The 72089-nt window shown below is 41.0% G+C and overlaps 1 protein-coding gene across 1 annotated transcript; it reads right to left on the minus strand.

Moving 5' to 3' along the window:
• Positions 1 to 261: 261 nt before the first annotated feature.
• LOC310642907 (uncharacterized protein) lies at positions 262 to 10663 on the minus strand. Its single transcript, XM_083366875.1, has 7 exons — positions 10552 to 10663; positions 7794 to 7881; positions 7650 to 7700; positions 6277 to 6405; positions 4713 to 4757; positions 3194 to 3415; positions 262 to 1250 (listed from the first exon to the last, which is right to left on the minus strand). Exons 2-7 carry the CDS (start codon positions 7845 to 7847, stop codon positions 840 to 842), a joined length of 912 nt encoding a protein of 303 aa, XP_083223001.1. The 5' UTR covers positions 7848 to 7881; positions 10552 to 10663; the 3' UTR covers positions 262 to 839.
• Between the last annotated feature and the right edge of the window lie 61426 nt (positions 10664 to 72089).

A 72089-nucleotide genomic window follows, 5' to 3' on the forward strand; every position in this document is an offset into this window, starting at 1 on the left:
CGACCTTTCCAGCTAGCTGGCCACGTGATTCACTTCATGTAAGAGCTGCGGTGATTTGCTTAACCATAGCAAAAAGTGTCATAAAATTGCACGTGACTCAGTTAAGCCTTGCTTAGGAACAGAAATTCTGGTCCTAATTGTGTTTGTAAGTCAAGGACTACCTACCTGTATTGTCCTGATCAATTGAAAAGCACTCACTTCAGCCACTAGAGGTCGCACATACAACCAACCCAAGAGTCTATCAAGACAACTACAGAAACATATAGTTTTGTCACTTTATTTAACTCACAACTGTCAACAAAATATACACTGCAATATTAAACATTTCAGAAGTACAGCATTGTAAGATACACAAAAATCAGTGGGAATGTAAAACTAGATTTTCCCAAGCATTTCTCTCTCTCCTTCAGAGCAAGCTACCGTGAGACAGAGCAGGACTTACGCACCAAGAAGGGCTTAATATTCTCTAATCAACCTGACTACTATTATCGTTCGTTTAACACTAATATCCTAAGCATGTTTATTTGGAGCAAATTCTGCTGAAGATCTATCAGATTGGCTCCCAAATAAGCATGAAGAGGATCAGGCAGCATATTTACATTCGCTGCTAGTTATCATCGCTACGGCTTGAAATCCGAATTACGTCTATATAATTGGGAACAAACATTCAAGTCAAAGTTGCGTTGCCCTTCTCACTCTTTATTTCTTTTCTTTTTGCAACTCAGCAAAACTAAAACACTGGTGATGGAGTTGGGCTTTGGTCTTAGTTGGGCCCATACATGCAAAAAGTCTGGAGAGCTCTCTCAGGTAATAAGTATTGGCCTATCTTGCTCTACCCTTTAGAGGATGACCTCATTGTCCTCAACACTATCGTGGTGTTCAACACTGTGGTGATCTTCAACGCTCTGGTGATTCTCGGCGCTTTCCAAAGTTTGGTTGCTGACGTCATCAGGATCACTGTCTAACTGTTGGAGTTCCTCGCTGTGATCTTTTTTCTGCTCTCCGCTTTCAGTGCTTTCTAGGGAAAGGGCTACTTTGCTCTGGTCATGGCTGTCCTCTACGCTCTCAGTTTTCTCTGGGCTGTGGTCCTCTAGACTTGTGTCACGAGATGCACTGTGGACTTCATTGCTGTCCCTCAGGTTACTTTTGTCATCTCCCTCATGGCTTTCCAGAGAACGTGCCTTAGCATATTCATGGCTCTCATCATCTGGGGTGCTGTCCACTTCATCTGAAACATCTTGAGAATCAAACTGAAAAAGTCCACAAGAGAAACAATCAAAGGCTACTCCACTTTCGGGAGAAATTTTATTATTTTATTTTATTTATTTTAATTCCATTTATATCCCCCCATTTTCCGAAGGACTCAGGGCGTCTTACAAACTTAGCAGTAGCCTTCATTCTATGTATATGCCTGTTTATTAGGGCTTTCACACACACACCCAAGCGGCATTATTACAAAGTCAGCTTAATTGCCCCCAACAATCTGGGTCCTCATTTTACCTACCTCGGAAGGATGGAAGGCTGAGTCAACCTTGAGCCTGGTGGGACGCGAACCTGCACTAATTGCAGGCAGCTGGTGTTACTTAAGGAGGCATTAGCCCACTGCTCCACCAATACCTTCAGTGCTGCCATACAAGATTAACAACGCTTTTCCTTTCTTTGTGGAATGTTACACAGGGCTGGGGGGAATGGTATTTTCAGAATCTCTTAACAGAATTATTAGTTCAGTAGCAGTTATTAGTTATTTGTATACAACCTTTATTATTTTTAGAAATAACTCAGAGTGGCAAATATATCCCCACAACAACAATTGTGTGAGGTGGGATGGGCTGAGAAAGAGTGACTTTCATGCCTAAGGATCTGGCTTTCATGCCTCATGTTTCCAGTTTTCCAGCCTGGTGCCCTAACCTCTAGCCAAAATGGCTCTGGGACCCCACTTCTTCCACAAAGAATATCACAGTGCATTACAAATAAAGCGCAAAATAGATTATAAAGTACAAAGAAGACTTAAATAATATACTGCCTCAGGTATATACAGTAGTAATTTCAACAACCTGTATTATTTTTATATTTGTTGTTTGTTATTTTTATTTGTTGTTTTATTTATTTATTTTTTGTGATAATGCTTCTGTGTTTTTCATGTGTTCAAAATAAGCTTTCTTAATATGGGAAGTGATTAATAAATCGGTTACTCATGTCCTTTTACACCAACGATAATTCTCATGTTTTTCTAAAAGAATTATATTGATGTAAAACATAAAATAGCATAATATTTTCCACACACCTTTTTATGGCTACAACAAAGTCAGAAAACTTAATGCAAATGTTATTTTTTTAAAAAATCTAAGTGTCTGAAATGTAGATGTTTAAAAATGAAAGTGAAGTATGTTTATGTCAACTAGTTGTTAAAACAAGGGAGCTCTTGTGTTTTTTGTCTCTCCCACCCCAAGCTTTGCAATTTTTACTTTGTGGGACTTCTATAGCATGAGTGCAGCAGGTTTTTCTAAGCCAACGAATTTGCTCAAAAGATGCTTCCTCCTGCTCGTTCTTATACTTATTACAGGTGATGTCTTTACATTACAGGAGTCTTCAAACTTGGCCCTTTTATGACTTGTGGACTTCAACTCCCAGAATTCCTCAGCCAGCATGCCTGGCTGAGGATTTCTGGGAGTTGAAGTCCACAAGTCATAAAAGGGCCAAGTTTGAAGACCCCTGCTTTACAGCAACCACAAACAGTGTTGTCCAAGTATGTAACATTTGAATATCCAACTATCAAACACTGCTGTTGACAAGTGGTGTTTTAATGGTGGCCTTGCCAATCACCACAGGAGGAGGAGGAGGAGGAGGAGGAGGAGGAGGAGTTGGCTGAAATGTTAAAGTGAAGCAACAACCTCAGACATTATTTTACATAACTACCCAGAGCTACTAAACATTGGCAGTTGCAGACCAAAATCCTCCAGGCAAAAATATTGTGTGTGTGAATTGCAACTTAAAAGATGGACTGTGTGATTCCACATAGATTATCTTGTTCCTTGAAATCAAACATTTAAATCACTGGATTTAAAGTGGATGATGATAATAACCACATGCAGCTAAAGGTGCTTCTCGTAGGAGCTGCTTTTGGGCCATCCCAAGTTCTCCCCCCACTTATGTGAGTACAACAATAAAAAGAAAGCAATCAATTGGCATTTACCTGTCCAGACCTCCCCAAACTCATCTGGTCATCTTCTGCCCTGAATCCATAAGGTGCGACGTCTCCTCTCTTTGTGACGGAATCAGGAGCCTCGGTGGGAGAGTCAGTGAAGGTTTCATGAGACTCATCTGATTCATCTGAATCTGGATGATCGTCGTCTTTGGAAACATCACTATGGTTATCATCGTCTTCATTACTTTTGCTGGAAGATGCCAAAAGGGTCTGCAAGAAAACCAATGCAGCTTGGTTATACCCCATGCACAAGGACATACTTTGTTTTAGGTTTGGACATATCTTGTGAAGATACTACACAAACTCAAGAAATTGAAACTGGACAGAAGCTAGTTTTCAGTGCCAAACATCTGGATGAGAACCCTGGAAACAAGATAATACCCCAGACAAAATGCAGAAGTCTTTTGTTCACTACTGGGCAGCAACAAGAATCTGAGGACTATACTCTCAAGGCTTAAGTTTTAGATAAATGAAATAATATGAAGGCTAGGAGCATGGTGGCTCATGTGATTAGGACGCTGGGCTGATAAGTAGTAAGCCCACGTTCGAGACCCGAGTACTGCTATGGGATGGGGTGAGTTCCCATCCTTCGCTCCAGCTCCTGCCTCCAACTTGGTGTCCCCTAGGCAACAGTGATGTCATCAGCTAATCTTTTCAACCTGGAAGCATCCTTGGTGCTTCCGACAGAAGTGTGGTGCAAACTGCGGGCTTTCTAAAGGATCTCTATTTGGATTACTTAGAAACATCCAGAAGCATTAACTAGTATAAAATTCAACATGTAGGATTCTAGTCAGTATGCAAAATCATCCCAAGGGATGTTTGGCTTGGGAGGGTAATTCATAGCTCTTTTAAGATATCACCAAATCCTTTAAGCATGCAAATTCATGCACAGGCACTTCAAGAAGGCATACTGAACTTTCAGGGAGATGGACCAGGCACAGTCCTCGGAATGGTTTTGTACAGCCCTAACACAAATCCTGTGACACCACACTGAAATAACTGCCTTGGTTACCAGTTGTTTTTTTGGATTGTGCATTGGTTTTGGTTTCAAAATTCAAACTTGTAATAGCTTAGGATATACATAAGAATCTGACTCACTATGGATCTGTTTGCCTGTTATTAAGATCTGCGAATGACACTCATCTTAAAGACATTGCTGCTCAGTTGTGCACTCAGGTGTTACTTTTTACAATGCCAATGAAATCTATGGATCTTCCTTTTTCTGCACAATTATCAAAGGTGAATGAGTTTTGTCTCCTTTTTCACTGGATCCAAAGGTGGCCACAGTTGTAGTCAAGTTGGTTGTCTCAATAGGGTGATCAAAGCTTGGTCTGGTTTGGTGTTTTTTTTTTGTTGTTGTTGCATATAAAGACTAGTTTTGACTGTTTTGATCAAACCCTGCAGACACCACCAATGGGGGATCAGCGACTACTGGGGAGAGTGGCTGATGCGAAATACGCTTGCACTCATTATCTTCTGTGGGTGGGACATGTTGAGTGAAACTGACCTGTTGCTCAGTGATCTCATCACGATCTTCCAGAGACTGAGAGTTCTGTAAATGAAATAAAAGGGCTATGAAAACTAGCAGTGGATTTGGAACAGATAACATAAAAGGCAATCTGCCCAAGTTAAAATTATAGAATTCATTGCAATGGGTGGTCGTTGACTTACAACAATTCATTTGGTAACCGTTCGAAGTTACAACAGCACTGAAAAGGGTGACTTATGACCATTTTTCACACTTACGTCTGTTGAAGCATCTCCATGGTCAGGTGATCAAAATTCAGACCCTTGGCAACTGACTCATATTTTATGACAGTTGCAGTGCCCTCTGGTCATGTGATCACTTTTTGCCACCTTCTGACAGTCAAAGTCAATGGGGAAGCCAGATCCACTTAATAACCATGTTACTAACTTAACAGTGCAGTGATTCACTTAACAACTCTGGCAAGAATGATTGTAAAATGGGACAAAACATACTTAACATACTTAGCAGCAGAAATTTTGGGCTCAACTGTGGTTATAGGTCAAGGACTATCTGTCTTCATAGCTGGAGAAAAGATCAGTTCATGAATGGTGGATATATTAACAACCATTAATCATAATTAATGATTAGCCTTAGTAGCAATTAACATTGATGAACATTGATTACTGGGGAGAAACAGAGAAGGAAGGGTATTCTCTTAAAGCTCAGCTGGTAAGCCTCCCAGAAGCAGTTGGTTTATTACCGATGGAGATGCTGAATCAGTTGGATCCAGCTGAGGCTTTCCAGAGTTTCTTTTTTATTCAAGGAATAATGGGAACTAGGGCCTGGATTGAATTGAAAGGAAATAGGGCTGGTGGGAGGAGAATGATGGATAGGGAAACTAGTTAAATAGAATAATGGGTAAAATTCCTTGCACTAAATCTAACGCTGCCATCTCATTGGGCCTAGTTTGGCCATGACTAGGCCCAACTGACAGCTAATTTGTGTCCCATTTTCGCTTGCTCCTCTCACCCCAACAGTTCTTTGTACTATGTTGCTTTTCGGGGGAGGGGGCTCTTCTCACTCTAGAGCAGGGGTGTCAAACTCAGTTTCATTGAGGGCCGCATCAGCATTGTGGTTGCCCTCAGGGGGCCGGATGGGTGTGGCCTGGGTGGGCGTGGCCTACCGGGTGGGCGTGGCTAGAGTGCGTATGGCCTACTGGGTGGGCGTGGCCAGCTCTACATCGTTCGCATCAAGGGTGCCTATGGGGGCCTGGGCAGGAGTGGGACAGATCTGAGGGTCTCTGGCAGGAGGAGGGTCTCTGGGCCAGGGCCAAGGCAGTGGGGGCCGTTCCCTCACTGTTTCCAGGATGGCTTCGCGGGCCACATGAAACCACTTCGCGGGCCGGATCTGGCCCCCGGGCCTGGTGTTTGACATGTCTGCTCTAGAGCTTTCCAAGCGTATTGGACTTGCAGCTGCATGATCCCCAGATAGCACCATCTCAAACCATGCCGTCTAGGTTTATACACTTGAAGTCAGGCACATCTAGAAGCTGCCAGGTTGAGGAGAGCTCCCAACCATTCATTAAAGGAGGTGAGATGCATACCAATTGAGAAGATGCATGTTCTGGTGACTCTTGACTGTGTTCATGGCTGTTTCCGTGCTCTTGACTGTGTTCGTGGCTGTGTGAATTGTGATGGTGGTGGTGTGCGTGTGCTTCGTTTTCTCTGGAGTCCTACAACAATACAAAAACATTAGAATTTAGCATGCAACATTTCAGTGCCTGGTCACCACCAAAGGCGAGGACCCTACAACAGAGAGGAAATAGTTAGGAGCATCTAACTGCCATGCTATCTAACTTCATTCTCATTCTCATACTTTTGTGACAAAAGTAAAGAATAATTAGAAAAGATATCTGAAAACAACGCAGAAAGTTCCTGTTAGCAAGTGAAATGAATCTTAATACTATTTTGTGATAAATTCACAAAATTCAGGTAGTGTATGCTGTAGCTTTTTTTTACATTTTGGAAAGATATAAAAAGGACAGCCATAGTAACCAAGAAATAGACACCTTGAAGTTTGGGGAGAGGATTATAGGGTGGTAAAAAGGGAGGGTTTTTTTTAAGTTGGGGAGAAGTATGGCCCAAATAAATGCATTTAATAAAAGGATTACAGTCCTTTTAGCAGTAGGACCTTTTTTTAAAAAAATGAAAAGGTATTGTCAGTTGTTTCACTCAATGAAATTGATGCCTGGTGGATTAGAACTGAAAAGATGCTGTGTGTTTACACACAGATGTAAATAGGAAATAATTGAGGATGCTGTATTTTTTTTCTATATGCATTTAGGCTTAATTCTAGGAAGTAGAAAATGTGAAGAAGGAAATACTACATGACAGTAAAATATTAAGATTTGAAGCAAGACAATGGTCCAGTTCTTGATTGCTTTCTCCCTGAGATGAGAAGCTTTTTATTGTTATAATTTACTAAGTATACCTTAAAAAGGTAAAGGTAAAGTTTCCCCCGCACATGCGTGCTAGTCGTTTCTGACTCTAGGGGCCGGTGCTCATCTTCGTTTCAAAGCCGAAGAGCCAGTGCTTGTCCGAGGACATCTCCGTAGTCATGTGGCCGGCATGACTAGACGCCAAAGGCGCACGGAACGCTGTTACCTTCCCACTGTAGTGGTCCCTATTTTTCTACTTGCATTTTTACGTGCTTTCGAACTGCTAGGTTGGCAGAAACTGGGATGAGTAACAGGCGCTCACTCTGTTACGCGGCACTTGGGATTCGACCCGCCAAACTGCCGACCTGATCGACAAGCTCGACGTCCTAACCCACTGAGCCACCGCGTTCCTTAAATATACCTTACAAACCCCATTTTTTTAAAAAGATAGGAAACAGAAAATCAGGATCCACTTGAACTGAATGGGGTTCAGTAAACAATAATAAAAGCAAGTCTGCACATGTACAATACACACTTACATGTTTTCTTTCTGCACTCCTAGAATCGTCAGGATGTCTCGATTTGCTGATCTTTAAGAAGAAGGGAAAAAATAGATAGCATTGATTCCTTTTTGCTACACTAAGGAATTCTTGATTGATTTGTTCAATGCATGGGGTACTTACTGGTAAGGCAAAGGCAACGGTGAAAAGACACACAATAAGCACAGCAATTTTCATGATGACCGATCCTTTCAATCACTTGCTAAGATTCCTGTTCCAAAACAACAACAACAATAACAGTTCATTGGCCCTGTGTTTTAAAAACAGTCTACATATATGTAAACAGTACCTCCAGACTCTCATGATGGATTGATCACTAATGAACTGCACAGTCTACAACAGAGGCCCCCAACCTTTTGGGCACCAGGGACCGGTTCCATGGAGAAAGGTTTTTCCACGGACCAGAGAGTGTGTGGTTTTGTGTGCTGCCTGCATCCCACGGATGGGGCTTTGCTTGTCTGTGCAGATTGGTTGCTGGCATGCTGTGGCCCTGTACCGGTCCACGGACCAGGGGTTGTGTACCCCTGGTCTCCAATGTCGATAAACCTTTTCTAGATGGTAACTTCTTAACAACATAAAAAGTAATTGTCCATCTAAAAAGTGGACTGTTGCTGCCTTCCAGTTCTCTATATATTTATCACCTCACCTGAGATTTAAAGAAACACAAATAAAAAGGATGAAAACAGAGATGAAAGGCTTTCCTTATTCCATCATATTATATAGGCCTATGAAACTTTGCGACCTGGTTTATAAAACCCACCAAGCCATAAGGTGGTGTGTTTGCTTTTCATTTAACATGAAGTGGGAACCTGCTCAGTATGCCACAACATTGTGTGCAAAGTAGGCCACTGCAGCTGGTTCAACCAGCCATGGTTTGAAACATTCTAGCAAAGTATATATTATATTTGAATGCAGATTAGTTTGATGAAAATGCATGCATTTCTATAACATTGCATACATGCAATGACACAGGGGTTTTTTGCTTAATGTTATTGCTTTAGAACACAAAAAAGATAAGGGAAAAAATAGAAAATGCCAGCAAATATAGTAATACAGTACATATAGAAAAAAAACTCAGTTTCTAAACATAATATTAAATCTTGGCCACTCAGAATAATCTTGGCTAATCTTTTCATTAAATTGCTAAATAGTATGTTCATGAGCAGACAGGCCAACACATCTCTGCTTATGAGCACACTAATATCATAGGACTAAATAATTTTCTTATTTGCAGCATAAACATTCTCTGAAATATCCAATAGCTGTGAAAGAAATATTTTTTGATTTAATAATCTAATCTTAAAATTGTAAGAAACACAAATATTTTTAAAGATGCTTAGGTATTTATTTGTTAATGTGGGATATGGCAACCCCTTACTTATTGCTAATAATATTCAGTTTAACAATTCTATTATCTGCTCATAAAAAGAGAACAATTTGAAAAAGGAGGAAAAGTGAGAGCATATTATTATAAAATAATTCAAAGGCAGATATTTCAAAACTTAATGGAAATTCTGGGAAAGAAGGTTACAACAAATTGGTATTTCTTTGGTTTCTGGTTGCATGACATATGTAGATGGATAGAAATTTAATTCAAGCATACATGTAATGCTGAGCAGCAATACCATCTAATTGATTGGGTCATTTCTTCTAAAGCATTTTGAAAATCCAACCTAACATTTCCAAACTGGATAGGATTACACTGCTGCCTGTAACACTTTGGAAAAAGCTGATGAATCAGGACTCAAGGGATATATGAGAAATTGATGAATCATGATGGAAGACTGTATTAGGAGCCAGGCTGATGGGGGAGCTGGCATCCTTCCTTATGCATTGCCCTTCCTCTTACAAGGTTAATGAGCACTTGTGCTAAAAGCAAAAGTCAATGTGAAAACACTGCACCAAATTACATCTGAGTAATACTCCTAAAGATCCAATTTAGCAGTATTGGAGGATAGAGAGCCGATAATTTTCTGGAGATTAAATGCAACAATTTTAGCCAGAACTACTTTGCTAAATAAATAGATGCTGTATAAGAAATGGGGGCTGGCAAGAATTTGAACCCTATTTGGATGGAGCTGTGAGGGTTTAACTTACAATCCGGGTCCACCAGTGCTCTGATATCGGGATATTTCAGATAACCAAATATTCTTGCACATAAACACTACAAGATTTCTCCAGATCACTACATTATATTAATGTGATGGCTATTTTTGCTTTTAACAGCAGAGCAAGAAGCAAGTATGAGGCTGCAGGAGATTTCTCTGCAAGAAGCTACTGTTTAAGGACCCCTGGTAAATACAGCAGTTGATAATCCTAGTTACCCAAAACATGGTAAATTTATGCCTTATCTTTCTCTTCCAACTTACTTTAACGCCTTCCCATGTTACTTCTACAACAGTCTTGTGAGGTAGATGAAGTGAGACACCCAGAGAATGAGCATTTGGACTCTGCCATCATCCCAACCCTGGTGCAATCTGGTCTAGTCATAACCTACCCTCCTCTGCAATTTAGCACTGACACAGAGATAGCAGAATGCAGATCATAAGCCACTTTGAGCCAAAAGTATGCAGCAATTTGATCCCCTCCCCACCTCACAGGGATAATTCTAAGAAAGAGCCATTGTTTCCTCCCTCCCCCCCCCCAATGGCAATTTCCATTTGGCAGCACTTGCTCTTACAAACCACATCATCCCCGTATCTTTAAATCTGCTCCCAGAAGCCATGCAAGCCACCCTGTTGTTGGAACTGAATCTTATTTCGGGCAAAATGACCCCCCTCTCAAGTGGAAGCAGTCCCTAGCATACTGCTATGGCGCTTTTCCCTTAATAAATTATGGCACAGCTCGAAAGTAACAGGTAAGAAAGAAAGGCAATAGGTACCTGGTGTGATGCTTTAGATCCTCAGGGCAGCAGTCTGCAGCTATGTGGTGAAGCTCAGAGCAATTCTTGAGTCACTTCAGCTAGTTCCACTCATTCACTCTTCCTCCTTCTCTTCTGTTTTCCATCTGCAGACCTCTGAATTTAAACTGTAGACCAGATCCCAGCCGACCAATCTGCGCCAGGCGGAAAGGATGAGGTCATGGGTTTCCTGGTCTCAGTCCTCCCACCATTCTGCTACATTTCCTTTCAGGGGGGGTTTTGTGGCTTTCCGAGCAAACACGGAGCTGTCCCAGAGTTAAAACATTACTTATGTAAAGTCTGATTAACTGGTGTTTTAGATCAACTCTCTGCACTCACTCTGGAGGGAGAGGATTTTAATAAGCAGGGAAGCTATTAGCATTTATGGGGAGAACTACATTAAATTGCATCATCTTCTTTTTTTATATAAAGGTATAGGCAGCTTCTGGTAGGAATGGTGGAATATAAATAACCCCTTGCAAAGTATAAATCTTGGGGCACTTACGTCTTAGAAACTTTATGTTTTGACATTTGGATGAAGAGAAAACATCCTTTTTTTTACATAATCTCTTTTTCTAGTAGCAATGTTTGCAATGTAGTCTGGCATCTTAAATATTATTCACAAGTCCATCTGAACCCAAGTCAGAAGCCCACAACTCCTCTCATTCACCCTGGGTGAGTTTGCACATTATACTAAGCCATAAATCATTTGAAGCTCTTTCCCCCCCAAAATGCCGGATTGAAAGGCTAACTAGCTTTTTTTCCCAGATAGAAGTAGCCTTAAGTTTTCTTTTTCCTCATCATTAATAATGTTTTGAGATATTTTTTCTCTTTCCAAAAGATCTTTCTTACAATCAGCCTACATTCTGTATGTATGTTATCTAGAGGAAATTGATTGGCCCTACAAAGCTGTACTTGAAAACATCTGGATAGAATGTTTTGTCTCTGATAGACTGTTCATACAACATCTTTAACTTTATTGAATTAACCCATTTTCTAAGTTTGCCCAATACATTAAACCAGGGATCGGCAACCTCGGCTCTTTTATGACTCGTGGACTTCAACTCCCAGAATTCCTGAGCCAGCTCTGCTGGCTCAGGAATTCTGGGAGTTGAAGTCCACGAGTCATAAAAGAGCCGAGGTTGCCGACCCCTGCATTAAACCATAAATTAACTGAAAATACTGCACTCATTAAACTCATGAAAGACATACAAAACAAAGTTAATATAGATAGTCCTTGCCTTAGGACCACAACATTTCTGTGGCTGTGAGACACTTGTTAAGAGAATTTTGTCCCATTTTATGACCTTTCTTGCCACACTTGTTAAGTGAATCACTGCTATTAAGTTAGTAACACAATTGCTAAGTGAATCTGACTTCTCCATTGACTTTGCTTGTCAGAAGGTTGCAAAAGGTGATCACATGACCCTGGGACTGTCATAAATATGAGTCAGTTGCCAAGCACCTGAATTTTGATCATGTGACCATGGGGATGCTGCAATGGTCATAAGTGTGAAAAATGGTCATAAGTCACATTTAAGTCCAGGACTACCTGTATTGATCAAGCTACACATCCAAAGTGCCTAAGCAGATTACGTTTATTGTGCGTGCACTGTTTCAGTGTGGTATAATAATTATAGTCATGAGTATCTGAGAAAGAATAATGACATGAATATGTGTCCATGGGGAAAGGAGGTAAGTGACAAATATGCATTATGACATCATAATGCAAACACTATGACTTTTATACTCAAAGAAAGAACATATTTGTATGGTTGTACGCTCCCCAGAGTTACCCTGGGGTAAGATGGGTGGCCAATGAATTTTATAAATAAATAAATATACTGGCACATCACCATTAATTTTTTGTTATTGTGGCTAGTAGTGGAACCCGTTATAGTGGGATTTCAGAGGTTATTGTGCAAATTACATACATGCACAGTGATATGATATTCTGATGTCATCATGGTTTGTATTGGATGTCTATGATTACAATTTTGGAATAGAATTGGAGAGAGCCCTGGGTTTAAGTCCACACAGTTATATAGATCACAATTTCCCAGCCTGACTTTCCTTGTAGGATTCTCAGGAGAATAAATGGCAAGCTGGAGAGTAACCCACGTGGAAGGAAAATGGAATGTGAATGTAACGAAATAAGCAACATCTTCTGATCAAAGTGAGCAGCAGTTCTCCTGAAGATCATCTGCAAACTGCAGAGATCTTTGATGAATGAGCTTTTTGGGAATGTGAGTGTGTTGGGATGTGCTTATGTTTGTATGTGCAGGTAGTCCTCAATAACAGTTCATTTAATGACTATTCGAAGTTACAACAGAACTGAAAAAAGTGACTAATGAATAATTTTTCACACTGAACGACAGTGGTCGCATCCCCATGGTCCTGTGAACAAAATTCAGATACTTGGCAACCAATTCATATTTATGATGGTTGCAGTGTCCCGGGGTCATGTGACCACCTCTTGTGACCCCTCTGGCAAGCAAAGTCAGTGGGGAAGCCAGATTCACTTAACAACCAAGTTACTAACTTAAGAACTGCAGTGATTCACTTAACAATTGTGGCAAGAAAGGTTGTAAAATGGGACAAAATTCACTTAACAACTGTCTTGCTTAGTAACAGAAATGTTGGGCTCAGTTATGGTTGCAAGTCAAGGACTGCCTGTATGTAGTATCACATGTGCAAAGTACTAGAAGTCATGGCATCATGTGGGTATCTGATATATTTTTTTCCAAAAAAAAAGTTCATATTTTACGATCGATACTATGAAATTTTCCACGTTAGTTTTCTGGATGCTACAGTCCTAGTCTATTAGTCTGACACAGACTATCTGTACCTTTCTTATCAGAGCAAGAGGAGGTGAAGGACAATGACAAAGCTTTTTAAGCAGTTTCACTCAATTACAAAATGTTTTTTTCCTGGAAGACTTTCCTAGGAACAATATCACTGTCATTTAGGCTCCGGGAGAAAATCTTTTTGTATGCCCAAGCATTTTAAGCAGCTTTGCTGTTAATCTGTGCCCTTTGTATGTCATTCTCTTGGTTCTGTTGTACCCTTACTACATTTCAGAATTGTCCCTGATGTTATTGATCTTTCATTCTTCTTCAAAAGTCTTCATCAATGAAACAAGCAAAGGCATGGCAAGAATTGCAAGTGTTTTCTCTCCCCCTTGACCCAACCGGAACTGTTGCCCAAGAGAAAAATGTTCTGCCCCATTAAGTTAATGATCAGAGCACTTTCTGGATGAGAATAGATGCAGGCTTGGATTAACTGCAGGGAAACTAATGACCGAAACGAAGGTGGAAATTCTTGGAGGGGAAAACCCATTTTGAAGCAAGATCGCCCCAAAGGCTAATTGCATTCTTCTGACATGAGAGGGAGAAAATCCTGTAAGAACCTCTCCCCTTGCTCGGTAAGGCAAAATAAATAATAATAAATGAAATGGTCATTTGTTGGATGTGATCTATCAGACCAGCTGTCTGGGACTGTTATCCCATGAAGTCTGATGGAAAGCTTGTCTTTGGAACACTTGTGGAAGACACAGCCTGAAGATCCACTCCCTTTCCTTGAGGTTATGGTTCACCTCTCTTGGTGAATTGAGATGGAGACCTTTGTGTGTGTGTGTGTGTGTGTGTGTGTGTGTGTGAAGTTCTGTCATTGGAACGTTGTGTGCAGAAATGGTATTGCCTCAGAAAGACTTTTTCATTTTTCAGTAGACCGTAAAGTATGGTCTGCTTCTATGATCTTGTCAGCTTTACACCTCATTTCTAACAGAACTCTATTGTGGCTGTCCTAAGGTTTTGATTTATTTAATGTATTTTATTCATTCTTTCAGAATAAAAATCTTCCCACAGCAGCGTGCACAACAGAATAATTTTTAAAAATCAATAGAAGTGGCTTACAGTACAAAATACTGGACAATAACACTTAAGGGTGAAACTTAAAAGGAGTAATGTAAAGTGAATCAACAAAAATGGTCATGGATGATTTTGATGATCAGGACAAGTATCTAAGGACCAGTTCAAATTAATTGATGAAGCCTCCCCTAAGACTAACTTCCAAATTGTAATGTTTTCAAGCTACTTTAAGAGCAAAAGTACTGGGCAAGATATAATGTACACAAACAAGCACACAAATGTTTGACATTTTTATGGGTTCAGCTAGTGTAGGAGTGTCCAACCTTGGCAACTTTATGACTTCTGGATCAGCTCCTAGAAATCCCCAGCCTGTCCTGGGAGTTGAAGTCAACAAGTCTTGTTGCCAAGGTTAGACACTCCTGATCTAGTGGGATATGGTAGTATTGTAATTGTTCTAAAGAAAGTGAGGTTGAAATCTATGTCAGTTATGAAAACTCAGAGGAAACTTTGGGCTAGGGTCATACCTCCCATTTGGATTGTTGTTATGGGAGTAATTGGAGGATGAGCAGATATATATGCTGACTTGTCTTCCTGCATGAAAACCAGACTAGAAACCTAAGTAATAATGAAGGAGGGACTCAAATGCATGCATCTTTGTGAAACAGGCATATATGGAGGGGTACTAGAATAGTGCTTGACAGTCTAACCTTGATAAGCTACCCTCACCCATCTACCACATGAAATAGTATGGCAGGTCCAATTTGTATCCATCATGGTAAGATCACACACACTCCTTTCAGTACCAAAAATCTCTTTCAGACCATGAAAATCTTTTGCAATATTTTTCATATCAAATCTCAGGGGGGAAATGGTTGAGCCCAAAAGAGTTAAAGCCTCATATGTGGGACAGCCATTAATCAAGCAATAAGTAATTTCCACTTAAACTTTGAAAGAGCTCAGCCTTTCCACATGAGCAATTTCTTGACTGTAATTATAATTGTACTTCGTAGCTGCAGAACAACTCACAAGCCACCAGAGGGCTCTTTGAGACATTCCTGTGGACCATACCATCTTTTCAATGACAGGATACTTGTGAGCAGAAAAAGAAATTGATTGGTAGAGAAAAATCAATTAGAGAGTCTGTGTTTGTAGTCTGGGTTATGACAACTAATATCTTTTAAACGGGTGGAAAAGATATCAGTGCATTATCATTGGAAAGCAATGAAAACAAAGTCAACCCAAAATTAAAATCTGGGTTAAAAAGTTTTGTTTTTAAAGTTTTTATTGAATTTTATTAGGTTAGGGAGGGGATATAACTAGGGTAGGGATCAGGGTTTGGGATAGGGTTAGGATCGGGATTGGGGTGGGAACAGGGTTGGGAACAACATTAGGGTTGCCCCCCAATAACATTTTCAAGCTTTAGCAAGCAGACTATTGTTCAGGTACATATGTTCAGTTAACGCAAATTAATCTAACAGTAAATAGCTGTAATATATTTGCTAAAGTCACTCATGTGCTCGTGACCTCTCGGTTAGACTACTGCAGCGCTCTCTATATGGGGCTGCCCTTGAGGACCACTCGGAGGCTCTAACTGGTGCAGAATGCAGCCACGAGAGTCGTGTTGGGGGGTCTCCCGATACTTCCATGTTACACCTCTGCTCCGTGAGCTGCATTGGCTTCCAGTTGCCTTCCGGGTGAGATTCAAGGTGCTAGTAATGACCTTTAAAGCCCTACGTGGCATGGGTCCGGAGTACCTTAGGGAGCACCTGCGGCCGGCATCAACTTCCCTCCGCCCAGTGCGCTCCCACAGAGAGGGCCTCCTCAGGGTACCACTGGTCAGAGAGTGCCGACCCCCAGGGGGAGGGCGTTCTCTGTGGGTGCGCCTGATCTATGGAACCGTTTACCGGTTGAGCTCTGGATGGCTCCTGACCTTCGCTCCTTCCGACGTGATCTAAAGACCTATTTGTTTGAACAAGCCGGCCTGGTCTAATGGGTTTGGGTTTTATCACTGTTTTTATGTAATTTATTTGTTGCATTGGGCATTGGTTTAATCTCTTCTTAATTTTTGTATTTCTGTATTTTAGTATTTATTGCCCTGTTCACCACCCTGAGTCCTTTGGGAGAAGGGCGGCATACAACTAAAATAAAATAAAATAAATAAATAAATAAATAAATAAACAAATGATAATCATGAACAATATCAGTTAGTCAATGTATATCATTCTCCTTACTAATATAGATTCAAAATCACATATATTCATTTCTCGCTAGTTCGTTTTCCCAACTATTGGTAAAATTTATCCCATGTTTTAAAATAAATTGAATCCTCTTTCTCTTTAATCTCTAAAGTTAATCTGTCCAGTTCAGTTGGCATCCACCATGTCTATACAGTAGCTGTGGTTACAACTTTCCAAAACAAGACAGGCTCAGAAATAAAAAGGTTACATTAAAAAACAAAAAACAAAAAAACAGGAAAATAAAAACCCACCAAGATTATTACTATGAATTTATTTTGATGGCAGGGAAGCAGAATTTAACATAAATGGCTCATGTCATAGACCATCTGATAAAATCCAGAAAGAAATTCTGTTCAGTTGAATTACATGCTTTTATTTCAATCAGGAGGAATAAAATGGGCTATTGTCAGTTGAAAATAGGGAATGCAATCACTTCAGGCTACTAAAATTTATCTGCAGATATTATTCTGTGTATAACAGATGAGGATCTGAAAAAAATCAGTGCTATTCAAGTGTAGCTAAGGTAAAGGTTCCCCCACACATGCGTGCTAGTCGTTTCTGACTCTAGGGGCCGGTGCTCATCTCCGTTTCAAAGCCGAAGACCCAGCGCTTGTCCGAGGACGTCTCCGTGGTCATGTGGCCGGCATGACTAGACGCCAAAGGTGCACAGAACGCTGTTACCTTCCCACCGTAGTGGTTCCTATTTTTCTACTTGCATTTTTACATGCTTTCAAACTGCTAGGTTGGCAGAAGCTGGGACGAGTAACAGGCGCTCACTCTGTTACGCGGCACTTGGGATTCGACCAGCCAAACTGCTGACCTTCTGATCGACAAGCTCAGTGTCCTAACCCAATGAGCCACCGCGTCCCTTTCAAGTGTAGCTATCAGGCTACAAAACCAAGAAAGACGTGTGATGATTCTTCCAAGCTGAATTCTTTATTGACCTGTACCTATAGACAGAATCTTGCCAAACTGAAGCAGTCTACTATCTGCATCTATCATATTCTCTGAGGACTATTAGGGAGGGCCTATCTTTGCCCTCTTTCTCTCACACAAAATATCTGAACTGAACTACCTCTGATTCCTCTGGAATGTACTGCGTCCTTTCTGGGAATCCAGCCTATTGCGTTTCATCACAGTAACCAATCAGATGGCGTATGGATTTCTTGGTCTACAACCCTCTATCAATCCAACAATCAAGTCAAATGGAAAGAGTTTGTGGATGTTGGGGTTCAAATAATTTGAGAGAACCTCGTTTTTTCCCCACCTATGTCAGCATTTTCATATACTGCAAGCATTTTAAAATAGCAATAGTCTTGTTCATGAAATTAGATCTATCACATCCATATTTTTCCTCAGAACTCTTAGTTTTTCACCTTGACTGATTTCATAATGGAACTTTTGAGTCAAAGCTTTTTCCAGGTATGTTGAAAATAATTAGCATCACTACTATATTATTGTATCATCATGGAAGTGGTTTCTGAGCATAGCTGTGTGCTGGATGACATCCTCCCAAATTTGTTTGTGCACTACAGTATAACATAATTTTTATGGAAGATAGTTGGGTGATGAAATTCATTCTGGAGTACAGTTGAATTAGCTACCGAGCAAATGGTTTCCTGGAATATCAATATCACAAATGGACTACTTTCCGGGAAGAGAAAAATTTATAAAATATCCGGATAATTGAACACACAAAATGGGACAGGTTTCTAAGGAAAATCCATATGGGAAAAGATATGTTAATATCACAAGGCCACATTGTGTATAAATGACAGCTTCTGATCATATATTAATAGAAGAGCATTATTTATCTCTCTCAAGTACGATACTTGAAATGTACCACATAGAATATCAAGAATGAACTAACACGCACAATTCTTTTGTTTTCAGTGTTCCAAGTTAAAATAATCTGTTTGTACTATTTGTATAGTATCATGCCTAGGGATTGTAGAAACTTTAGTTTCACATTTTCCCCCCCACTCTTTTTTTTCTAGGGGAGAACAACAAATCAATGAGCGGGGTGTGTGGTTACTGTGATGGGCAGAAAATTGGGAAAAACAAAAACAAAAAAAATATGGAAGGACATCCGGTGTCCTGAACAAGAGATATTACGTGCTGTGAAGTTGTGTCATGGGGTCCACTTGTACTGAAAGCTTAACAGTCTGCTTTGACATATTGTGTCTGCGATATTTTTACCATCATCTTCTGAGGAGCAGACGAGTTATAGACAGACAAGTTATGAAAGCAGATCCTTAGGACTGCAAACATAGTTTACAAGTTGTTAACTACAAAGATAATGGTTTCAGTTACCGACATCCTGGCATATAATTTGATGTTATAGGAAGATTATTGGCTAAGCACATGGATATGTGTTTGGCAGAAGCAAAGCAGAAGCAAATTGTGGATGGCTGCTTATGTGGACAAGGAGATTACGTTGTAGAGTATATATTACAGAGAGGAAGGGAAAGCTTTCAATTCTGAACCAGGCCACAAAAAGAGGTCAGAAATGCCACTTAAGGAAAATAGTGAAAACGTCTCTCTGTCTCTCATAACTTTTATTTTTCTTGCAGCATACATTAACTCAGGCCAACTCATCACAATAACTTCACCCAATGCTTTTTGGGTTCCAGAAATTAAAGTTCCCAATGCATTTGGAAGCTGCCCAGTTGAGAAACGCTTCTCTAAAGGAATAAACTACATTTGAGTACTTGATGTAAGTAAAGCTGAAATGGTCAGGAAATTCAAGATTCAGTTTTTATCGGGTCAGCTGCATTCTAACCAGACATGTCAAACACAAGGCCCGGGGGCTGGATCCGGCCCACGAAGTGGTTTCATGTGGCCCGCAAAGCCATCCTGGAAACAGTGAGGGAACGGCCCCCACTGCCTTGGCCCTGGCCCAGAGACCCTCCTTCTGCCAGAGACCCCCAGATCTGTCCCACTCCTGCCCAGGCCCCGATAGGCACCCTTGATGCGAACGATGTAGAGCTGGCCACGCCCACCCAGTAGGCCATACGCACTCTAGCCACGCCCACCCAGTAGGCCACATCCACCCAGGCCATACCCACCCGGCCCCCTGAGGGCAACCGCAATGCTGATGTGGCCCTCAATGAAATTGAGTTTTACACCCCTGAAGTAAGCAAACCTTTACTGGTGCCTTTTATGGATAAAGCATATTCAGGACAGTAGTTACAAAAACAGTATTGCTGCTCTTTAGGCACATGACAAATATTGTAATATAATATGAGCTGGCCTAATTATTATGCTCGTTATAACAGAAGCATAACCATATCCACAGGTTCCGGAGGAACCCATGTGCTTTTGGCAACCCATAACACTACAATTCCCAATTCTGCTTGCTGTTCTCTTTATCCAATATTTTCTGTTTTAATTTTCTAATGTTAATCTGCTCAGGCCCAAAATACTATGCCTTTTTCCCCTGTGCATTTGATAGAGGAACTGCCTCTGATCAGTTGCACAGATTGGTTTAAAACCCTTGGACAGTTCCTTTCAATCTAATCAGTAGAGCTATTCCAATACAGGTAGTCCTCAACTTACAACAGTTTGTTTAGTGACCTTTCAAAGTTACAACAGCACTGAAATGATGGCTGCAATGTCCTGGGGTCATGTGATCGGTTTTTGCGACCTTCTGACAAGCAAAGTCAATGGGGAGGCCAGATTCACTTAACAACTGTGTTATTAATGTAACAACTGTAGTGATTTACTTAACAACCGTGGCAAGAAAAGTCGTAAAATGGGACAAAACTCACTTAACAAATGTCTCACTTAGTAACATAAATTTTGGGTTCAATTGTGGCTGTAAGTCAAGGATGACCTATATTGATTCCTTTATCCTATTGGCTACCTTATGATAATTGTTTTGAGACCTTTCACCTGATACTTTGCTTAAATAATTAACAAATGCTACTTCCCTAGAAGCAGCGGAAAAATGAAGCTGATAATTCTGCTGACTTGAACTGCGTCCTTGGTCGTGGCAAAGGTCCCCCAAAGCATTCTCAAAGTAGCCAGTGCTGAATTAAGGAAGTATATTTTAACTGTGACTGAATCTCATGTAGCCTATTTTAGTCAAGTGACTTTTCATTATTCATGGAAAATGTATATGGCAAGAGTTGCAAGCAATCTGTAGCTCTGCAGGGGTGGTATCTGTAATGGAAAAAAATATCATGAAAAATGATTTCAAGTGGTTTTCATTCTGAGGACCGTATATCACACAATATAAGACATGTGTTACTTAAGTTAAAACTGGAATCCCAAATCAGAAAGACAGAACTGCTAGTAGAAAATGTTGGACTGAAATTCCAAAGGAGAAAAAAGCACTGTGGAAAGCATTTGTTCCTTCCACTACAAAGAGCAGCAGATTGTGTCTTAACATAAAGCTTTCCTAATGATTTTATCATCACATGTAAAACTGCTCCAGGGCTGTATCACTCTAGACTTCAAGTGGAGAAATTACATGAATAATATAAAAGCTAGCAAAATCGCTTTCTGCACATAGAAAATGGGTTGAAGAGAAAGGGTTGTAGATCAGTTTTCCTTCAGTTGACATTCTCCTTGGATTTCCCTCAATTTAGCATCTTAAGATAACACTGAACACTAGTTCCTCACTTGCAGCCTAAACAGACTTTTTCCATGGCACTAAGGCCAAATGCATTGGCCAATTACTCTCTAAGATCCCATCAACATTTCTATCTGTCTGTCTGTCTGTCTGTCTGTCTGTCTGTCTGTCTGTCTGTCTGTCTATCTATCTATCTATCTATCTATCTATCTATCTATCTATCTATCTATCTATCATCTATCTATCTATCTATCATTTATCTATATCTGACTTTATACTACCACCCAACTCAGGCAATGCTAGTTTAGTTGGCTTGCAAGAAAACAGGTATGACAAAGAGCCAATATGGTCTAGTAATGGTTAAGGCACCAGATTATAAAGTGGGAGACTGTGAGTTCTAATCTCATTTTAGCCATGAAAGTTGGCTGGGTGACCTTGGGCTAGTCATTCTCTCTCAGCCCAATCCACCTCACAGGGTGACCGTTGTGGAGAAAATAGGAGGAGGAAGGAATATTTATTATTTTTGTCGCTTTGAATCATTTGTAAAAAATAATTAAAGTGGGAAACAAACAAACAAATCTGTCAGCAATCAGCAACAATAAAGATAGGCAGTCTCACTGATATTCATATTGTCTCCCAATAGGAAACTGCTCATCACATCTCCAGTGCTAAAAAATGAATACCTGATAGTCACATCTTGAAGCCTTTTCTAAAGATCAGCAGGCCAGGGCTGGATAAACATTGGCAAATGAGGGTTCAAGATTGGACAAAGCTAGTTAGGAACATCTGAAAATGACCAGATATGGATTGTGTTCCATTATGCCCCCAAATTGTCATCTCTTACACCAAGGTTCAAAGGGGTCAATATTCCTCCTGTCCTTTTTTCCTAAAGTCAAACTTTTTTTTTTCCATAGAGTGTCACAGCAAATACCAAAGCCTGCTTGATTCTGATCTTTGTAGGTATAGACTCATCACAGCATTTGAATATCTTTTCCAAGGCCTTTATAGCTGCTGTACTGGGGGCTAGTCCGAAATGTATTTTTTTGTTGGTTGTTCACTGAGTTTCATTAAATGGGGAGTGAAATTCTCATTGAGGCATAGTAATAAATCTATATCTGAACAGTTTCACTTGAGACCACAGGATGAACTAATGCAAATAGACAGTTCTTCGTAGCACACAGAGGGGAAAAAAATCCTGAAGATTCAAAAGTCCTCAGGGAAGAGAGATCTACACTATCTTTTTTTATTGACCTACAAGTTTTCCCCCTAAGGAAAAAGTGGGTGGAGGGGGATGTAATTTTATGAAGCATTCAGTTAGGTTGTCTTTGCAGTGATCTGGCCTAGACATGCATTTATCATTTCAGAACTAATGAGTCTTGAAGGTTCAAAATATATTCAATTGATTTGAAACTAATTCAAGGTCTATGATGTAGGGCTGGGGTGTCAAACTGCCGGCCCACGGGCCGGATGCATCATCCGGAAGCCACGCCCACCCCATTGCCAGCAATGGCGAAAAGGCTCCGATACATTGCAGGGCGTCACATGATGTCGTGAGTTTGACATGCCTGATATAGGGGGAAAAAACCTGCATACTGAACCAACATACTAAACCAAAACTAATGACATTATGGCTGAGAATTAGCTTCCATGTTTATATATTTAATTTATACTCCAACCTTTTCTTCAACAAATACTCAAAAGAGCTAATCCAAGTTGGCTTCACTTGCAGTATCTATAATCTTAACAGATATATCCGGTTTTATCTTTTCAGAGTTAGTACAGGGAGTCCTTGACTTACCACCACAAATATGCCCAAAATTTATGTTGCTAAGTGAGACATTTGTTAAGTGAGTTTTGCCCCATTTTTACAACATTTCTGGTTGTTAAGTGAATCACCGCAGTTGTTAACTTAATTACCTGGTTGTTAAGTGAATCTGGCTCCCTCATTGACTTCGTTTGACAGAAGATCACAAAAGTTGGTCACAAGACCCTGGGATAGAGCAGCCATCATAAATATATGAATTTAGACCATGTGACCAAATATATGAATTTAGACCATGTGACCATGAGGATGCTTGCTGCAACTGTTGTAAGTGTGAAAAACAGCCATAAGTCACTTTTTCCAGTGCCATTGAAACTTTGAACCCCTAAATGAACTGTTGCAAGTTGAGGACTACCTGGATGTATTTTGCATTCATAAATATAACTCTTGGCAGTCAATAACAAGTATGACTAGTTTTCCAGCAATTGTAGAACAGGAGATGTATATCATATTCCTAATGTTTTTTTCAGCCATTTAACGGAAATGCATACCAAGGGTCCTTTTGGAATTTATATGGGAATGGAAACATATTGCACATAGAAAAGTCTGAATAGCTAGCATAAAAATAAACCTGTGATTTCACTGGAACATCCTAGCTGACACTTGCCCACAAGGTAAACATGGCATCTAAAACTTTCAGCGGAAGTTATGGCTGCAAAGATTTTCAGAAACTGTTTTTAATAGACTTCACAAGAATTGCAAGAATCAACAAAAAGAACATCCCACTGAATTACGTGAGCAACTGTTTCCTTAATGAATGTGAAACCAGGATCCGACAAAAAGATTTTTATATAGGTTTTTTATTATATTATATTACAAAGTATTAGACTATACTAATGGAAACCCATGGGTTCATATTTACTCCCAGATAAATATGGATAGGATTGCTTCAACTATAATATGCTTAAAATACAAATTATAAAATAAATATGCTTATCTTGCAAAAAATATTTAATTTCATCTGGATTATTTCTATTCAGTTCCACAAAAAGAAAACTTTAAGAAGTCCACGGGGTAACTTTGATAATCTGCTGTAAATCCAAACAAGGAAGACTCCTGTATCACTTTAAAATGTTGCAGTAAATGTTTTTGTGGATTAATACTAATGCATAATTAAAGGGAGAAATAGCAGTTTATCTTAGGTATAGTTCAATTTTATGTAGAATAGACCACAGAAAGAAGAACTATAGTCTAGATGCCAGTCTGGTATATAGCCTTAAAAGTGCCATCTATCTCTTAATTATCACTCTGTTCTTTTTTTTTTACGATGTAAAAAATCATATTTTTAATTACGATTTTATTTGAACACTGAAATGAATAATGCTTGTTTTCCTTTTGTTGTGATTAGGTTAGGTTACATCCTGCTTGTTGTGGCTGGAAATTACCATTCATACATTCTTTTTGTATCTCCATATGTTTGCTGTTGTGACAAATAATTTATCTTTTCAATCCTTATGTTAGGAGCCAGTTCATAACTATAATATTTTGTTGGATGTCCTTAGTCATCCTGGAATAATAAAATTACTAAGGCGAGAGCTCAGAATCACCTTGGCTTAATCTAGAGTTCAGGTGGAGAGAAATAGTTGCTTTTCTGTGCTTTGCTGGGACATGCAACCCCCTCCCCAAAATAGCAGGTGGGGTCAGTGATTAATTAAAATTAAATATGATTCATATAATTATTCTAAATATGTTTAGTTATTTTTCTGTTCCATCACATTAAAATTTACAGTTTGGTAACAGGTTAAAAAATCTCTGGGACCAAAACCTAGGCCTCAGTTTTAAAGATTGAGCATTATTTTAAAAAGCAGCAGCATGATGGTGTCACTGAATGGTAAAGGGGCTATTTAGGCCAGGGGTCCCCAACCCCTGGTCTGTGGACCGGCAGCGGTCTGCAACATGCCAGAAACAGGGCTGCACAAACAAGTGAAGCCCCATTCACAGGATGGAGGCAGCATAAGAAACCATGCCTTCTTGGATGCGCGGAAAAACCTCTCCCCACAGAAATGGTCCCTGGTGCCTGTTGTGATTCAGGGTCAGCCTGTGGGTTCGGCAGTTGGGTCGGATGACTCAGAGGAGGGGGGTGTTGAAGACCTTGCTGAGGGGGTTGAAGATCTTGCTGATGAGAGCCCTCAGCCAGGCCCTTCCCACTTCGTCACCATGGAGACCCAGCTGTGTGAGCCTGACAGTGTGGATGAAGATGACCCACAGCTGGCCCTGTTCAAGGACGCCCGACGCAGGAGGCAGTCAATTAGGAGTAAACAGAGGAAGGCAATGGGGCTTCTCGGAAGGAGGCAGAGAGAAGCCACGCCCTGAACTCTATATAAGGGGAATGTCTGGGAGGGCTGGTTTGCTGAAGGCAACCGCTCGGATGGTTCATGTTTCTTAAAGCTCCTGTTTCTTGGTTCGTGTCTTGTTTGTTTTTGTAGCTATAAATTTGGCAGGCGTAATTCCAGCCTCTTGCCGTTTGTAAAGGGGTTGTCCCTGCCTTTTCTGCAGGGCCGGTAGCAGGCTGGTACAAAACAGTGCCCAAAAGGTTGGAGGCTGCTGATTTTGGCCATTCTGCTAACCTTATGTTCATTGCTGTGATCCAAGTTAAAGTTTCCATGATTGATAACTGTCCAGTTTTTACTTGACCACATCCAGTGAAGGAGAGCTTTCCACTTCTCTGGATAATTTGTTTCTCTGTTCTTACTGTTAAGTTTTCCTGTCCCCTGCTCCAGCTTTCAGTTTCATTTTGCCTTCCCAAAACTTAAAAGCCATTACCTTGTCTTTGCATCCTGGAATGATGGAGAACAGAATTTGATGTTCTCCAGTGTGCTGCCATTCAGATATCTGAAGAGTGCTATTATATTACTGTCTTCTCTCAAAGCTAAGCATCCCTACTTCAGTTGTGCGATTTGTTGTCTAGTTAAAATGAAATCACAAGCCAAAACTTCCAAGAGAAAACAATGGTAATTTATTTGTACTCCTTTACAAAGGGGGTGCTCCTTAGGCATGCAAAGCACACAGTGGACACACCCCAAATCTACAATATTCATTCTTTATATCCTCCATTGCTTTTACAAATTTACCTCCCACCTCTTCTTCATTGGCTTAGTAATCATCCTGTAATCATGTCGTCACAACCTATCCAAAGCTTCTAAAGTGAATACATTATCTCCGCCCCGATTACATCTCCCACTACTCTAAATTTTATCACCCCCTTCTCTTATTTACAAATTAACTTTTATAGTTGTTAATTCCTAGGGGTTGTCTCTAAAATTGCTGTCACATCAGTAAGTTCTGGTTAGGACCGGTTTTCAGCGTAGCAGAGACCTTCCTAGATACAATTCTCAAGCTTCAAGCTAGGCTCATGAGATTAAAATATATACAGTGTATTTGCTTCACAGGCTAGCATGTCTTCTACAGCTTCTGTAAAAACAGTAAGCACTTTTTCCCACACCTTCAATCTCTGGGGCAGGTGTTGAAAGAAAAATCAGGTGCAGTTCCAAGCCAGGAATAAAAAAAATGGAGGTTGACTGCTTAGGAAAGAAGGTTCTTGTTTATTGGTGATGAACAGTATGCAGTTCTAGGACAGCTGACCAAATGGACTTGAGGTTAGGTTGGTTTTTATACATTCTTTGGGGCTTTGTATTTGAAATGCCTGTTGTGAAATGTACTTTGACCTGCGCTTGAGTGTGCCCTTTTGGTATTCTAATTATTGTTGCCTGACTCCTATTATGGTTTGGTCTCCGTGTCCTGTCCTTGGAGTTCGGTGGGGAATGTAGATTTTAGGAGTCTTTGTTTTTCTAATCCCATCAGCTCCAGCCTGTACTATCTCCATCTTGGTTCTGCTACAGATCTTCTATAAGTGTGACTAAATCCAAACCCAGACTGGAACAGGTATAGATAGTGCTGCTGATATTTTTTATTTAAAATTTAAAAATAGTAGGATATGTGAGGATGGCTCCCTTCCTTCCTTCCTTCCTTCCTTCCTTCCTTCCTTCCTTCCTTCCTTCCTTCCTTCCTTCCTTCCTTCCTTCCTTCCTTCCTTCCTCTAAAAATCTGATAGGGTTTGGATTATTAATAATTCTGGGAAGAAGACTATTCTATATGGTAGGTGCCAAGACAGAGAAGGCATACCTAGAAATCAATACTGCATATGCAGTGGTGGGATTCAGCCAATTCGCACCACTTCAGCAGAACTGGTGCCCAGGCCCAGAATGGACTTCTGTAAGTGGCATCCAGACAGAGAACCAGTTGTTCACATATTTGAATCCCACCACTGTGCATACAATAAGAGATTAAGAGTTAACAAATTGAAGGTCTAAGGGGTTTTAGTTTCTTACAGTGCAACATTCTCCTTTCACTCTTTACCCATAATTTGTGTTATATACTGAAAACTTACAGATAGATCTCTTCGATATTTTTCCCACTCTCTACATGGGGCTTCCCTTGAAGACCACTCGGAGGCTCCAACTGGTACAGAATGCGGCCGCGAGAGTTGTCTTGGGAGTTTCCCGGTACTCCCATGTGTTGTGACTCAGGGCCAGCCTGTGGGCCCGACAGCCGGGTCCGATGTATCGGAGGACTCAGATGTGGGGGAGGAGGGAAACGAACCGGCTGATGATGATTTGGAGACTTTGCAGAGTCCTCAGCCGGGAACCTCTTCTCAGCTGTGTGAGCCCGAGAGTGCGGAGGATGATGACCCACAGCTGGCCCTGTTCAAGGACGCCCGACGCAGGAGGCAGACGAGCAGGGACAAACAAAGGAAGGCTATGGGACTCCTCGGGAGGAGGCACAGGGAGACCACGCCCTGAGCTCTCTATAAAAGAAGTGTTTGGGGAGGGGCTAGTTGCTGAAAGCAACTTTTTCTTTGAGAAGTCAAGCTCTTGTATTTTTGTAACAGTGTAATTAAAACTTGGCAGAAGCCTTTTGATCTTGGACGCTTTCCAGACTCTTCCTTTGATTAGGGGTGCGAGAAGAGGGCTGGTTTAGAACACCATGTTACACCTTTGCTCCGCGAGATGCATTGGTTACCAGTTGTCTTCCGGGTGAGGTTCAAGGTCTTAGTGATGGTTTTTAAGTCCTTACATGGCATGGGTCCGGAATACCTCGGGGACCACCTGCTGCCAGCGTTGACTCCCCTCCGCCCCGTGCGTTCCCACAGAGAGGGCCTCCTCAGGGTGCCTCCAGTCAGAGAATGTCAGCTGGTGGCCCCCAGGGGGAGGGCCTTCTCTGTGGGCGCTCCGGCTTTGTGGAATCAGCTGCCGGTTGAGCTCTGGATGGCACCGGATCTCCGCTCCTTCCGGCGCGGGTTAAAGACCCATTTATTTGAACAAGCTGGCCTGGCCTGATGGGGAGTTACTCAGGGTTTTAATATTTATATATATTTTCTATTGTTTTTACTGTGGGCAATAATTTAATTCTTTTTTAACTTTTGTATTTTTGTAGTTTTATGATATGCCCTGTTCACCGCCCTGAGTCCTTCGGGAGAAGGGCGTTATAAAAATTTAATAAAACCTAAACCTGAACCTAAAATGCCTGATTCTTTTAGGTAGTCGATCAACACACCATTCGGAGATTATGAGTCTTGGAAGTCTGCAAAGATCTGAGGATACCACATTAAAATTAGGCTGCACATCTGTTTGAGTTGATTTTATTTTGTGGGCCAGCCCCAAGCTTTGTTGATTAAAAAAAAAATCCATGGCTTTTAATTTCTGCCTGGAATGCTATAGATAGTAGAGACACATTATGAGCCCTCAAAGATTCTAATGCTGTACATGCATGGGAAGAAGCCAACAAAGCAACAATGAAGCACTATATTATGTCATCCTTAATTCTGTTTGCATTGTTCTTGTTTTTACTGAAACGATTTACAGTCACAGTGAAGCTCAAAGTAAAAAAAACAAGGAGAGACATGTTGAATAAATAAAAGTATGCTAACCATATAATTGCATTCTAGACATGCAGGGTTTTTAATTACCATTGTTGTTACGGAAAATCCTATCTTTGAGGTATAAGTGGGCAAGTGAGATTAGGTTATATTTGTGACCGAATGCACACAGACATAAACACAAGAACCACAGTTTGTAATCTACAAGTATCTAAGTTCACTGCATACAATTGCTAATCTTGAACAGACATGAGACAATACTTCTATTGAGTTCCACCAAGCCCTCATCCACATGTAGTTTCCTGCTTGTTTACTCAAATCTTTATGTCCCACTTGGTTGTTGTTTTTTTCCATTAACAGTTGATAAGTAAGAAAAAAGTCTGGATTGTGGGCGTGGCAATATCTGGAGAGAGCAAAATGGAAGAGAAAGAGCTGGAGAAGTAGCAAAATACAAAGACCTGCAAATAGAAATAGAATAACTGTGGCAAAAAAGAAGCAAAGGTAGTACGAATAGTAATAGATGCCTTGGGTGCAACCCTAAAACAAATGGAGCACCACTTGAATACCATCGGCATTGACAAACTCACCATCAGTCAATTGCAAAAGGCAGCTTTATTTGGAACAGCTTACATCCCGTGGTGATATCTTTAATACTATTAAACATCAACATCTGCCTATCCCAGGTCCTTGGGAAGGACAAAAATGCCGAATCCAGTCTAAAGATTTGGCTGATAATGCGACAAACAAAAAATAAATAAAAGTACTGTAATAAATAATTCAAAAAAGTAGTAAAAAATGAGCAGCTTAAAAGGTTGTGGGATGCCTGCATACAAACTGATAGTCTTGGCTTATCATTTATCAGATTTAACTGTGGTTGAAAAGAAGAAAGTGTGAATAATTGATGTGGCAATACCAGGGAATGGTAGAATACAAGACAAAGAATTGGAGAATATCACAATATTTAGTGTGATTAAGCATTAAGATCTGAAAACCAAAGTTAAAAGATGATGACATGAACCAGCAGTGGTGGCTCCAGTGGTTATTGGCACACTGGATGCCATGCTCAACATCTTGGACTATAGTTGTCAGCCAATAGCATCTAAACAAGTTATTTCAGATTGTTGTGTATATAATGATAACACAATAATAATAGATGTGGAGAGAATGAGTTGAAAAGTCAAGTTAAGACTCAGAAAGATAGGGAAGATTTAGGAAGGATGAGGAAAACTTGATCTAAAGAAGCAACTAGTGGACCATGACTTAAATATTAGCCAGTAGTGTGCTGCAGCTACCAAAAAAGCCAAACAAACATAGGCTGTATTAACAGAAGGATAGAATCAAGATCATATGAAGTGTTAGTACCACTTTATAATGCTTTGGTAAGACCACACTTGGAATACTTGTATTATATCTGTAAAACAGTATTAATATAAGTTAAACACGTTATTCCGGTTATACGGTGAGGGAAAAACAAATCTGACAGGAGAACACGCGGGAACTTTGACAGCTGTCAAAGTTCCCCGCACGGCGCAGGCGCAGCCACTGACAGCTCGCGGCTGTCAAAACACCAAGCCATGCGGAAGCAAGAACTGTCAAGAGCAGACGACGCGGATTGGTCCGGTGAGACGCGGCGCCAAAAGGAACGTTCCCGATTGGTCCCCACTGACAGCTGCCGGCTATAAAAGCCGGTCGTGTTATTCTGTTATTGCCTTGCTCTAATTAAAACCTGAGTTAAGTAACCTGTCGTCCCGAGTGGTCCTTCGGCTACTTCAATACTGCATCACGTTTTGGTTGACACAATATAAAAAAAGATGTTGAGATTCTAGAAAAGAGTGCAGAGAAGATCAACACAGATGATTAGGGGAGTGGAGGCTAAAACATGAAGAACAGTTGCTGGAATTGGGTAACCTTGTTTAATGAAAAGAAGCACCAGGGGTGACATGATAGCAGTCTTTCAATATCTAAGGCAGAGTTCCCCAACCTTTCCAGCTTTGTGGATTGGGGGGGAGGGGATGGTTCCCTATGAGTGTCTGGTAAGCGTGTGCAATAACACAGCTCCATTTGCACAAGCAGCGGGCACATGCACCTGCTGCTCACACAAATGGAACATGCATGCATGCACTCACCCTCTGCTTGCACAAGAGGGGATTCATGCATTTCTGCTGCCCAGGTGCAAACAGCTCACGGCCCACTAGCAGAGACTGGGGACCCTTGATCTCAGGGTCTGCCATAAAGAAGAGGGAGTCAAGCTATTCTCCAAAGCACCTGAAGGTGGGACAAGAAATGGATGGAAACGAATCAAGGAGAGAACCAACCTAAAACTAAGGAGAAATTTCCTGAGAATTAGAACAATTAATCAGTGGAATGAAGGGTGCTCCAACACTGGAGGTTTTCAAGAAGACATTGGACAACCATTTGTCTGACGTGGTATAGGGTTTTCTGCTTGAGTAGCAGGTTGGACTAGAAGACCTCCCAGGTCCCTTCCAATTCTGTTATTCTGTTTCAAGAACAATCAAGCAATGCCTGATAATGAGCCATAAGACTGAAATGATTTCGGATAAATTGACAGAGAAAGAAAAAGAGGAAAATGTATCTCTAAATTCAAGAAGTCAGTTGGGACAGAGGTCAGAATGTATTTTGAATTCCTTCTCATATTTAAGAAAGCACAGTAAGAAGATGTGTTTCTTTGGTGGAATGTAATTGACATGGCTTTCTTCCTGTTTTGAACTGTAATTCAGCAAGTAAATTGAAGCATATGAATGAGGTTATATCCCTAGCTATAGTTTATGCATTTCAAATAATCTATAAGCGTGGATTTGTAACGAAAGAAAGGAGGGGAAGGAATGCCCAGCAGACGTCTCTTTCCCTTCCTGCTGAAGTCTATATTCAGCAAAGGAGAGATGCAGCCTCTAATGACAGTCGGCTAACTGGAAGAAATTGGTTTCTCCCTCAGTCTATAAATGTAATTTTAGGGAGGTTAAACGAGAGACCACAACATGCATAGGCCTTGTGTTGTGATCATTGGCCTGACATAAATTGGTAACCTAAACTATGATTGTGTATAATTGCAATGCTTCTACCAAAAGCTTGATTGATTTAGAAATACATCTGCCCTGTTCCTGAAAACTTACTTCGTTCCAGTTTGCATGTACAGCAGGAAAAAAAAAAAAGAAAATATGGGTCAGGGAAGGCCTGGTTAGAGTTAGATAAGGGTAAATGGTACTCAAGGGGTGGATTATATTACTTCAATTATGTCTAGATAGGGCTTCTAGTCATGCCGGCCACATGACCACGGAGACGTCCTCGGACAAGCGCTGGCTCTTCGGCTTTGAAACGGAGATGAGCACCGGCCCCTAGAGTCGGAAACGACTAGCACGCATGTGTGGGGGAACCTTTACCTTTACCTCTAGGGTCATCCCTCTTTTCATTCCATCCCCAAGTTCTGCCATTCCTTGTCCTATAAGTATGACCTCTTTGCTTTTTCATACATCTTGGGACTATACCCAGCTATGTAGAACTTTGCTGAGGTAAGGGCAAGCAGGCTATTTCAAGGACAAGTAGAATAAACAATCTGCTTTTAAAAAATGCACAAAACTAAGAAGAAAGTAAAATTGGATATATAATAACTCTCCCTGATTCCAGGAGTAGTTGGATCAATAATATAGACCTCAAAATATGCCTTAATGGTGCTTCAAGAATGCTTAAATGGTGTTCAAACTATTGTTTGATCTAAAACAAAAATAAGGGGGATGGTAGAAATTTGGTGCCATATCTTTTGAAATTTTACTGTTTTTGTAGTAAGATGTAACAAAATCTGGGTGAAATTATTTAAATCTTATGAGAGTTCAGGTACTCTTTGAAAAGTTTGTAGCTTTTTCAGACACAGCACTTGAAAAAGGATTTGGGTTAGGTTAACCTGCCTTTTACCAAATTAGTGATCTACTGTAATGAAGTTATTAACATGTGTTGATATGGTCTGTATTTAAATTAGGGAGGCGTTTTTTTATTAGTTTATAATATAACATACAAAAAACACGAAAGCAAACAATAGGAAAAGTAGGGGAGGAAAAAGGGAAGAGAAAAGTGTAGAGAAGAAGGGAAAAAGAAAGAAAAGGCATTACTTCAACTCCCTTTGGTGCAGTAGAATAAACCTCTCAAATTTTTACTTTTACATAATAGCATAAACTAGCCATTTCTATAACAACAGATCTAACTAATCAGTAAAACCCAAAATCAAAGTTTCGTTTTTTTTCTCACCTCAAGCACAAATTCCAGAAGTGGTTTCCAAGTCGAAACAAAAGTACGGTACTTGTGGTTTTTTTCCTTTTACCAAAGCAGTCAGTTTAGTCATCTCTGCTAACTCCATCAGCTTTTGCAACCATTCATCCATTGTGAGGATTGAAGTGTCCTTCCATTTTTGTGCATAGAGTAACCTTGCCGCTGTTTCATTTCCCCCCCCCCCCCAAGTCTTTTCCCATTAAACCCCAAAGAAAAGTTTCTGGTTTTATCTATACATTCACTTTGAGAATTTTCTGTATTAGAATATGAATCCCACTTGCTTTATCACATGTCCACCATAAATGATAAAAAGTCCCTTCTTTGTATTTGCATTCCAGCGTTCATTTGAAATATCTTTATACGTTCTTGATAGCTTATCTGGTGTTAAATACCAACGATACATCATCTTGTAAAAAATTTCTTTCAAACTGTAATTTAATGTAAATTTTTAACCTTGCGTCCACATATTCTCCCATTGGTCCACCTTTACATTATATCCAAAATTCCTTGCCCACTGCACCATGCAATGCTTTATGTATTCACTTTCCAAATTCAAACTCAAGTGAAACTCCATTTCACTTTTAACAGAGTCAAACCCATAGAGCTTTTTGTCTAGTTTAAATCTTTCTTTCAGTTGTAAATATGTAAACCAGTGGCAGACAAGTCCTTTTGATTCCAGGTCCTCCTTAGACTTGAGAATAGGATGACCAAAGTTAGAAGTTATTATTTTACTATAAGTCCACCAGTCTGGCTTTGCCACCATTTTTTTTTTCTTAAAAAAGCTTCCTGGGGGGACTCCCAAAGAGGTATCCTCATAGAAAACCTTATTTTATATTTGTTCCAGACTCTTAGAATGACATATCTAACAAAATGATTGTTAAAGTCCACATCTATTTTAACCATAATTTTGCTGTTGGTAATCGAGACGGTTGTTAAATGAGCTTTCCCCCATTTTACATTCTTTCTTACCCTAGTTGTTAAGTGAATCACTGCAATTTTTAGGTTAGTAACATGGTTGTTAAGTGAATCTGGGTTCCCCACTGACTTTTCTTGTCAGAAGGTTACAAAAAGGTGATCACATGACCCAGGGACATTGCAACTGTCATAAATATGAACCAACTGTCAAGCACGTGACCATGGGGATGCTGCAATGGTCGTGAGAAACGGTCATAAGTCACTTTTTTCAGTGTCGTTGAAACTTTGAATGGTCACTAAATGGACGTAAATTGAGGACTACCTGTATTTATATCTACCGTTGCTTAAAAAACTTTATTGCATTGGAATAGTGCAGTCAAATGCTAACCCGTTTCATAATCAATCAGTTTACAACTCAGCTTTGCTGGAAATATGTGTGTGTGGCGGGGAAGAGTGTAAAAAAAAAACCAAGATGGTGATTGTGGCAGAATGAATTGCAATTCTATGTCTTGTTTGAGTATAACAGAACAACAGAGTTGGAAGGGACCTTGGAGGTCTTCTAGTCCAACCCCTGCTCAAGCAGGAAACCCTATACCATTTTGGACAAATGGCTCTTCAGTCTCTTCTTTTAAAGCTTCCAGTGTTGGAGCATTCACAACTTCTGGAGGCAGGTTGTTCTGCTGATTAATTGTTCTCACTGTCAGGAAGTTTCTCCTTAGTTCTAGGTTGCTTCTCTCCTTGACTAGTTTCCATCCGTTGCTTCTTATCCTACCTTCAGGTGCTTTGGAGAATAGCTTGACCCCCTCTCCTTTGTGGCAGCCCATGAGATATTGGAACACTGCTATCATGTCACCCCTAGTCCTTCTCTTCATTAAACTAAAGCTTCTTTAGTTGTACTTTCATACTCTAAGGTAAAGGTAAAGGTTCCCCCGCACATGCGTGCTAGTCGTTTCTGACTCTAGGGGCCGGTGCTCATCTCCGTTTCAAAGCTGAAGAGCCAGCGCTTGTCCGAGGACGTCTCCGTGGTCATGTGGCCAGCATGACTAGACGCCAAAGGCGCACGGAACACTGTTACCTTCCCACCGTAGTGGTCCCTATTTTTCTACTTGCATTTTTACGTCCTTACTCTACTAGAGGCTATTTTATTTTTACCCTGTTTTTATTATTTTTATAATTAAGCCAAGGTGATGACCATAGCTCCTCCTCCTCCCTAGTCCTATTTTTCCCACCACAACAACCCTGTGAGACTAGGTGGGCTGAGAGGGAGTGACTGGCCTAAGGTCACCCAGCTGGTTTTCATTCCTAAGGCAGGACTAGAACTCACATACTCTAATTTCTAGCCTGGTGCCTTAACTATTAGACCAAATTGGTATTCTGGCTTTTCTCTGCACCTAGAAATCAAGACCTAATAGCAAGTGGAGGCAGGTGTTGATGTTGCACTCACATCAGAGGGATCAGGTTTTAATCATATGCTACAAAACTGCATCTTTTTTTAAAACAATTTTTATAACAAATATTTTATTATTTACCATTATTTTCCGTATTTTATTCCACCTGTATTCCACCTGGCCCAAGGTCATCTAGCTGGCTTATGTTTTCAATTTTGTATAAAAACATATGTTTTTCCTAGAGATGCATGTAATATGTGTACCACAGGAAAAAATGGACTAAGGAAAGAAGATGGGTGTTCTAGCTTTTTCCTTTTCAACTGGTTGTACAATAAGACTTTGACATGTCTCCCCCTCCCCCCCGTCCTCTTGCCCTAATTTCAGTAGAGTCAGAGACTGTCCTAACCTTGAGAATGTGTTGATGGATTTATTTATTTATTTACTGGCTGTGCTTTGTTGATTTACCGGTGGCCAAGAAACTATTGCGGTGCTATCGGGATAATTAAGAATGACAAGCTTATAATGATTTCTGGAAGTAAATCACCAAGGTATACTAGTAAGAGCTGTCTGTAAACATCAATGTTAAACTGCTCTAGACTAGTTGATGTTGGCATCCGTTAACTGGATGGAAAGTGAAGCAGACAGGAGTGTAATCCAAATTCCCGGACAGGTTGATGGTTTGGGGTGGTTATCTGAACGTCCTCCAAGCTTTCAAGATGCAGATGAACCACAAGTCCATAAACAACAAGAGACGTCCTATGTGTCATTGACAAAGATTGCCCACCTGTGTTTGCAGCTAATCCTTCTGGAAGCTTCATTAATTAACCACAAACTATCTAAGCACCTTGAAGATGAGGTGCTGGCAGCCTTGTCTTCAGCCACTGTCAGTTTTGTTATATAGTGGAGTTCTTTATTCAGACAGAGTCTAGAGCATTTCTGCCAACTAAACCCAGAGATTTATTATTCTTAATTACAGTATTCCACATTAGTATTGTCTAACAATGTGAGCTTCTTTCTAGGTCTATGAAACTTGAGCAAAGTTGCTGATTAATTGCATTACTAACTGTATATAGTGCTGATAATATAAGGGTTAGGAAATGAGCCAGCTTGTCTAAATCTGAAAGAATGTATTTTCAAGTTTTCTTTCTTTTTTCTTTCTCAGAAAGGAGAGAATTCAAAACTCAGCCTTCCCAAAATGGGAAAAATCACCATAAACTAGCAAAGGGCTTTTCAACCAGTGGTATGGGTACCACCTGTGGTACATTGGCACCTGGCAGGTGGTATGCAACCGTCCTAGAAAAGTGGTAGAGGAGGAGGGGAATGAGCTGTACCAGTGGCAGCACCGCACAAGCCTGAGTGAGAGACGGCTGGAGCTGCAGGGCTGTCAGGGCTCAGCGGAAGCGCCAGGATCAGCGCCAGGCTCCAGCTTGAGCTCAGCGCTGATCCTGGTGCTTCTGCTGAGCCCAGAAGAAGCACCAATCAGCTGGAATGTTGCAGCATCTCCAGGGTCTTGTGCTTGGCAACTGATTCATATTTATTCTGCAACCAAATAAAATAATAATAATAATAATAATAATAATAATAATAATAATAATAATAATAATATATCCTTTTTACATGTGCTTGACCTTGATCTCTAATTTGCTTTACCAAGTTTTCATCAGTCATCGAAAAACCAGTTTTCTGATCCTCTTTCCATCTAGCCTGTAATTGCCCATACTGGAACCAAGTTTGTACAATCTTTTCTTCTTTTAAAATATTATATGGCTTTAATTGCCATACATTCCTTTCTAAACTTAAGATTTCCTTATATGTAGTCTCATCCAAATCTGTTTTTTTATTTATCCTTTAGCTTTGTATGTTTTTTTGATGTATGAAGGATAAAAGACTCAGCTGTTATAATTCTACATTCCTTATTTACAGAAGTCATATCAAAAGTTACAATGAAATCCACTGGAATCCATCTCGCATAGGGCAATGCTTATTGATAAAAGAGAATATTTGTAGCTCAGGGTTGAACTGTGGGGCCCTTGGTGCTCTCTGAGCTTGCGGATGTTTCATTATCTAACTAGGTAACTAGGGAGTGGAGTTTGCTCTTAATTTTATATACCAGTGGCTTGCCCTGTCAGTGTTGATCAGTTGCTTCGCAAAAAGGGTTTATTTTGATTGGTGTCTCTATTGCCTCAGGTAGAGAAAGGCTATTCTGCACCCCTCACTCAAATGTTCTTTAAAATACAGAGCTTCCCAGCATTCCTTGAGGAGCCTCCAGCATGCAAACTGTGGTTACTCATCCTAAAATGAATCCTCTTTACCTGGAGCTTCAGAATTTTCTGTCTGCTGGAAAGATGTGTAGCTAAAAGTCAGTCTACATCTGACTCTGGGGATATTTCTTCATTGGGTGGAGCTTTGAAGAGATTTAATGTGAAATTTAATTGGATAGCTTATATTAATGCTATCTAATATACTACTACTACTACTACTACTACTACTACTAATAATAATAATAATAATAATAATAATAATAATAATAATAATAATAATAATAAAAGTTGGAAGGGACCTTGGATGTCATCTAGTCCAACCCCCTACTCAGGCAGGAAACCCTATACCTTAATGGAGATCACCACTGCATACAGTAGAATATTTCACTAGCATTCCATAATCAGTGAAATTGTACCGATTATAGTGCAGCCGTGGTGGCAGCCATGGTGGTGCAGTGGTTAGAATGCAGTACTGCAGGCTAATTCTGCTGACTGCAAGCAGTTCAATCCTGACCGGTTCAAGGTTGACTCAGCCTTCCATCCTTCCAAGGTTGGTAAAATGAGGACCCAGATTGTTGGGGGCAATGTGCTGACTCTGTAAACTGCTTAGAGAGGGCTGTAAAGCACCATGAAGCAGTATGTAAATATAAGTACTATTGCTAATTGGTATTATTATCCATTCAATAGCTATTCAAAAACTTAGTTTCTTAGGAAGCAAAAAAAAATGTGAAGGCTACAAGGGAAACTATAAAATGGCAAAAAATACAGATAAAATACAAGGAAGTTGTGGTGTAGCTGATGCAGACAGTTCCTCATCCCTTGTGACTGAATCTTGGTAATTCATAATACTCTGTGACCTCTTTGGATCAAGTTGCACCAGGCTTGGCTAACAGCCAGTGAGTATTTTAGGATTTTAAGTGACTGTGAATTGAGAAGTTACAGCCATTAAGGTGAATAGGACAGTCTGTGTTGAGCAGGCTAGATTAAACAATCTAAGCCAACATGCAGACTAACAGGGATTTGTGAGCCAGAATCCATCTCTCCTTTGGCAGGAAACTCTACTGCAGTGGTGTCAAACTCAATTTCATTGAGGGCCACATCAGCATTGGAGTTGACCTCGGGGGGCCGGGAGGGTATGGCCAGGGTGGGTGCGGCCTACTGGGTGGGCGCAGCTGGAGTGCGTATGGCCTACTGGGTGGGCATGGCCAGCTCTACATCATTGGCATCAAGGGTGCCAATGGGGGACTGGGCAGGAGTGGGACAGATCTGGGGGTCTCTGGCAGAAGGAGAGGCTCTGGACCAGGGACAAGGTAGCGGGGACCGTTCCCTCACTGTTTCCAGGATGGCTTAGGGGGCCACATGAAACCACTTCACGGGCCAGATCTGGGCCCTGGGCCTTGTGTTTGACATGTCTGCTCTACTGGCATGAAATTTGCTGCCCCGTTTTTCAGTCCTGATCTGCTTTCATTGCACCTCTCCCAATGGGGCTGCCCTGATTTCCGTTTGTGATGGTTGATTCCTCTGGTTTTGCTGCCCCCTCTCTTCAGAGCCAGTGGGGGAAAACTCCTCCATACGGAATATACCAGGCTTGTCTTTCATCCTGTACCCCATTCTGTCATAGCCCAAAATGAATAATGAAGAAACATACAAATCAGAGTCTTGGAAGAAGCTGAGTCATAAACTTTACTTTGATATAGGATTTACTTCCGTTTCCTTTCTTTACATAGGTAACAAATATTGAATTCCAGAATCTTCCAATTGGCCTGGCTGGAGTTGAAGGGCAGGTTGATTGCATTATTAAGAATTTCATCTTAACTGGCAAGGCTCATACCATGAATGCACCTCCAGTTCAAGTGACTGCCCAATCTACTGCAATCGTATGATTCTCATAAGTCATTGTTTATCTACACTACCTGTAGTTATGTATACCTGTGGAAAGTTGCAATCTGCATGCCCCTGAATGGAATAGTCAGAGGAATACACAGACATGCAGGTCTACACTCTGTGTAAATGTGAAAGTCCCTTTACATTGTGCTGCCAGGGCTTTTTTTGTCATAGAACGCTCAGAACGGAGTTCCAGCACCTTTTTTGGATGGAACCTTGTAGGGTAGGCAAGGCGGGTTGTATGACATGTGTGAGTTCCGGCACCTTTTTCTTTTACAAAAAAAGCACTGTGTGCTGCTATAATATGTCCAGCTGGTTTCGGAATGAAGATCACAGCAAGGTTTAAGTCAGTGAAGACTGGATTGACTTAGAAAGTTAGTCGAATGGATGAATGAATAAATGGATGAATGAAGAAGATTAGCATTGAAAGGGAGCATAATGAAAGGACAGTGTGAAAAAGTCAGAAACTGTCTCTCTGATCACTTGATCTTGACTCTTATATAGGTAGCCCTCTCTAATGACCACAACTGATCCTAACGTGTAGAACGAAATAATACTTACAGAATTTCTTTCCTAGGCCAGTAGCACCCTTTAACAACAAAGTATGGACTAATTGTTAGGTTCTAGCCCTATTATACAGGTAATCCCCAATTTGCAACAGTTATTTTAGTGACCACTCAAAATTACAATAGCACTGAAAAAGTGACTTTAGACTGTTTTTCACACTTTCGACCAATGCAGCATCCCCATGGTAAAGTGGTCAAAATTCAGGCACTTGGCAACTGACTCATATTTATGACAGTTGCAGTGTTCCGGAGTCATGTGATCACACTATGCAACCTTATGACAAGCAAAGTCAGTGGGGAAGCCAGATTCACTTCACAACCATGTTACTAACTTAACAACTGCAGTAATTCACTTAACTGCTTTGGCAAGCAGTGTCGTTAAATGGTGCAAAATTCACTTAGAAATTGTCTCGCTTAGCAGGAAAAATTTGGGCTTAATTTTGATCAGAAGTTGAGGACTACCTGTATCATCTTAGGCAACTTTATGCATTTTATAAGTTGATCAGTCAGTTAATATATAGTTTATATTGTTTGTACCAGCTTTTGATTTTAATTCATTTGGTTCTGCTTCTGTATTATATTACATTCAAAAACAAGATAACCACATGAAAATGTGTAAATGTAAATATATTTTTAAAATGTATTTTAATTTTTGTCTCAAAGTATGCCAAAAACTGCACTCCAGAATTGTTCTGTACCAGCCTGCTACCGGCCCTGCAGAAAAGGCAGGGACAACCCCTTTTACAAGAAGGCAAGAGGCTGGAACTAAGCCTGCCAAATTTATGGATACAAAAGCAAACAGAACAAGACACGAACCAAGAAACAGGAGCTATTCAAGTGGTTGCCTTCAGCAAACCAGCCCTCCCACGCATTCCCCTTTCATACAGTTCAGGGCGTGGCTTCTCTCTGCCTCCTTCCGAGGTGCCCCATTGCCTTCCTCTGTTTACTCCTGATTGACTGCCTCCTGCGTCGGGCGTCCTTGAACAGGGCCAGCTGTGGGTCATCTTCATCCACGCTGTCAGGCTCACACAGCTGGGTCTGCGTCGTGACCAGGTGGGAGGGGCCTGGCTGAGGGCTCTCATCAGCAAGCTCTCCAACCCCCTCAGCAAGCTCTTCAACACCCCCCTCCTCCTCTGAGTCATCCGACCCAACTGCTGAATCCACAGGCTGACCCTGAATCACAACAAGAATTTGGAAACACTGAGGGATAATATGGTTTGGACCCATAGTCTGGATGATAAAAGATACCCCTTAAGTAACCTTGCTCCATTTGCAATCTCTGATTCACAAGAGAATTGGGACATCACTCAGACTACAAGGGCCCAAGTCTGCTTGGGAGTATGACCTCAATATGTTTTATCACTTGGTTTCTCAGCCCTTGAAGTTCCTTTTTGAAATTACTACAGTTGTGTTCTGCTTCCAGGTTAAAAGGATTGAAGTAGTTCCAGGTTAAAGGATTGAATGGTGACATCACTGTTGCCTGGGGAAGACCCAGTTGGGGCTCCTTTCATGTTCCTGTTAAGTTGCCCGCCAAAGTGGCACCCATTTATCTACTTGCAGTTGTCTGCTTTTGAACTGCTGCGTTGGCGGGAGCTGGAGCTTATGACAGGAGCTCACCCCATCCCAGGGCAGCAACTGGGCCTCGAACATGAGCCTGCCGATTGTCAGCTCAACATCCTAACCTCATGAGCCACTGCGCCCCCTCCTCTTTGAAAGATACGATAGATGACAAGATGCCCCTTCATTCAAGTGAATCCCCATCAGCTTCCCAGGAATAACAAAATCAGATTCTCCTTCTGAGGTTGGAAAGCTCCAGCCTCAGAAAGAGAAATCTTATATTGGTTCCTCCTTCCTGGCCTTTATGGAAATGCCAACACCCCCTTCTTCTTGATGCTGGACTTCCATGAATCAGAATCACAGAATTAATAGGATAAGGAAACATCTGAATCTGAAGAATTCTAAGCCCTGCACCTTGCTTCTAGTGGAGAGAAAAAGTGAGAAACTCCCTTTTGTCAGGATAGTATTTCTACCTGTACCTTTTTGTTGCCTGCTTGGGCTTTTTGCAGCTTAAATATGGTACCCCTGTAATAGGGAAATTAGTATAGATCTGGGGGTCTTCAAACTTGGCCCTTTTATGACTTGTGGACTTCAACTCCCAGAATTCCTCAGCCAGCCATGCTGGTAGAGACCCCTGGTATAGATTGTAGAAATGAATGACAGGAATGAATGATAGCTGCCCATTGTCTCAGTGAAATAGGCAGCTTACAAAATGATATATAAACAAACAAACAAATGTCACTTGTTCTTGAGGAGCTTAGCAACCATACAACTTTTTAAACCAAACTTTGGAGCGCTCTGGATTGCAGAATAAACAAAGTGCCAAGAGAATTTCCCAAAGGAATGAATTCCAAGAGTAGCTCTGGAGACATCACCTGGTTCTTCAGCTGAAAAAGCTCAGAGAATAACTTACAGATCTGCCCAACAAGGAAGAACACGAGAAAGGGAGGGAAAACAAAAGAGCCCCTTAAACAATGGTTAGTGTGAATAAAAAGTAAAGGTAAAGGTTCCCCCGCACATGTGTGCTACTCGTTTCCAACTCTAGGGGCCGGTGCTCATCTCCATTTCAAAGCCGAAGAGCCAGCGCTTGTCCAGGACATCTCCGTGGTCATGTGTCCGGCATGACTAGACGCTAAAGGCGCACGGAACGCTGTTACCTTCCCACCGTAGTGGTCCCTATTTTTCTACTTGCATTTTTACGTGCTTTTGAACTGCTAGGTTGGCAGAAGCTGGGACGAGTAACAGGCGCTCACTCTGTTACGCAGCACTCGGGATTCGACCCGCCAAACTGCCGACCTTCTGATCAACAAGCTCAGCGTCCTAACCCACCGAGCCACCGCATCCCTTTTACTGTGAATACTGAAAGCCATTTAGCAAGAGAGCAAGGCAGATGTATTTCACACTTGGCCCAGTGGTGGGATTCAGCTGGTTTGCACAGTTCAGCAGAACTGGTAGCCAGTGCTTTTTTTGTAAAAGAAAAAGGTGCCAAAACTCACACATGTCATACAACCCACCTTGCCTACCCTACAAGGTTCCATCCGAAAAAGGTGCCGGAATTCTGTTCTGAGGGTTCTATGATAAAAAAAGCCCTGCCGGTAGCTATTTTTTTGTTGCCCAGGCCCAGAATGGACTTCCGGAAGCAGCATCTACACAGAGAACTGGTTGTTCACATATTTGAATCCCACCACTGGCGTGGCCCCATTTTTCATCTTTCCCTGATTGGGGCCAAGAGTGAGATGAGGAAGAACTGGAGGTTGCTGGTATTTTCAAAAAAAAACACACAAAAAAACTTTAGAATGGCTCTTTCCCTTTTGCTCTGTAACCTGCAGACTAGTTGCAGTTCAGCAAGAGAAATGGAGCTAAGGGTGTTGCTAGGATATAATTCACAAAATTTCCTAGCAATTTTTTTGGTTAAGCTGTCTGATGCTGACTTAGATAGGGCTGAAAATCCCTATTCTGGTCATGTCTGAGAAAATTCAACGTCCATCTCTTTACATTTGCATCTTCTTCATACTGTTTGACTCCAACATTGTGTTTCCTTTCTCTTCCAATTCTAACACGCTTAACCTCATCCTCACCATTGGAGACTCCACTCACCACAACCACTTGGACTTCTTCATCTCAAACTAAACTGAGTAAGACAGGCAATACTCCAACTTGGATCTGTGAACAACCAAGCTCATAATAGCGAAGATGGACAAGGACTGAAACTACATGTGGTGACCTAAACATATCTTAAAATCTCAGAAACTGAAAAAAAAAATCCCCTACATCATGACGCAATCAGTGGTCTGGATCTCTCCCTTGATACTGCGGCTAGTGTAGCATCAAACTCTATATGGATATGAGTAATTGACAGTTGATGGAATACCGGTAATTGCCAAACCGAGTACTTCACAGTTTGACATTGTTCAAGTAGATGATAACTTTAGCTTCCAATGGAAAAGAACCATTTAACCCCTTTTCTTCCCTGTTGTTTCTTCTTTGCTACATATGTAGATCAATATTGTGCTCTCAATTGTATTTCAAGTTTTCAACGTTTGGACCATCTGGCCTGTAGCAGTCATAATCATTTGATCACTCAAAGGTGCTCCAAGGAGCAAAAGACCTTCTAGTTGCCCAAGAGATCATTTATGGAAATTATGTTGATGACCCTTTCCACGTTCAATTTAAATATAATGAAAAGTAGTCCCATGACAGAAAGATCATGGAACCACCCTCAGCCCCGATGGCCTTTTCTTGACCTGGTTGCAGAAATCTGGCCCAAGGAATGATCTGCTCTATGAGTTAGATTATTAATGAATAATATCCTAAGTTGAACTTGTTAGGGAAGATCTCAGCTTGGGTGAAGCTTCTCCTAGGGATGCCAGGGCTGGTGGTAGTTATCTGATCCTTCTGTTCTGGAGACCTGGCAAAGAAAGTTTACAACAGTTCTAGCAACCGAGTGTAGAGGAAGTGCTGGCAAAAAGAAGATGGTGAGGGTTCTTGGAGGCAAGTACAACAGAAGAACAGCTGGAATAGCAAAAAAAAAAGTAGCCTTGGCATGTCGGTTTTGACATAGATCCAGAGTTGGGACCCTTAGACAAGAGCTGTTTGCTGCTTTAAAATTCCTGTGATATATAGTAACAATTAACAATAACATTTAAGTTGTTATGCGAGTGGACTGGGTGTGACAGAAGCCAATCTCATAAAGATATGGCTGAAAAGGTGATGACCAGGGCATGTTTGTGGCAGAGGAATAGATCTGAGAGATGCTGTTTTAATTAGCTATAATTCTGTTGCACTGGTACACACTCGCTCAGATGATGGCAATTCCATTAAAGCTGTTAGGGTCCTTTCCCATAGGACTAAATGGAGTCATGCAAAATGGGGTCCACCAAAAGGCATTTGTTGAGGCCCCTTGCGACTTAGAGAGGAGCCTGTATTGGACAACTTTGTGGAATAAGCCTTCTGGAACTACTGTCAAAATGCTGTGAAGAGCAAGGCTGCTCTGATTCATACTACCACTCCTGGTACAGGCTATGGTCTGGTGAGGAACCACACTGGGTTACCAGCAAACAAACATCTAAGGGAGAAGAAGAAAAAATGCATTCCTCGCTCTGAACAAATTGTTTTTCCTTTAAGTGTGCCTATACGTAACCACACTGCTTACAGCTCAGCTTTTGGATTTATGCAGACAGACAAAAGTCAACATCAATTTGTTGGTAGGGGGAAAGGAGGGTGTGCATATTGTAAAATAAATGAATCTTCAGCCAAGTCAACACATCTTACTAGAGTAGGGCAGTGGAGTTTGTGGTAAAAGTAAAAACTACGTTATTCCCCCCCCCCCACCTTCAGTAGAGCCTTTAATGTTCCACAAAGCCAGTAAGAAAAATAAAAACAGTCTGTCTGGGTCTAAAACCATGAGTGTCATCTGTAACTCTATCCACTCATGGATGTGGTCCTTCTGCTTAGGAAACAGCAGGATTATATGTAAGAATTCTAACATGCTCCACTCTCAGAAACCTGTTCAAAATAGTTCATACATCTGGCAGATGTCTTACGCAATTTTATCATGGATATGTTGACTCTAACCTGAATTTTTTAAACTTTGTGAATTCATGCTTCATAAAAAGCCAGGCTATATTTTGTTGTGTCAACCATATGACTGACATATGATAAAGAACCAGTTCGGTCTAGTGGTTAAGGAACCAGATTAGAAACCAGAAGACTATGAGTTCTAGTGCCATTTTAGGCATCAACCTACCTCACAACCAGCTGTTGATGTGGGGAAGATAGGAGGAGCAAGGAGTGTTAGGTATGTTCGCCGCCTTGAGCTGTTTCTACAAAATTAATCAAACTGGGTTAATAAACAAACAAATGCTTCTAACACAGGTGTGAGGGATTTGTAGTGGGCAAGAGTAGCACTTTTTTATTGTTTGCTGTTGTACTGTGAGCCTTTGTTTCATTCCTGGTATTGTAACATAAGAGGATATATTTCTTTCTTTCTGTTAAACATTGGAGAACCTCAGTTGGAAGAACCCAGTTTGAAACATCTACATCTCAAGTTCCACGAAAGGATATGAGCAACATTCAGAAGCAAGATTTTCCTGCGCATGTCCCAGTTCCAATGAATAGGGTCTGTTCATAAATAGCTTAGTCCCACTACTCAAAACCAACAGATTTTTGAAATTAGATGTAATATTTAAGGAGGCAGACATCAAACTATATGGAGAAAGAACTGAGTTCAAATCTCTGTCTCTCCATTGATGCTCATCAGTTACTTTGGTCCTATCACATCTCTGGACAAAAGTCATTTTTGAAAGATAATGTGTGCTCCAGAAAAGAATCAAAATAGTTCCCAAGGCTCAAGAGAAGTATAAGGTGACTGAAAGGATCTCATATATTTTGGATACTTACCGAACACTTTACCATTGGTCATAGAAAGAGCCTTGGTGGAGCAGGGGGCTAATGCCTCCTTAAGTAACACCAGCTGCCTGCAACTAGTGCAGGTTCAAGTCCCACCAGGCTCAAGGTTGACTCAGCCTTCCATCCTTCTGAGGTAGGTAAAATGAGGACCCAGATTGTTGGGGGCAATTAAGCTGACTTTGTAATAATGCCGCTTGGGTGTGTGTGTGAAAGCCCTAATAAGCAGGCATATACATAGAATGAAGGCTGCTGCTAAGCTTGTAAGCCACCCTGAGTCTTCGGAGAAGGGCGGGATATAAATGGAATTTAAAAAAAATAGAGCATGATCATCCAAAATGTTAGGAGACCACTTGTTTATCTTCTCCCGATTTAGGATATGTTGCATCTCAAGCTTAGCCAAATAAGGTTGTCACTGTTCAAAGGTCACCTTGCTACCAGTACAGATCCATCTTTCCATGTTTCCTTAAAAAAAACCCCATCAGTCACAAAATTAGAACCTTGCTAATAGAAATTAGCACATTTTTTAAAAATGCAGACTGATTGGGGGAAAAGAGCAGAAAAGATGCATGACTGAATACATGTGAAACTGATATGAACTGCAAAAAAAAAAAAGATTGATTCAGCTATCCATATTCTTGTGCATTTTTAAAATAGCTGGACCAAGACCATGACACCACTTCCTCCCACCAGTGGCCTGATTAAAATTCTGTCCCTGTCTCTGTTTTTATTTTTATTAGGAGAAATACTAAATGCAGTTTGAGTCTAGTAGGCCACGCTGGCAAACAACAAGCCTCCTTTGAAGTTTTTGATGATAGATTTTCAAAAGGAAAAAAAATCCATAGCTTAGCTGAGATTTGGATTTCCTGGCTTCTTTTACTCTCTTTTCTTCTTGTTTATTTCTTATGCTTCTAGTTAGGGATGGGGTGCAGCGTTTGGGATAGGCATTAAATCAAGAACTAGACTACAATGACTTAAGATCAGCTGGTGTTGGCCCAAAGCATGAGGCTGAGATCCTGCTGAGATTCTTTTCCATTAAGTGGGATTAAGTAAACATTTCATCATCTTTGTCTGTTTATGGCTGATTTATTAGTACATTCCATGCTTGCTCGAGGTCTTGAAACCAGCACAATGCATAAACTTGCCGTTTCTTGAACATTAATGATGTTAAAGAGGACTGCATTGCCCCTCATTAAAACATGACACATTACGTTGTCAAACTGTGGCTCCTGGTATAATTCATTCAGATTGCAACACATGTCTGTCCTTGCTCAACCATTTGCAGCCAGAATCTCCTCTGTGAATAATTTAAGAAAATTGGATGGAAAGGTAGGAAGGAAATGAGACTGTTCGGGGTTGCCAACTGGTTAAAAATGCAAACCAGAAGTGGAATTCAGGAGGAGAGGCGGTTGATAAAGTTAGTTGGTCGTGTGCATCAGATAAAATCTAATTCAATACCAAAAAGCTACTATTGATCATCCCTTTTTAATGTCCTATATGCAGCTATACATCTATTGCATCAGTCCAATGATTAAAATTGCCCCCAGTTAATCAAAAGCAGCTGTCCTGCTTGGTCTATTGATCAAGCCAACTACATCTATAGGTAACTGAGAATTAAGCTGATGTTGTTCTAAAATAAACTACTGTTCTTAACATCATTCTTGAACTCAGTGGGGCTTAGTCCTGGATAAGGAATCTGGACTCCTTGAAAGGAGAGCAACATTTGGCATACCCCAGTTAAATCCTGGAGCATTGTGCCTTCCCGGTTTACTCCATCTTAGATCCAGCCTAAGGAGATCTGGGTGACTACAGGTAGTCCCAGTGGTGGGATTCAAATATGTAAGCAACCGGTTCTCTATGTGGATGCCACTTCCGGAGGTCCATTCTGGACTACTGGTTCTGCCGAAGTGGTGCGAACTGGCTGAATCCCACCACTGGGTAGTCCTCAAATTACAACTGTAACTGAGGCTGCAGTTTCAGTCGTAAGTCATGATGATCATAAAGCAGGTCACCACATGACCATGCCTGATTTTACAACTTTTTTGTGGTGGTCATTAAGTGAATGTTATGCTGGTCAAGCAAACCTATTCTTCTTTATGAGGCTTTCTTTTTGCAGGAAACCAGAAGTAAATACCACTTTCAAGCAAAAAAATGTATTGTAAATGTCAGCAAGTGACTGTGGGGTGCGGCACACAGCTATAAATGTGACTCATTGCTGAGCACCCAAAATGCAGTCATATGACTACTAAGTGTGTAATAAGCAGTGCTTTTTTTGTAAAAGAAAAAGGTGCCGGAACTCACACATGTCATACAACCCGCCTTGCCTACCCTTCAAGGTTCCATCCAAAAAAGGTGCCGGAACTCCGTTCTGAGTGTTCTATGAGAAAAAAAGCCCTGGTAATAAGTCATAAGTCGAGGACTACTTGTAAATGCAGGAAAGAAAGCAGATCAGAAAAGCAACGGATACTGCTTTCAGATTAAGTGTTGGGGTGAGCAACAATCATTCACAGAATTTCCCAGGGAGGGTAATCGTAGTCATAATTTTATTTAGTTTGAATTAATTTGTCCAGGTTTTAAAATTGTTTGAGGGATAAAAAGATGTATCAATTCGTCTCAATAAGGCCAATTTTATTCTTTCCATTATAGCAAAACTGTCTTCCCAGCGGTGAACGAGGGAGCATCATGCTCTCTGTTAGACATGTCAAAGATTTTTTGCTGCAGATGTTACAGTTAAAACTTTATTTTTTCACTCTCAGCACACTGAGGCAGGGCGAATGCTAGCAGAGATGAAGTCTGGCTATGTAATCCTTTAAATTACATTCATGTTATTGACAATATGAAAAAAGACTTAATTCTTTTCAATTGTTATGCTTTGGGAGTGTCTAGCGCTTCCTGGAATCCGCACAGAAAAATGCAAGTGCCTCCATCACGTGGAACATCTTAAACACATATCAGCTTTCCCTCTGTCCTTAAATAAAACACCACATTTATCTCTCAATATTTAAACTCTATTTTTAATGTTTCTACAATTCTCAAATTATGTTTAGCTTTAACCCACCTGTCCTTTTCTTTTCTTAGTGGGGTCTAACAAGGAGAAAAGAAAATTTCTGCAATTATTTGTGGCAAAGATTTGGGCTGTCATCCAGGAAAATATTATTTTTATATCCAGGCTAATGTCTACAGGAATGATTCTTAGATTCTGAAACAATAATAAATAATAACTTAGTATTAAAAGCTTAAACATTATAGATCTGAGGCATGGACTACATATAAACATACACTTACATTTTAGAACAATCCGATTTTTAGTTCTTTCTTATTATTCTCCCTTTCCAGTTTTATGATTGTAAATATTTTTGTAAATATTTTATCCCATCAGGAATCAGAGAACTTGTAGGATTGTAACTGATCTACTATTGTCCACTGTTCATCCTTAATTTGTGTTGTCAATTTACAAACTTGGATCCTAAATTGGTCAGACTTAGAATAGACATCTAGAAATGAATGGGATGTTAGTCACAAATACCTCTTAATCTCACTGGGTCCATTACAAGCAAGGCAAAATAGCAAAAAGAAAACACACATTTTTATTTAGCTGTTGCATAAATTACTATGATAGCTGTAGACTGATGGTGCCAAGTTATTTAGTGTTTCATGTTACATTACTCATGACTGCTGTCTGTTTTTTTCCACCAGCACTTTCCCCATCTCGGCGTGGGCAGGATTTAATGATTACCCAGGAACACAAAATAGCATCACTTCACCTTGGCATGGTGTGTGTGGGAAGAAGGAGGAGGCGAACGAGGAAACAAATGAGGGCTGTTCATTGACACAAACCTATCTGTTAAATACGCTCAAGGTTAAAACTGGTGACTGGGACGGTACTGATGCAATAGCAGTATGGAGGAAAGAAGCATGGGTGGCTGCATTTATGTGCAATTTATTGCTTTTGAGTAGAAAACACCAGCGTAAAATCCATCTAATTCAAAATAAAGATATTGCTGTTCCAATGAATTCTAGACTTACCCATTAACATTACATGTGGTATGAAGCAATAGGTTAGCATCAGGTTAGTAACCTAGCAATAGGTTAGCATTAGTGTTAGTGTCTCTGAAAAAATATAGTTTAGTAAGCTGGGCTTATTGGGAATAATGTGCCTAGCACCAATGAAACATAGGAAGTCCTCAAATTACAGCTACTTGTTTAGTGACTGCTTGAAGTTACAATGGCACTGGAAAAAGTGACTTATGACTGTTTTTCATACTTACGACTGTTGCAGCATCCCCATCGTTGCGTGATCAAATTGTGGGTGCTTGACAACTGGCATTAATGACAGATGTAGCCTCCTGGGTTCACCTTTTGTGACTTTCTAGCAAGCAAAGGCAATGGGGAAGCCAGATTCACTTAACAACCGAGTAACTAACTTAACAACTGCAGTGATTCACTTAACAACTGTGACAAGAAAGGTCGTAAAATGGGGCAAAACTCAATTAACCCCTGATCTTGCTTAGCAATGGAAATTTTGGGCTCAATTGTGGTCATAAGTCAAGGACTACCTGGAGTAAGCTTTGCTAATTGGGAATAATACACATAGCAACCATGAAATTATTTTCATCGACTGCTAGCCAACTGCTCCGAGTTTTAATAATTTGTTTCCCAAAATTGATCACAGTATGGCTTTGCTGGGCATTTCCAGGAGATGAATGGATGAATATTGCTTCCAGTGTAATGAGGCAGTGTTAGGCCCACCACGTTTCTTTTCACTTGATAACAAATAGCATGGTGCATTAGCACTTGTGACATAAACTTCATCATTATTCTGGCCTACCATTCTGTTTTTTCTGAGGGGAAGCCACTGCAATTGAATATTTCAAAATCGCTTGTAAAAATAAACAATAGATAACTGAATTTTATCTTTCTCCCCCAAGCTTTTAAATAGGAACTATTCAAATTACTGACATCAGAACAAACTCATGGCCCATGAGTTCTTAGTCAACCCAAGCATAAGACTTTAGTCCTATGACTTTGATGGAAAACCTGTTCTTTTCCTTGCTCTAAATATAGAGCATGTATTTGCTCAAGTCTTGGAAAAAGAAGAGCAAAATTAGCTTTAAATTGAAATCGCTTGATCTAAGCTACAACACTGAAGTTATTTGCATTGGAATTGCCATTAGCCCTGTATGGAAAAAAATATCACACTGTATATATTTTATCATTGATGAAATATTTATTTGTCTCAATTCTCATTCAGTTTGATGACATAATGTAACTTTTAAATTTCTTTCTCAAAGAACCAAGAATAGCACGTGGAGTCACTTCTGAATAGTTACTTTACTGTCGTTCACTTACAGAGTCTTGCCAGACTAAACCAATTATCTGCAATAACTATAGACATACTCTGTGAATTGCTAGAGGGGGTCTGACCTTGCTCTCTTCCTGTTTACCAGACACTCCTAGCTCCACAGCTCTCCCCTCTCTGGGAAACAATCTTTCTCTCCTGTAACTCCAACTATATTCCACCACAGATTCTAATGAATATCCTTGCATCCCTTAACAACCGGGTTACTAATTTAACAGCTGCAGTGATTCACTTAACACTTGTGGCAAGAAAGATCGTAAAATGGGACAAAATTCACTTAACAACTGTCTCGCTTAGCAACAGAAATTTTGGGCTCAGTAGTGGTCATAAGTCAAGGACTATCTTTGTATCAGTGACCTGCCTATGTGTGAATGTTTTGTCTCTTAAAACATATCCTAGAGATAACGCTATCAAAATTTGCTTGCATGTTGGTTAAATTTTGGCAGTGGGATTTCAGCCCATTATCTTTTAAAAAGTAACTTAAAATTTAAAATGATTTTAAAATGTACAACTATTTACAGTTATAAATCTCAATCTAGACCACTGACTTGCCAGTTTGTGATTTTTTTGTATTTTTTTTATATGTGTTCTACATACATTTTAAGCAGCAGAGGTTGAAAAACACTGCTCTGACACGTACAAAAAATAATAATAATAAAGTCCCAAACACCAACAAGCAAAATGTGAAGGAAATTCCAAAGCATGCTGAAAATTAGGTTAAAAAAAAATTCCAAAGTTTATTTTGTAGAAGAAAACAATTGAGAAACTGTAAGGCAGCACTCAGCATTCTGTATTTAGACTGTAAAAAGAATGGAGTGAGTAGCTAAGATGTAAAATCCTGCTGACTCCTGTAAATCTGTAGCTCTGTCTGTGCTCATAATTTTCATTCAAGGACTGTGAACTAGGTACTAATGCTTCTGGTATGGTAGAAAGATTTGAGAGGTCAGTAGAGAAATACCAGTGTGATTCCCAATGGGAGACTGTAAATGTTGACAGTGCTTTCCAATTAAACTATTGGCAGCTAAATCTCTTCCACTAGGTTTCAAGGGAAGGGTAGAAAACCTGGGCAATTTACATATTGTGCCATAATACAAAGAACATGGTATATCAAGGGATCTACAATTTAGTCTAGTGGCTAAGGCCCCAAGCTAGAAACTGGGAGACTGTGAGTTCTAGTTCCACCTTGGGCGGGAAAGCTAGCTTTGGTTACTTTGGGCCAGTGACTCTTTCCCAGCCCAATTCACCTCACAAGACTGTTGTTGTGGGGAAAACGAGGAGGAAGCAATATGTTCGCCTCCTTGAGTTTTTTTGTAAAAATAGTAAAGGCAGGATTTTAAAAAGTCTAAATAAATAAATAATGATATCATTGGAAGGGCACCATATGCAGCATCTCTGTTTTCACTCCAGGAAGCAGTGAAAACTCCTTGGGTTCTTGGGTTGACTGTGGGCCTATTTAGCAATAGATTGCCAAGATAATGGATTGATCCTTTATGTAGATTTAAGATATGAGACATCCTTTCAGTGCTCGTATAACACTGATGATTTCATATAAAAAGAGCATTTGCTTTGTAAGCAAAAAGTCATGGGTCTAGTCCTCAGCATTTCCCAGGGGGAGCAATTAGTTTTAGACCCTTCAGAGCTACTGAATCATCTGTGCAAGCAGACTATTATTATGCAGGCCATTATTCATATCAGAGAGGCAAAACTGGATGAAAGTCTTCCTATACATGCAGTTTTCTATGTTACATGACAAGAGGTGACATTTTTAAAATATATAGTAGCTGATGCCCCTATATTTCATTTTGAGTCCCATTAATGGTCCGCCACTCCTAGATTTCTGCACAGAGAACCAGAACTAGCATGGTTTAAAGTGTGGTGTATTCTGAAGAAAACCAGGAAGAGCCACATTCTGGTTCATCTCAGCCATGAAAGCTCGCCAAATAACTTTGAGTGGGTCACTATGGGTCAACCTTTCTCATCAAAATGGTGGTGCAAGAAAAAATGAGAGAGGAAAACACGTGTATATTACCTTAAGCTTCTAGACTGAAGGAGAGAAATAAATCAGATAAAAACATTATTCATATATATATATACCACCACATACACTTCCCACCCCTTTTCGTTGGGCAAGAGAGGGACCCTAACACAGAATTATCTGCAAAATAATAATTACCACCAATTCCTTATGAAGATATTTTAGTATAGAAATCAATAGTATTATATTGTTGCTGCAAAACAGTATTATTTTCCTCTACTTTAAAATATTAAAGAAGAAAACAAAAGCATCCATAAAATGCTTACGGAGTCTGTGAACTTATTCAACTTGACACATCAGCCAGATGTCCTGGATTATATTTCCCACAACACCTAGTGAAGATGGGTGCTGCAAGCCAGCATCTCTGGAGGGGACAAATTTTGGCAGCAATATCATGGAACTTTTCAAAATTTGCTAACCACTTGGGAAAGGGAAGAAGGAAAATAGGAAGCGAAACCCTCTAAGGAGGATGTGGTTTGAAGACCTGACCCAAGACAAACGTTGTGAGATATGAAATCCGGTCATTGCCACACAGTCACTGTCCACAACAGCAGCCCCAAGTCTCTTGCCAAAGTTCATTATAGGCTTTTGCTTCAGCGTCTTGTATAGTGCGTCTTTGAGTGGCTTTAAAGAGAGCCTTTTCTTCCAGTAAATTACTGCTTACAGTTGGGTTTGAAGCAAGTTGGTAAACTTGTGTTTTCGTATAGTCTGGCTCCTGGTTTCTGCCTAAACACTGAATGTACACAAGGCTGGAGCATATAGCAAGGTGATTTGCTGGTAGGAAAACAAACATATGGATTTCTTTGTCAACAAGGAGCAACAACTTACTAAGAAGAATAATAGGGACAGAAGAGTTTGCTACTGAATCATCTGTGCAAGCAGAGTATTATTATGCAGGCCATTATTCAATTCAAACTCATCAGCCCCACATTCCGTAAAAGTTAAACATTAAACTTGGAAAAAGGGAAAATGTTAACATAGAAAAAAATGTCTATTAGCATAGAAAAGCAACAGGATAAGATTCAAGTACAAGTCCAGTGATACGGCCTTTCACCTATCGGGTCATTACTATCAACACTATTCCTTTCCTTTCCAGATATATTAGAAATGCAAATTCCAGAATTCCTAGACCAATGGGCTAGGTTCATTATTAGCTGGAATTCTGAAGGTCCAAACACATTTAGAGATCAGCAGATATAGAAGATACAGGATACTCCACCTCAGTGGTGGGATTCAGCCAGTTCACACTAGTTCCTGGTGGACAATCACTGAAATATGAGTCAGCAGTGTGCTGCAGCTGCCAAAAAATGCCAACACAGTGCTAGGCTGCATTAACAGAGGGATAGAATCAAGATCACGTGAAGTATTAATACCACTTTACAATGCCTTGGTAAGGCCACACCTGGAATACTGCATCCAGTTTTGGTCACCACGATGTAAAAAAGATGTCGAGACTCTAGAAAGAGTACAGAGAAGAGCAACAAAGATGATTGGGGGACTGGAGGCTAAAACATATAGGGAACGGTTGCTGGAATTGGGTATGTGTAGTTTAATGAAGAGAAGGGTGAGGGGTGACATGATATCAGTGTTCCAATATCTCAGGGGCTGCCACAAAGAAGAGGGAGTCAAGCCATTCTCCAAAGCACCTGAAAGCAGGACAAGAAGCAACGGATGGAAACTAGTCAAGGAGAGAACCAACCTAGAACTAAGGAGAAGCTTCCTGACAGTTAGAACAACTAACCAGTGGAACAACCTGCCTCCAGAAGTGGTGAATGCTCCAACACTGGAAGTTTTTAAGAAGAGACTGGCCAGCCATTTGTCTGAAATGGTATAGGGTTTCCTGCCTGAGCAGGGGGTTGGACTAGATGACCTCCCTTCCATGTATTATTATTATTGTTGCTGTTGTTGTTGTTTGGCAGAACTGGTAGCTAATTTTTTGTTGCCCAGGCCCAGAATGGGCTTTTGGAAGCGGCATCCACACAGAGAACATATTTGTTCACAGATTTGAATCCCACCGCTGGTCCAACTCCCAGTCTGCATAATTTCCCCCAGTTCAGATTTTTGCGTTTCTCAAGAAGGAATCCTATTGCATTTTAGTATTTTTTTAAAATTCCATTTATATCCCGCCCTTCTCCAAAGACTCAGGGCGGCTTACAAGCTTAGCAGTAGCCTTCATTCTATGTATATGCCTGCTTATCACACACACCCCAAGCGGCATTATTACAAAGTCAGCTTAATTGCCCCCAACAATCTGGGTCCTCATTTACCTACCTCGGAAGGATGGAAGGCTGAGTCAACCTTGAGCCTGGTGGGATGCGAACCTGCACTAATTGCAGGCAGCTGGTGTTACTTAAGGAGGCATTAGCCCACTGCTCCACCAAGGCTGTATGTACAGCTTCTGTGGAGAGGGATAATGAAACCTACTAATCTGCAAACTTTTTGTATCTGTGTTGAAAGTAACCTATTTATCAGCGTAACCTGTTTGAACCCAAGTTGTTATTAATCAGCATTAATATCTTAAATGAAAACAAGGGTTCGGTTTCAGGGTACAATTCTGCCTCTAACACTTCACTATTTCTTCTCTTCCCCAGCCTAACTTAAGATACAAAACAATCACAACATTTTCTCTTCTTATATAGCCCACTTACCATTTGAAATTCTAAGATTTTCCAGGTAAACACCGCCATCATCATTGTAAATTTGTCGCTTTCATTAGCTATGAAATTTGGTAGTTAATGAACTACTAATATGCGGAAAAGGTTGCTTGATCACCACTGGCCAAAGTTTTTCCCAGAATTTAGCAAAAGTTCGCCCAACCACTAGATGTATATACTGTATTTTTGAACCATTTAATTAATGACCATTTAGATTACTAGTTAAGTGAGCCAAGAGCATTTTAGAAAGCCTCAAAAAGAGAGGGGGAGTGTTTCATGATGAGAATAAAAACAGTAGTGTTGTATTTCTGGAACATAAGGTGAGATTTTATTTTTTTAAAAAAAACAAGTGACCATGAATTGATGACAACATTTTAAAGGCATCTGGGTTTGTTATGTTTTATTTGTAATTATTGACAATTATATGAGTAGGTTGTGCAGTTGTGACGATATTTCTTCTTTGACTACCAACAATTCGATTACAGAAAACAGGATGTTGTATAATTACACCCAGGCAATGTTTTAATTTATAATTTATAGACAGGTTATAGATACAGTATCTATTAATATTTATCAGTTTCATTTTGAGGAGGAAAAAATTCTTTTTTTTCCTCAGGGAATGAGTGTCTCAAATAAAATCTAGCAGATTCCTGAAAAACATCCATTTCTGGCTTATGTATTAATAATATTAATGTGAAGGTGGATTTACACTGTGTTATGACCTAAGAGAGATTTTTTTTAAAAAAATGATAAGGTTTTAAGCACATGATTCCAGAAAAATTGTCTAAAATTTTTAGGAATACTTCAAATTTATGTTGGCATTGTGGACAACAGGAAGGATCATTTTATCATGCCTGGTGGACTTGCAAAAACATCAGTATTTCTTACAGTAATCTTGCCAGCTTCTCTGTGGACTTCAACTCCCAGAATTCCCCAGCCACACATCTTCAGGTTGCTAGGTTTGAAAAACATTGAAGTAGAGGTTAAACCATAACAGTTTGAGAAATGACAGGGATATTTGTGTTAGAAGGAACCAAAAGTCTGGACTAGAAGTACATTGCTCAATAATTCATGAATGGATTTAAGAAGATATTTCTGAACTGTCTTTCATCCCCATATTACACAATTCTAAGGCAACTTGTAATTTAAAGCTTTACAACCATATAAAAAAATCAAAGGAGCAGGCACACAAAGGCAGAAGAAACATTCTAAGGAAAGGAGAGTCATTTGAAATCATTTCAAAGAGCACAAACAATAATGAGCAGCCTACCCCAAATTAAACGTAAGTGCTTCTAATCTTGGAATACGGAAATCAGTGGTAAGGTGTAAGCGCAATGGAGAAACCAATTGGCTCGTTGTTCATTAGCTCACACTCAAATTACATGTGAATGAACTTCAACCCACTTTACATTTTACAGGTAAAAGCAACTGAGCGTTATTAAACTTAAGTTTATAGTAAAAACTACGCAGGGTTACTGGACAGGATTGGCTAAACAAAACCAGAAGGTACCAGTATGGGGAAAAACAAATCATAACCATTAAATAAGGGCCACCTTTACCACCAGTGAGAAAGGATATTCATTTCCCTGTCAAAGCATCATAGTTTTATGGCTGATGAATCACTTTGTTGGCTGACTGATTCCAAATTCATCAGATGATTGTTTTCCTTAGCTTGCATAACATAATTTCCAACACGTAGAGCAGCATTTGTACATTCCAGGCCAATAGGGCTTCCTTAACAAGGCATGTTGTGTTCCATACAAGAATACTGGATAACATTCAGGGAGACATAATTTGGGGAGTCTGTTTATCTGTGGTAAACAGTCCCAGTAGGGGTTTGTGGTCTGTCAGTATTGTAAAGTTCCTGCCATACAGGTAGTCGTGGAACTTTTTAACTCCTGCCACTATGGCTAAAGCTTCCCGGTCAATTTGAGCATAGTTCCGCTCTGCCTTGGTTAGTGTGCGGGAGTAGTAAGCAATGGGTCTTTGCATTCCCTGGGTGTCTAAATGGCTGATTACTGCCCCAACGCCATAAGGCGAAGCATCGCACGCCAGGTAGATTGGTCTATTTTCTATAAAGTGGGTTACAGTTGAGCTACTGGAAAGGATATCTTTTAAGGTCTGGAAACTCACTTTGTGCTTGTCTTGCCAATGCCAAGGGGTCTTCTTATCTAAAAGCCTGTGCAGTGGTTCTGCAATGGCAGCCTTATGTGGCACAAAAGTGTGATAAAAATTTACCAAGCCTAGGAAGGCCTGTAGCTCAGCCTTGTTCCTTGGTTCAGGAGCCCCTTTTATTGCTTTAATTTTTTCAGGGGTAGGGTGGACTCCGCTTTTGTCAATCCTGAACCCCAAAAAATCAGTGGATTTAACCCCTATGCTACATTTTTCCTTTTTTAATTTTAATCCAGCCTTTCTAAATCTACCCAGTACCTGTTCCAGCCGCTCTACTAACATTCCTTCATCTTTTCCAGCTATTAGGACATCATCAAAGTAAGGGCATACTCCAGGTATGCCCTTTAAGGTCCTCTCCATCACTTCTTGGAAGATGCCTGGAGCAGCTGCAATCCCAAATTGCAGTCTGTGGACTCGGAACGCCCCCTTGTGGGTAACAATTGTTTGCGCCTCTGCAGCCTCTTTGGAAACAGTCAACTGTAAGTACGCATGCGCCAAGTCGAGCTTGGCGAAGATGGCGGCGTCCTGGATCGTGGCGAGGACCTGCTTCACCGTCGGGACCGGGTAAGCATGCTTTTTCATTCCAATGTTGAGGGTCGCTTTATAGTCGGCGCAGATCCTCACATCCCCATTGGGTTTGAGGGGTGTGACGATCGGCGTCTCCCATAAACCGCCCTCAACGGGTTCTAAAACTCCGAGGCCTACAAGCCGGTCGAGCTCGGCCTCGATTTTTTCTTTTAAGGCAAAAGGTACCCTCCGGGCCTTTAGCCTGATTGGATTTACTGAGGGGTCTAGGTTAAAATTAATGGGGGGCCCTTTGTACTTGCCTAGAGATCCATCGAATACGTCTGCAAATTCTTTGCAGACGGATTCGAGGGTCTTATTTCTAATCACAGAATTTATTCCCCCTATCCAAATTCCCAGGGCAGGAAACCAATTAATCCCTATTAAGCTAGTCCTATTCCCCTCCGTAACTACCACATCTAAGACCCCCTTAAATCCCTTAAAATTAACTCTAAGGCTGGTCTTTCCTTTTACGATTATTGGACTTTTTTGGAAGTCCATTAATTGAATATTTGTTGGGCTAAGTGGAATTCTTTTTCCACTTAGTTGTTCAATTTTTTCCAGGGTTTCAGTGGAAATTATCGACACTGAAGCCCCAGAGTCGATTTCCATTCTGCAAGGAACCCCTTGCAGAAGGACTGTGATTTTTAATTTTCCGTCCGGAAAATTGTGCCCCCTTCCCTGCCTTTTCCGATTGACTCGGGCCACCTCCCCTGGGTTTGAAAATCTCGCCCGGGATCTAGGGGTCTCCTTGCCACTAGCATTGGGGGTTACCTTACCCTCTGGCCACACATCGACTTCATTCAGACGGGAGTCCCGGACGCGGTTTCTGCAGATGGCCTGGATGTGGCCGGTCTTGCCACAAGCCCTGCACTTGGCGGTGCGGAATCGGCAGGAAGCGCGGGGATGGTTGCCGCCACAGCTGCCGCATCGGTTCTGGGTGTCGTTGTCGCGCGGTCTGGTTGCGGTGTCCCGCCACGGTCGTTGTGCCCCGGTCGGTGGTCTCTGCGGTGTTGCGGGTTGTTGCCGGCGGCCGGGTTCGGGCCCTTCGCTTCTAAGTTGTCTGGGTGCCATCTTCCCAAATCGCCTGGAGACTTCGGCGATCTCTTCCTCCCACTGCTGATCCACCTCCCCGCAGTCCACATAGCCCTCTTGGTTAATTTCAGGTGCTGTCGCCATGCTACTGCGGGGGGGGTCGCGATACCCGGTTGACTCATACGTTAGGAGTTCGTCGAGCACTTCCTGTAAATCGCCAGTAGGTTTGGCGATTATTCTGTTTTGTAATTGTTCATCGCGTAAGCCTAGCACAACTCTGTCCCGAATCCTAATTTCTAAATTATCGTATTTGCAACGAACTGCGGCTTCCCTAACGGCAGCGACGAATTTCTGTATGGACTCCCCCGGTCTCTGATTTCTCTTCTCGAAGATGCGCCGCCAAAAAAGTTCGGACCTTCGGGGAGTAAAGTGCACCTTTAGTTTTGCAAGGAGGTCGGCATAGGGCACGCTGGAGACTGGTTGTGGCTGGCACAGCCCGACAGCGACTCTGTAGACCGGTGTGCCGCAAATTGTCAAAAGTGCCGCCGCTTTTTTTCGGTCGTCGGTGATTCCGTTCACTAACAGGAATCCTTCGACCTGACCAATATATTCTTCCCAATCTTCGGGGAAGTTAGGGTCAAATTCCTTCAATGACCCGATTTGCGCCATTCGGAGAATTTTTTTCCTATTCTGCCGCGGCCGCTCGGTTGACTGTGACTCGCTCAGACTTTGCCGCCTTCACGACAATTCTTCCTAATCTCTGGTCTTCTGTCAATCCCACCTTCGTCGCCAGTTGTTTGGTTCGAATTGACGAGGACTCAGAGTGGTTAACACTGAACGAGTTTATTGAATACACAAAATCAACTGTCAAATGTCAAATGTTGCAACCCTTTTATAGAGAAAGCGTTTGAACTGTAACCAATACAAACAGTCTGTTTTCCCGCTCCTTGGTTGTGGCGTCCAATGATTGCACCTTATTTTCCCGCTTTAAACCTTGCAAAGCTGCACAGTGTTTGCAATATCTTTTATGGCTTATTGCTAACTATTTACATACACAACAATTCATATCGGAAACTGTAATTGATGGTGGTAGAATATTCACTTCCCCCCCCTCTTCTCTCTTTAGTATATTTATTACTTTAAAGCTCCTAAATAATAGAATAACAAGAATTTGTATATTTGTATAAATATATTTGTATTAAAATAACATATTGTACCAAACCTGAGAAGATAGAGCAATAGATAATTTATATAGCTAGATTTAATAATATGTTAGGAGACTGAGCAAGTTCTATGCTAACATTTTATGGAAATATTTTTAGTTTCTACAAATGTCACTCATTTATTCATTATTCTACATATTCTGTTCTGATTTTCTTAGCCCTATTACATCTTAGGTTGCATTTTATCATATTTTCTGGTTGTTATGGATAATACATATATGTTACCGGCAATGTGTGAAAAGCTGGCATGGTATAGAATGCCTAGGAAATCTATAGAACGCATGATGTTTTTAGGCAAAGTATAAAGTGTCTGGGTTATTTTAGTACGCTATATATTTTCCCTAGGCATTGTATACAATACCTAGACATTATGCAGAATTATAAGAACTATTTAGGCAAAGTATAAAAAGAGATAATGAAAAAGGTGAGTGTGCGGGTAAAGGCTAGGGGGAGGGTTAGAGTTAGGCTAAACCAGGGGTAGGCAACCTTGGCTCTTTTAGGACTTGTGGACTTCAACTCCCAGAATTCCTGAGCAAGTCATAAAAGAGCCAAGGTTGCCTACCCCGGGCTAACCCTAACCTTCACGCTCACCCTAACTCTAGCTCTAACCGTCACCGTCACCCTAACTCTTCATTGAAAAGACATATATGAAAATGAAAGAAGAAATACAAAACAAAGCACAGGCCTTTCTTACAGGAAAAAAAAAAACCAAGAGAAAAAGACCAGTATTGACTTACTTGTTGTTGCAACTAGAAAGTGTAGAATGGCATTTTAATGGGAATATTTTATCCTTTGCCAGTTTGTCTTTTGGCATTGTGTAGAATGTTTAGGAAATGTGTGAAATATTAAGCATTTCATACTTGGTTATCCTATTTTTGGCATTCTATAGATTTCCTAGGCATTCTATAAAATGACTGATTTCACACATTGACGGTAACACACACACACACACACACACACACACACACACACACACACAAGAAAAAAACAAAAGTGCTGACCTGAAATAATATGTCTGGAATGAACCCTGAGGAAAGTTTACAAGACCAAAAGCATGAAACCATCCCCAGACACCTCCTTCCTTAGAGGAAATGAAATGTGGCATGATCCAAAGCCACATATGAAAGCCCGTGTGTGTGTGTGTGTGTGTTTGTTTGTGTGTGTGTGTGTGTGTGTGTGTGAGAGAGAGAGAGAGAGAGAGAGAGAGAGAGAGAGAGAGAGAGAGAGAGAGAGAGAGAGAGAGAGAGAGAGAGAGAGAGAGAGAGAAACTGTCTAAGAACATGTTGGCAGTGTTTATCTAGACATCCCCATCATAGGAATGTTTTTGCTGTTGCTTTTAAAATTAAATTTAGGATGAACCGTTTCCCCTGATCTTAGTGCGCTGATAAACATCATTGTCCTTTCCAAAGTCTGCCATCATCTGTTTGTTGCTAAGATGGATGAAAATTCTTCATCAGTCCCAAAAAAGATATTCAGACAGGGCATCTTTAGTTTAAATGAGTACATCTAAATATCTAGTTTTAAGGATCTACAAAAATATGAGTTCAGAACACCAAGAACTTGTCAGCCCTTAAGATAGTAACAAGCACCCTGAAAGGTTATTTTCTTTTTAGTTTTAGGAAATATCTCAGTGGCAAAAGTTGTCACAACCAGTTTGACATTTGCAGCAAGGTTATCTTGGGTTATTTTAGACTTTTGCCAAACCAAACTCTGCATAAGACAGCAGCATAAACAAGAAACTAAGGATGGGAGGTTTAATTAAGGCCTGTATTCTGAAACACAATTTAGAGTTCTGGGTAGAACTTTAAATTATTATTTTAGCCTTCAACCTCAATCCAAATCTAGCAGGGTAGGGGAATTTGTACAATTGAATACCATATTTGGCCAAGTGTGATGAGACACACAAGGAATTTGTTTCCAGTATGGAAGCACTCAGAGTACATGCAAAGCAACAGAATAATAATACCAATGAAACAGGAAGTAAAGAAGATAATTGTCAGGACCCAACCCAATCCACGTCTTAGGAGAACAAAAACTAGAGTCAGCTCTAGTCCAAAAGGAATTTTTACTAGGACATGTTTGGTTGTAGAAATACAAGGCAGGACCTGGTATTGTTTTACAGATTGAAACTTTATAAAGAGTTCCCAGTTCAATCCCCCTTCCTTCAACCCCATTTGGTCAGCCCCCCATGATTTACTTCGTGTCATCCCTTTCGTGGGAAAAAGGGAACTTTGGATCTTTACGGTTATTGCCTTCTTTCTTTACAGATTCAAATGGAGACACAGGCCAGATGCCTTCTTCCCTAACCCTCCCCTTTGTTCCCCCAGTTCAAAAGGTTTCCCTTGGTCTTTGAAATAATCTAAGGCAGACTAAGGCAGGCTGAATCCACATCCGCTCCTCCTTCCTCGGGAGATGGCAGAATCCGGGGGGGGGAATACATAATGTTTTAAACATACATTTATGAATGTGATATAAATGGATTCTGACAATAATAAAAATGATAAATACTACGGTTGCACTAGATGGGTTAATAGAGATTAGGCAGCATTGAATTAGGTGTTTAGCAGAGTGATGGCATGAGGGGAAAAAAACACCTGTCCCTGGGTTGCACCGTCCTGAGGGAAGGAGTTGAAACAATTGATGTCCAGGATGTGAGGGGGGTCCAAAATACTGTTGGAGTGAAGTACTGTACACTGCGACACTGTGACAATTGTAATCAAGTGTGGGCTAGCTCAGGGGTGTCAAACTGCCAGCCTGCAGGCCAGATGCATCATAGTGAAACCGTGCCCATCCCATTGCCGGCAATGGCAAAAAAGGTTGCGATACTTTGCGACACGTCATGTGATGTTGCGAGTTTGACACCCCTGGGCTAGCTGGAGAAAGAGCTGGCTTGAAATTCATACTGAAAGAACAAACCTGAAGGAAATGTGAGTGGAGTGCCACAAAGTTCAGACCTGTGTGCAGAGTGCTTTGCAGATGAGAAAAAATGAATGCAGTAGCTAATGGGTCAGAATTAAAATTCAAAACAGTTATGGAATATTAAAGGAATCAGTTGAACAGAAGAGAATGATTTATTGATTGGATGTGTGTAACAGAGACAAAGGCAAAATTATTCATAAAACTCAAATGTATAGGTAGGGAGGATAAGGATTCCCTGACCTGGTAGTAGTTGTTTCCCTGTGTCATATAATATATGTGGGTATATGAAAATTGTTTATTTATTTATTTATTTATGCATGTATGTATGTATGTATGTATGTATGTCATATTTATGTTGTGTATATTAGAGGTGGTGACTCTTTGAGAGCTGTATGCAACGAAATTTCATTTTAATGTATGCCGATTAGTGTACATTCAAAGTGACAATGAAGTTATTATTCTATTCTATTCTATTCTATTCTATTCTATTCTATTCTATTCTATTCTATTCTATTCTATTCTATTCTATTCTATTCTATTCTATTCTATTCTATTCTACTACATATTAAAATCATAGAATAATAGTGAACTGGAAGCTACATATGATTGAGCAGCTTGCAGTTAGCTGCATTAACAGAAGTATAACTTATTTTTAAATAATAATATTAGTAGGCACCTTGGGTGCAATCTCTGAACAACTGGAGCACCAGTTGAACTCCATCGTCATTGACAAATTCACCATCACTCAATTGCAAAAGGCAGCTTTACTCAGAACAGCTTATATTTTACGATGATGTCTTTAATAACCATCAAACATCCACATCTGCCTATCTCAGGTCCTTGGGAAGGATTTGACAGATGGACAAAAAATGCCCAAACCAGTCTGAACATCTGGCCGACTGTGTGATGAACCAATAAATTAACAATAAAAATAAATAACAATAATAATTTATTCTGTTTTAAGTTGGTTGTTCAGTTCTGACTCCACACTTCAAGAAGGATTCAGACAATTGGCATATATTTGAAGAAGAGGAATGAGGTTGATCACGAACAGAAGCTAAATCCGATGAATAGAGATTAAAGAAACTAAAAGTGTTTACGTTTGAGAAGATAAAGGAGGAACGTAACAGCATTTTTCAAGTATGTCAAGAATGTCATGCAAAAGGCCAAGACTGGTAGCAGGACTTACACTAATGATCCTATGAAACAGGGAGATAGATTCAGATTGAATTTTAACTTTGTAAGTGTAAAAACACTTTGACAGAGGAGACCATTAAAACGTGGTGAACTTTACTGAATATATTCAAGTTGTGGTTGGACAGCTAACTGGCAAGCATGCTTTGATCTGATTCTGTTAATAGATTCTGGTACTGAACAATGAATTGGACAGGATGGCATAATGAGTCCCTTCTAATTTCATGGTTCTATTTTTCTTCTCTGAAATGTCCATAGATAGAGATTTGTAAATTACTCAAAGTTCTCCGCTAAAAATGCAAATCGCTGAGGTCAAGGGGAGTATAGTGACCCAAAAATTCAGGTTATGCATCTTATGAGAAGACCTTAACTTCAGCTTTGCTTAACTTAAACATGGGTTAGTAACTCTCAAGCTGAATTCAGGTTTTGGTGACTGCATGAATGCAACATTGTAGAAAGGGTTCACTCCAAATCTACTGTATAAAATAGCCACTGTACAATAAACTCTCATATTCATTTAGTTCAGACCCTTCCTTGGTGCAGGATGTGCTAAAGAATTGGCTTGGAACATCTAGTTCGCTGTGCCTACTTCAGTGTTTACATAGAGGAGTAATAGCCATTCCTAGCTGTAGACAAACATGGAAGGCTTTTGGTCTAAATATCAGTGAACATCTGGGCTGGCTAAATGCACATTAGGGACCAGCTAATTAGAAACCTCAGCAACTTCTTTAGATCTGACTGTGTGTCTCTGCCATTTCTTAGAATTTCAGTGGCTGTTAGGCCATTGCTAGGATGTTCTTCAATTAATTAAGGTAAGAAAATTGGCTTGATGAAAAACCCTTTCATAAAGTACGCCGCATGCAATTTGATCTTGGCCTGTATGTAATTATAGTCAGGTTTGTACAACTGCTATACTGTAAGAGCTATGTACTCTTTAAATAATTTTGAATTGTACTTTGTTATTCAGAGTCCTAGTGGATTGAAGAGTGTATTAGTCAATTACATGATTTATTCCATCAATCCAAAGGAAAGTTGTGTCAAGAGCTGCTAGCTATAATTCATGTCTTCTATCCTTTTTCCTCAAGAAACAGCAATTTGTTAGGGCTTTACAAAAGCCTAGCAGGAGTGCGTCCCTTCAGCTGAGGTTTCCACAATTCACTTCTTTATTATGGCTTCATAAAGTGACCTGGTGCTTTGATTCTACATAATGCACCAAAGGGAACACTTAACTTGCCTTCAAGGGATTTTTAAGCATCAGGTTGCAGGAGACATTTTCCCAAAAACAAAGGGGGGAAAAAAGCAGTCTCATGCTATCCAAAGAAGATATTCAGTCAGAGTCCATTGCTTGTCTGAAATTTCACCATGAAGTAATTACCTCCAGCAATCAGAACTGAGGTGGATCTTCTTGCACAGCGTTATTGTTACTTAATATAGTTTATTTAACTACTACTTAATATATTTTATTCAATTTCAATGACCTTGGATAAAAACAGGATATGCCTGCCCTCTAGTGGAGAATTAAATTGCATTGATTTATTTCAATAGTTCTCAACTCATTGCTGCTTCAGTGAATGACTTGTCCATGAATATGTAATTATGCATTCTCTGCCTGGCACCATAGGAATTGGATGATTTTGCTGAATTCTACAAGAATGAGCTTTCCCACCAGTCCCAGAAAGATCCTGATTTAACAAAATACACAACTTTTAAAGCAAGGTGTTCCAGGTGTGATCTTGGCATTTCCAGATAGGACTGAGAAAGAAGCCCCTAGGCTAGGGGTAGGCAACCTCAGCTCTTTTATGACTCATGGACTTCATGCGGATGTTTGATGGTTATTAGAGACATCATCATAAAATATAAGCTGTTCCAAGTAAAGCTGCCTTTTGCAATTGAGTGATGGTGAATTTGTCAATGATGATGGTGTTCAACTGGTGCTTCAGTTGTTCAGAGATTGCACCCAAGGTGCCTACTAATATTATTTAAGAACAAGTTATACTTCTGTTAATGCAGCTAACTGCAAGCTGCTCAATCATATGTAGCTTTCAGTTCACTATTATTCTATGATTTTAATATGTAGTAGAATATGTACTTTGAAACGGAGATGAGCACCGGCCCCTAGAGTTGGAAACGACTAGCACGCATGTGCGGGGGAACCTTTACCTTTACCTTTAGAATATGTAGACGCGGTGGCTCAGTGGGTTAGGACACTGAGCTTGTCAATCAGAAGGTCGGCAGTTTGGCGGGTCAAATCCCAAGTGCTGTGTAGCAGAGTGAGCGCCTGTTACTCGTCCCAGCTTCTGCCAACCTAGCAGTTCGATAGCACGTAAAAATGCAAGTAGAAAAATAGGGACCACTACGGTGGGAAGGTAACAGCGTTCCATGTGCCTTCGGTCTCTAGTCATGCCGGCCACATGATCACAGAGATGTCCATGAGTCATAAAAGAGCCGAGGTTGCCTACCCCTGCCCTAGGCAGATTGTGTTGATATCCCTGAACTATCATGACTGTAGGTCTAGCTTGGACCTTGCTCTAAGGCAGGGGACTCCAAACCTGGCCACTTTAAGCTTTGTGGACTTCAATTCCCAGAATTCCTCAGCCAGCCATGCTGGCAGGGGAATTCTGGGAGTTGAAGTCCATAAGTCTTAAAATTGCTGAGTTTGGAGATCCCTGGTCAAAGGTAACCATTTACCTTTGAACTACTAGTTACAATTGCTATATAATTTGAAACTAGGACAAAATGACCAAATATGGACTGTCTTTAAACTTGGGGTCCCCTCTGTAGCATAAAGAGAAACCATGTGCCATGAATCCCCTTGGTTACCCACTAAACACCTTAACCTACACAATTCTTCATTTTTTTAGGGGGGGGGAAGAATCAGCCTCTAGCATTGCCTTGATTTTCAGATATGTCTTTGAGAACTAAATGGGCCATCTGCTTAATGTTGGGCACTCATGATCCATCCTTTTACGTACGTGCCCACCTACTCAGCAAAAGAAAAGCAAAGGGAGGAGGTTTGGGAGGCAAACAGCTTAGTAAAACTGAACATGTTCAACAGGCTGTGTTAGATACTGGGTTCGTGGCTTCAATGACGAGAAGAGATGAGTGAGTTCAGCAAAGATCATTGTTTATTGCTTGCAGGAACTGAACTGAGAAACAGGGCTGCGAATGCAGCAATTTATACCCTGGCCTCTAGGCGGCGGCCAATAGGTTTAAAGCAACCTATTGCCGCCCTAGAGGCAGCCAATGGCGGCGCTGGAGACGGGTTGTCTGAAGAGCTGGGAGCTGTTAGCCAGCTTCCCTGCTCAAACAACCTACCAGCAATTAACCCACATGATGTTCCTTTAACAAGACAAAGCCCAATACATTATACCCCTCCCCCCTAGAATGTACAAACGTTATAACAACAATGAGAATGATTACAGCAATATGAGTTTATAGAGGTACAACAGTAATGTGCAATATTCACGTTTTTCCATACTGGCTAATACAGAGGGTCTCCTAGCTAGCAGCACAGTAATGATACAGACAACATCATAGCTCATTTATTTCAGAACAAAATCTTGTAAATTGTTGTGATTCAGGGTCAGCCTGTGGGTTCGGCAGTTGGGTCGGATGACTCAGATGAGGGGGAGGAGGGGGGTGTTGAAGAACTTGCTGATGATGGCTTTGAGGCTCCGCAGAGCCCCCAGCCAGGCCCCTCCTACCTGGTGGAGACCCAGCTGTGTGAGCCTGACAGTGTGGATGAAGATGACCCACAGCTGGCCCTGTTCAAGGACGCCCGACGCAGGAGGCAGTCAAGTAGGAGCAAGCAGAGGAAGGCTGTGGGGCTTCTCGGAAGGAGGCAAAGAGAGGCCATGCCCTGAACTCTTTATAAAGGGAATGTTTGGGGAGGGCTGGTTTGCTGAAAGCAACCGCTCCAATAGTGTTTCAAAGCTCCTGTATCTTGGTATGTGTTTTGTTTGTTTTTGTAATAAATTTGGCAGACGTATTCCAGCCTCTTGCCGTTTATAAAGGGGTTGCCTTTTCCGCAAGGCCGGTAGCAGGCTGGTACTGAACATAAATATGCAGGAGGCTTGCGAACCCTCGTGGAACGCCTGGGAGACCCAGGCACTTCCTGGCCTACCAGCTTGCCCGCTGGGCTGGGTAAACCAGTGTCCGTAAGTTCAAGCGAGTCTGGTTGACTCAGAATTCTCTGGCTGGCCCTTGCAGGATGGCCCACCCCAGAGTCCAATTGCTCCACAGAGTTAGCACAGCAGCTGTAGTGTTCTGGTTGGCTTTCTCCATCAGGGGTCCCATGTTGCACTCCTGGGCTTTCCTCCCCTAAGGCCACCTCCCCGTTGCTCTGACTGCTTGGTACCTCAGAGCCTATGGATTGATCGGCCTGGCTGCCAGTTTGCGGTCCGTGAATGGGACCTGGAATGAAATCCTTGCTTTGTGACCGTTCTGGGAAATGCTTTCTAAGCTGATTGATATGGTGACGGACGACTCACCCACCCTCTAGGCCCACTTCGTATGAGAGAGGGCCTGACGTTTTGGTGATTTTCCCTATCACCCACAAGTTCCAATGCCCATAGCTCCTGACCCACACCCTGTCACCCACTTGCAGCCCCCTTGGGGGTTTTGGGCGAGAGGCCTCAGCTGCCACCCGGTCTGGGTGCATCCTGTCCAGTTTCGTGATTAGGCGCCTCCCCCAGTGCAGCTCTTCTGGGCTTTTCCCCGTGCATGGCATAGAATGTTGGCAGAGCAAAAAGTCGGCCAGTCTGTGGTGCCAGTCCCCAGTCACTATACACCTCAATGACTCTTTCATGGTGTGTACCATACATTTGGCTTGACCATTACTAGATGGGTGAAATGGAGCCGATGTCGCATGCCTAATGAGGTTTGCCCTCAGGAACGCCTGAAATTCTGCCACAGTAAATTGGGCCCTGTTATGGGACACTACGACATCTGGCAGCCCGTGTGTTGCAAAGAGTTTCCTAAGCACCTGGATGGTCCTAGCAGTAGTCATGTTTGCGATTGGTATAACTTCTAGCCATTTAGAGTGGCTGTTGACCACTATAAGGAAAAGTTGTCCCTGAAAGGGCCCAGCAAAGTATATATGAATCCTTGACCAGGTTGTGTGTGTCTCCTCCCACTTGTGAATGGGAGCATGTGGCATTTCAGGCCTCAATTGCTGGCATGTATAACACCCATTGAAGCCTTTGAACTATGGTGCTGGAGAAGACTCCTGCGAGTCCCTTGGACTGCAAGGCGATCAAACCGGTCACTCCTAGAGGAGATCAACCCTGACTGCTCTTTAGAAGGCCAGATCCTGAAGCTAAAACTCAAATACTTTGGCCACCTGATGAGAAGGAAGGACTCACTGGAGAAGAGCCTAATGCTGGGAAAGATTGAGGGCAATAGAAAAAGGGGACGACAGAGAATGAGGTGGCTGGATGGAGTCACTGAAGCAGTAGGCGTGAGCTTAAATGGACTCCAGAAGATGGTAAAGGACAGGAAGGCCTGGAGGAACATTGTCCATAGGGTCACGATGGGTCGGACACGACCGCAACTAACAACAACAACAACAACAACAACAATAACATCCATGCACTTGAGCCTCAATGGCTTTGTCTAATCCTGGCCACCATAAATAGCTTCTTGCCAAAGCTTTCATGTGGACAATACCTGGATGACCTTCATGAAGTGATTGCAAAACCCTGTCCCATAATGAGGTGGAAACTATGGCCCTATTCCCCCAAAGAATACAACCCTTATGAGCTGAGAGCTCATGTCTCCTTGTGAAATAGCTCTGAAACTCAGGACCTGGGCTTTTATCTAACCACCCCGTGTGTACCCAAGATAGCACTCTGCTTAGATTCTTATCTGCTGCTGTTTCAGCAGCTATGTCCCCCGTGTGGAGGGGAAACTCCAGCAAGTCCTGAATGGACAAAACGTGGGCCACTGGGGCCAGATCTGTTTCGATTTGTGGCAGTGGAAGCCTGTGCAGGCCATCTGCATGGCCCATATCCTTGCTGAGTTTGTGAATTAGCTTAAAGCTGTAAGCCAATAAAAAATGGACCATCTTAACATCCTAGGGGATAAGATGTGGGGTGTCTGTCTGTCTGTAGTGAATAACCCCAATAGCAGTTTATGGTCTGTGAAGACCGTGAAGTTCCTGCCGTATAAGTAGTTGTGGAATTTTTTTACTCCAGCTACTATAGCCAGTGCCTCTTTGTTAATTTGAGCATAA

The sequence above is a fragment of the Vipera ursinii genome (genome assembly GCF_947247035.1).
Source record: "Vipera ursinii genome assembly, chromosome: 7".
Classification (NCBI taxonomy): Eukaryota; Metazoa; Chordata; class Lepidosauria; order Squamata; family Viperidae; genus Vipera; species Vipera ursinii.

Bases quoted from the DNA above. Each gene is read 5' to 3' on its own strand.
- LOC310642907 (XM_083366875.1), bottom strand. From the start codon at position 7,847: ATGAAAATTGCTGTGCTTATTGTGTGTCTTTTCACCGTTGCCTTTGCC. The intron at 6,406-7,649 runs GTAAGTGTGTAT...GTATTGTTGTAG, and splicing joins GGAGTGCAGAAAGAAAACAT to GACTCCAGAGAAAACGAAGC. The intron at 4,758-6,276 runs GTATGCATCTCA...TTTCATTTACAG, and splicing joins AACATGCATCTTCTCAATTG to AACTCTCAGTCTCTGGAAGA.